The sequence below is a fragment of the Rhipicephalus microplus genome, chromosome 7 (assembly GCF_043290135.1).
Source record: "Rhipicephalus microplus isolate Deutch F79 chromosome 7, USDA_Rmic, whole genome shotgun sequence".
NCBI classification, from domain to species: Eukaryota; Metazoa; Arthropoda; class Arachnida; order Ixodida; family Ixodidae; genus Rhipicephalus; species Rhipicephalus microplus.
Genome location: NC_134706.1, coordinates 23,529,154 through 23,601,242, shown reverse-complemented (window position 1 = coordinate 23,601,242; position 72,089 = coordinate 23,529,154). Strand labels below are relative to the sequence as shown.

Below are 72,089 nucleotides of genomic sequence, written 5' to 3'. Positions count from 1 at the left end.
CGAGTTTTGTTACTTAACATAAGATGGTTCGTGAATCTCTGACGGGAGTATACAACAGTCGGAGAAAAAAGAACTGCTGATCCGTTGCTGATTTTAAAGGCAAGCATTCGTATGTTGGGTGGGCACAATGATTTGATTGATTGGTTGATGTGTGGAGCTTAACGTCCCAAAACCACCATATGATTATGAGAGACGCCGTAGTGGAAGGCTCCGGAAATTTCGACCACCCGGGGTTCTTTAACGTGCACCCAAATCTGAGCACACGGGCCTACAACATTTTCGCCTCCATCGGAAATGCAGCCGCCGCAGCCGGCATTTGAACCCGCGACCTGCGGGTCAGCAGCCGAGTACCTTAGCCACTAGACCACCGCGGTGGGGTGGGTGTGCATAATGAGCGTTTCCAAAAGTGTGATTGTAAGGCAATGACGACACCATACAGTACTTATTGTCTGGCGGGTATATGTAAAGAGCACTTTTTTATGACAATGCACCAGCTAGCTTCATTCATATGCCAAAGCGTCTAATGATTAGATACTTTGCTCTTCAGCGCATCAGAAGCATGTAATGAATCATCGTGTGGTGGTGGCAACAACTTTAGTAATGGCTCCCGCTAATTTGTGGTCTTAGCCTAGGCCACCGCCGAGGAGGATCGGAGATCCTCCACGGCGGTGGCTCATGGATTTCCTGGATGGTCCACAGCTAATCTTGGGGGATGGAGTTGCGAAGCGCCGCTGCTTCCTTTGAGGAGACTGAATTTTCTTCTGTTAAAATTGTAGATGCCCGGAGAGTGTGCCTAAGCGATTCTTCAGTCCATCCGCATAATTTGCAACTATCATCTAGATAGACGCCTGAATATATCCTCTCAAACTGAATGGGGTTGGGGAAGGTATGCGTTTGTATTTGCCTCCAATCTACCACTTTGGATCTGTCCAGTTTTGGGCTTGGTGGTGGAGAAATACGGCTAGATTTTTTAGTAAAAGTCCATCTTTTAACAGCATCAGCTCATTTTATCGCTCTTTGTCCTGCCGTCCGCGGGATGTCTCTCCCCTGAAGAAGACCTTTCCACGCGGGCTCGGAACGTAAGACCTCACGCTATGCGATGTTGCTCTCCACCGAGGCTGGGCACAGGGGTGTTGGGAGATGTGTGAGCCAGAAACAACATAAGATGAGACGTGAAAGATTTTAAAACCAGCCACGCGGTCGATAACACATTGTCACTTGATATTTTTCATGAATACGTTGATTAATGGAATGCGTTTCACAGTATAGGACTGATAACAATTTTACGTGAGTGTATTTAGTACATTAGCGACGAAAGTATTTCACGTTTTAATGATAAGTTACACTGGGCTAGTTGAATTAAAGCTGAGATAATTCGATTCAACACAGGACTCCATCAAGTAGCTTATCAGTTTTTTTAATTTTTTTTTTTGCACTCGTAGGGTCCTCAGCAAATATGTTGCTTTCGGGAGTTTGCAATATTGGTTGTATGGACCTCAAACCTCTACAGGTAATAAAACTAAGAAATGCTGTTTTTGTTCAGCATGAAATACACTGGCAGCGTCTCTTCACTCACAATCCAAAATTGAATTCGTTCTAAAGATATAACATTGTCTATCTCGAATAACATGTAATGTAGTCAGGGGTCGACTTATTCATGCATGCAAGTGTAAGAAACCTAAAGCACTTTCCTTACCTTAGCCGCGCTGTGAGGCCCGCGTTGTCATTCGTGTTATAGGTGCTGGACGTGGCCTGTAACCTCCGCCTCCATAATCCATTCCTCGTCGACATAGGCGATGAGTTTTAACTTTTTTGACAGATATTAAGCAGCTGAATTCTATCATTGAGAAAATAATGACAACAGTGGTTAAAATTACTAAAAAAATGAAACTGGAAAATTTCATCTTAACTCAGCGCCAAAGATGTTCAATGTATCAGTATTTAAACAGTACAGATATATCCACAAAACGAAGGCTGAACGTTACCAATAACCGCTGAACAACAATTGTCGATATATATAACACTGCTGTACTTTGAACAGGTGTAACTTGCTCAGGGCAACGTATAATTTAGGTCGCAGCGCCAAATATAATGATACTATAGTCTTGGAGCAGGTGTGTTCAGACTTAGCAGGTAGTGTGTGTATATATTGTTTTCAATTTCAGAGTACTGTAAACCCTTCATGATGGTTATTACAGGAATGGAATATTACAGCACTTTACAAGGAAGGTGATACAATGGCACCACAAATAAGGACAGAAAAATACAATGCACAAAAGAGTATTCCCTTCATTATGGGCGAATGGCACGACCAAGGGAATTATCATTGTATGCGACATCCAAGCATAGCAATGCATTGCCTACAAAACGAAAATAATACAGAATATAAAGTAAAACAGAGTGTCAGTGTTTTCAGCAGTGCGCAAGTATTTGTATACACACCAATCTTGAGAGCACAGGCATGAGATTTTCGGTAATATCTAGAAATTTTCGAAGTGTTGGCTATGCTACAGTAATTGAATAAATCGCATCGCACTCTGTTATTATGAGACGGAAAAATAAAACAAAAGGGAAGAAACGAAAAACGAATCCTGGCCATGGCGGTCGCATTTAGATAGAGGCGAATTACTTGAGCCCTGTATACATTGCGACGTCAGTGCACGCAAAAAACACCACATGGTCAAAATTTCAGGAGCGCTCCACTATGGCGTCTCTGATAATCGTATGGTGGTTTTGGGCTGTAAACCTTTAGAGAAGATGAATATTATTACAGTGAAAGCTGTTATGAGATCACAACTGAGATCACGCACGGTTGTCTACCGCCGCCGCCGCCAGTGTAAGAAAAAAACCTATCATCACATACACAGTAGGGCTCGAAACCCTGGTTTGCTGGGTGTCAACCCAGCATTCAACCACTGAACTACGCTGGTGCTTGAGACTTGTTGGTAAACTTGCCCTAGGGAGGCTTGATGTCGGGAAAGCAATCACGTTAATACAACTTCTAAAGCGTTTTAAAACAGCGAAAGAAGAACCAGTCGTCGCACAATGCAAACAGTGTAACGCGTGGGCCGTCCAATGCTCCAACACATTACAAAATCTCGTTCGTGTTGCCCTATTTTCACTGTGGCACATATACACTTCAGCCATAATTCCTCATGATTGTCAGCCACTGCACGGACAATTACACGAATTCTTCGCAAGTGTTTAGCGGATACCGCGCTTCTCAAAATAGTGACAAAAGATAGCATAGCGAATGCCAGCCTTCTATTAGCCACTATGGCTGCTAATAATACCCTAGTTGGTTCAGAGCAAGGGTGCTTGCAGTAACGCAAAGAATGTTTTGAAAAGGCTCTGAAAGGCTGCTCTTCTAGCTTTCGCTGTGACTGTGCTGCGCCTCCCACGCAGCCTGGCGTCTCTATTTTATATTATATTACTATTCTTCTTCTTATTACTAATAATATTGTCACGATAAGTCACAAGTACTAGGGGATTTATTAAATCACCGGGTAGCTAGCTCTAGGACGATGCGTCAGCCGTGGCTGGCTCTCGAGCAAAGAAGAAACACGCGATCTTCTTTTTCCTACAGATTGAGAGCCGCTCTTGCTGTCGACCCACTACGTGCTGGTGGCATTATGTCCCCTTCCGAAAAGAAAAAAAACAAGTCCCAAAAAGAAGAAAGAAAAGTACATAGCAGCACCGCGATGCTACATAGGCACGTGACAAAAATGGAAAATTCAGATTAAGTGAAAGTAGAAACTGAAGAACGTGCCAATATAAGAAACGTCAATGAACGAGAAAGCAAGTTCACAAAAATAAACAAAAACACAAAGAACGCTGTACAGTAAAGGGAAAGTTACAAGCAACGCGCAATAAATGGTTTCATGCGCAACACATGAACGACGTCAGGCCTCAGTCGTGTCCTGCTGCGTGCATGGGGTGTTGGGTCCGGAACCACTTCATAGTTCACGTCAATGACGCGGCGTAACACTTTATATGGGCCAAAGTACCGGCTCAGTAACTTTTCACTAAGGCCATGGCGGCGGACGGGTATCCACACCCAAACTTGATCTCCGGGGCTGTAAAACACTTCTCTGTGGCGGGTGTTATAGCGTCATGCGTCTGCCTGCCGTTGCTGGCCGATGTGCTGTCGCGCGAGCTGCCGGGCTTCCTCAGCACGCTCTGCGAATTCTTCGGTGTCAGTTGCCAACTCGTCTTTGTCTTGACACGGTAGCATAGAGTCTAGCATGGTCTGCACTTGGCGGCCGTAGAGAAGCCGAAATGGCGTGAATCGCGTGGTCTCTTGCACGGCGGTGTTATACGCGAAAGTCACGTAAGGTAAGATCCGGTCCCATGTTTTGTGCTGTACGTCGATGTACATTGAGATCAAGTCTGCGAGGGTCTTATTCAGTCGCTCGGTAAGTCCGTTGGTTCGCGGGTGGTACGCAGTTTTCCTGGTGTTGCTCAGTTTGAACACTTCGTCCGTAAGCTGCGCCGTGAATGCCGTCCCACTGTCCGTTATTATACTGGAAGGAGCACCGTGTCGTAACACGATGTGGCACATAAAAAATTGTGCTACCTCAGAAGCTGTGGCTCGTGGGATCGCCTGCGTCTCAGCGTAGCGTGTCAAATAGTTGGTCGTGACGATCACCCATTTGTTGCTGTCCGCAGACAGGTGAAATGGCTCGAGAATGTCCATGCCGACTTGGTCGAACGGGGTGCCGGGTGCTTCGATGGGCTGAAGTAAACCAGCTGGCTTAACAGATGGTTGCTTTCGGCGCTGACATTCCCGACAGCTCTTGACGTACTTCTTGACGCTTGCTGAAAGTCCTGGGCAATAGTACCTTTCGCTCACTCTGGCAAGTGTCCTTGAGTAGCCCATATGAACGGATATGGGTTCGTCATGGCAAGCGATGAGCACGTCGTCTCGCATAACTCGAGGAACCACCAGGAGGTAAGCACAGTTGTCCGAACGAGCCTTTTTCTTGTACAGCACACCGTCTCGCAAACAAAACGACGTCAACTAGCGGGATAAATGACGTGGTGGGATTGCGCCCTGGCCCTCTAAATGATCAATGATTGGACGAATCTCTGCGTCATCTCGCTGCCGTTTGCTCAAGTCTGATGCGCTAACGGTGCCCAGGAAGCCTTCGTCTTCCTGTGCTTCCTGACTGACGACATGAAGGGGTGCGCGTGACAGTGTGTCAGCGTCTTCATGCTTACGGCTGGACTTATGGACGATGGTGACATCAAATGCCTGCAGCCGCAAGCTCCACCGTGCTAACCGTCCTGAAGGGTCGCGTAGGCTTGCCAACCACCAGAGCGCGCGATGGTCCGTCAATATTTTGAAGGGACGACCATAAAGGTACGGGCGAAACTTGGTGATTGCCCACACGACTGCGAGGCACTCTTTTTCCGCAGTGGAATAATTCGCCTCGGCAAGGCATAGGGAGCGGCTGGCGTAGGCTATCACTCTTCCGATGTCCTCTTGACGCTGAACGAACACTGCACCGAGCCAAATGTTACTAGCGTCGGTATGGACCTCCGTGTCAGCATCAACGTCGAAATGAGCGAGAACGGGCACTAATTGAATGCGCTGTCGCAGCTCATCAAAAGCTGCTTGTTGCTCGTTTTCCGAGACAAACGGCGTGTCGTCCCTTGTGAGACGAGTCAGAGGTTCTGCTATCTGTGAAAAGCCATGAATGAACCGGCGGTAGTAGGCACACAAACCAAGGAAACGCCGGACGGCTTTCTTATCTACAGGAGCTGGTAATTCGGCAACAGCAGCAAGCTTGTCCGCATCGGGCCGGATTCCTTCGGCGCTAACTACATGTCCAAGAAATTTTAGTTCTTTATAGGCGAAGTGGCACTTCTGTGGCTTTAGTGTGAGGTCCGCCGACCGGATAGCCTCCAGCACGCTGCGCAAGCAGTGAAGGTGCTGCTCGAACGTGGTAGAGAAGACCACCACATCATCAAGGTAGACAGGACAAGTCTGCCACTTCAGCCCGGTGAGGACAGTGTCCATAATTTGCTGGAATGTTGCCGGCGCTGAATACAAGCCAAAAGGAAGCACTCGAAATCGGTATAGGCCGTCTGGAGTCACAAAGGTTGTTTTCTCACGGTCTCGCTGATATACCTCAATTTGCCAATACCCGCTTTTGAGATCGAGAGAAGGGAAATAATGGCCACGACAAAGTCTATCCAGCGAATCGTCGATACGCGGCAGCGGATACACATCCTTTTTTGGTCACGTTGTGAAGCTTTCGGTAGTCGACGCAGAAGCGTAGCGACCCGTCCTTCTTTTTGACAAGTACGACTGGAGATGACCACGTGCTGTTAGATGGTTCAATAACGCCATCGTCAAACATCTCGCTGACTTGCGTACGTATCGCTTCACGTTCTTTAGCCGACACGCGGTAGGGGTTCTGGTGTATCGAGCGTGCATCCTCGTGCGTGATGATTCTGTGTTGAGTGACAGACGTGTGGCGGATCTTCGAGCAACTTGCGAAGCAAGACCTGAACTCAAGCAGAAGCGCTCGTAGGGCAGTCTGGTTATCGGTGGACAGATCAGGGTTGATGTCAATATTACTCATTGACGTGTCGGCGATATCCACTAGTTCTGACATGAGAGAGTTGGTGACGTTTGCTACTTCATGGGCAAAGGTTATCGAAGTGCCACGGAACAGATGTCAATGCTCGTTGCTAAAGTTGGTTGCGAGCAATTCAGATCGGCCATCACGAAGGTGTGTTACACTTCTAGCTACACAAACGCCTTGCTGCAGGAGGTGTTCTAAATTTGTCTCGGCCACTACATCGCCATCGCCCAAACCACAGCATGTTACGTCGACTAGAACACCTGCTTGTGGAGGAAGCGTCACGCTCTGTTCAGAAATACGGAGTACGTCAACACGCCTTCCGTCATCCTGCACGTTGATTGCTCGCTGGGCTGAAAACGTGACGCGGCGCTTTTGCAGATCAATAATAGCTCCATTTTCCTGTAGAAAGTCAACTCCCAGAATGACGTCACGAGGGCATTCGCGTAGAACAAGGCAGCTGGCTACGAATGTATACCCTTGCATCTAAACTCTAGTTGTGGAGGCACCCAGTGGAATAACGACGTGGCCACCGGCTGTGCGAATCTGCGAGTTATGCCACGGCGTGATGACTTTCTTCAGCTGCGTTGTCAGTTTCCCGCTAAGTATAGAATAGTCTGAGCCGGTGTTCACTAACGCATTAACTGCACAACCAGCGATTGTCACTGCTATATCGAGTGAAAGTCGGCCATCCTTTGCAGCAGTATGTAATGTCTGACCGGTTTCTGTACGGTTCTGCGTCAATAGGGGGTCTTCAGCGCTTCGACGTTCAGCGACCCCGCCCCCAGAGGTCGCTTGGGCTAGTTTTCCCGGCGGGGGCTGGGAGACCGTGTGGTAGAATACCGCTGGGGCGTTGACGAAAATCGCCTCGGTGATGGCGAGCACGACTGGCGCCCGGCAGACGGTGGCGCATGCTGCTGGGAGAGGTAGTTTTCGATTTCGCGTGGTCCCTGGCCGTAACGAGGTGGCGGTGAGTACGCAAAAAAGCCGCAAAGCCCAAGACGGCTATATAGGCCCTGGCCGTACAAGTGATCAGCTTCTCCGCAGTGAAAGCACAGAGGCTGGCGATCAGGTGTGCGCCAAACATCAGATTTCCGAGGAGACGTGCGCCGATCGTCGATGTACTGAACTGGTGGCACCGAACGATGGGCGACAGAAGCGCCAGGGACAAAGGGCAAGGGCGGTGGCGTGTACGTGCCTTCGTAGTACGGTATGTGCTGCGCTGCATGAAGTGAAACAGCAGGAACAGGATGCACGAATAATGGCGGCGATGCAGCAGGGCATTTCAAGGCTTCCGCGTAGGTTGTCTCACGGCGGTATTCAGCAGGAGCTGGCGCAGCTGTATCAGGAGGCAAGGTGTCCCGTAGGGCCTGGTGCAGATCATCCTTGATCACAGCTGCAATGGAGCTAACCGTAGGATGAGGTGTTACACCAGCCTCTTGCAACTGTTTACGTACTATATCACTGATGAGTTCACGTAAGACAGTCGTTGCTGGTTCTAGTGGCGGTGAAAATGTCGACAGTGGACATGCCACTGACTTGCCTGTCGTATTGGTTGGATCGCTACTGCAGCATTTTTTCCATTGTCACGGCCTCGGACAAAAACTCCGCGACCGTCTTCGCAGAGCTGCGCACGAGGCCGGCAAAAAGCTGGTCCTTGACACCGCGCATCAAGTGACGCAACTTCTTGTCCCCCGTCATTCTTGAATCGGCCCGTCGGAAGAGGCACGTTATGTCTTCGACGTACGTGGTCACAGTTTCGTTTGGCAACAGTACGCGGGCCAGAATAGCTCGTTCAGCTCATTCTTCGCGATCAGCACTGGCATAGGTCTACAGAAGTGTACGAGAGGATTCGGGCCACGTCGTCAGCTGTTCCTTTCGGTTCTGATACCACGTACGTGCCCCGTCTTCGAGATAGGAATAGACACGACCCAGTTTCGCCGCGTCGTCCCACTGATTCAAGGTGGCTACACGCTCGAAGTCAGCCAACCTGTCCTCAACGTCTTGGTGCTCCATGCCATGGAACGTCACCGGTGCCCGTGGGCTTTCCAACGTATAGCGGTTCGACGTCATGCTTCCCGTGCCGGTTGACGAGGTTTTCACCGAAGTGCTGGTCATGTGTGTCGACGTGATGGGAGCAGTATCGTCGACTTCCGGACGCAATCCTCTGATTCGGCGGCTTGTCCGATGCACGGGAGTATTGACAAGCGCTGGACTCGTATCACGGCTTCCTGGGGGGGGGGGGGGGGGTCTGTAGCATCCGTGAGACTACCCAGCCCTTCCACCAGTTTGTCACGATGAGTCATAAGTACTAAAGATTTATTAAACCACCGGGTAGCTAGCTCTAGGACGATGCCTCAGTCGTGGCTGGCTCTCGAGCACAGAAGATTTTGTTTTGTTTTGTTTCCCTGGGATGATGGCTCATACCCACTCAGGGGAATTGGCCAAGAAAGTGTAGTGCAGTTTTTTTGCGATCATTTTAACTATGTGTAATTAATTGGTATTATGATAAGACTAATGTAAAAAAACATAAAAAGAGCAAACGAAAAAAAATCAAGTTGAGCAATTTTGAGATTTGAGGTGTTATGATTACCACTCAGCCCTGGGGAGTGGTAACTTCACTCTGCCCTGGGGAGTAATAAATAATTGTTTCGATTGAAGATCACAAAGGTATACGCTTGGTTGCCTGAATATAATCGCAAACGGCATTGAAAGCATCCCTGTGGCAATGTCCCAAAACTGAGGCACAAAAGCTTAGCGCCGTTTCCGCCGTCAATCTAACGCCTATTTTCAGAAATGGCATAACTAGTAACCTTTTTTCTAAGTATATCGTAGCGGCGACAATACCAAAAATAATGATCTAGTGATTCCATTTCTCCGCAGAGTGCGCAGAGGGGTGATGTTGACTGACCAGCTCTGTGTAGATACAGGTTTAGGGGACGGAGAGCCGCCGGAAACCAGTAACAATGCCAGAATTACCCGCTCGTTTCCGGCGGCTCTCAGTCGCTCCTTTCTAGTTCCTCTCCTTCTTCTGCTTCTTGTTGTCTGTTGCTGCCTCGTTCGCCCGTTTGTCTCGTGTTTTTTTTTTTTTGGGGGGGGGGGGTCTTCAAACTGTAAGGGTGACCCTCTGGTACGGGAACTTGTATCATTTCACTTACATCCTCCGAAGAAGGCTGGTCCACCAGCCGAAACTGTTAGGATTAAATAAATATTTTATTGTTTTGTTTCCTACACTGCACTATTCTCGAAGTTTATCTTTTATTACGGTAGCCGGAAGAAACTCTGATCATCTATTTCATTTATATATATATATATATATATATATATATATATAAATATATATAAATATATATATATATATATATATATATATATATATATATATATATATATATATATATATGCGCGTCTATGTGTTTCTGTTCTTGTTTTTTCGATTGTTGCTGTTTCTTTGTTTAGTTCTTGACCATGTACTACCCGCATTATCACTACTCCTATGCTGCTTTTTTTACGTAGTTGACATATATTTTGTTTCTGTATAATTCTTTCAATACTTGAAGTTTCGTTCTTGTATATACCTAACAAGTGTTGTTTTCCATTTTTCATGCTTAGGATCCCTTTCCTCTCTGTTACGTGAAAACCCTGAGGGTAATATAAAAGAATAAATAAATAAATAAATAAAGATGAATCTTACTGCACTGCGCTGTACGTTTCTGAGCATAGCTGTGTCAGTATTTGTTGAAGGAACTCACACTGTATCCGCCGTTTCCAGCATAACTCCTATAACAGTGATAGTGGGGCAAACGCTTCGCATCTGTGGCAATGTAACGTATGTAGCGTCCGTTTGAGAGAAAAAAAAAGCTGGTTCACTGCCCATTTTGTCTGTTGATGTGCATGTCATGTTCAGTAGAGGTCAGAAAATACTGTTACGGGGCTTTAGCTTTTAGTATGGTGGGGCGCGAAGAAGACTCATCATTGACATCGTCGAATCGGCTCACAGCATACGTCATACAGAAAGGTATTTCCAGACATTGCGTTTCGATTTCCACTATTCAGTCAGTGCTAAATTGCATACAGCATGTCTGTAGCCTTCGCATTAAGCTGCAGTAATACAATAACTAGGACTTAACAAAGCAACGCAATGGCTTCACGTCGGTTACCCCTTGTTGCGAGTTTTCAATCGTCGAAGGAGGTATGACTTTGAACTGAAATACGTATAGAAAAGTGTATTTGTGTACAAGTTAGCAACAAACGATCTCACATACTCTGGTGTTTATTACGGTATTTCTCGAGAAATATAACATCAACTTTAATACATTTTTTTGTTGTAACGAAGCACTTTGAACAAGTGGTTCACGCACTGATTTGAGTGATGCAATGGTAGTGTGTCATTTCACACTTTGAAAGAAACCCCGTGCAGTAAATCCTGTGCAACTGTACTTGAGTGTGAGAATGTTCTAAATAAGACTGATTAATGAGTGGATTTAGAGTTCTAGATACCTGTTTGACATGTACACTAATCACTCTTGCGATCGGTGCTCTCAGTGGGAATAAAAGAAACAGCCTAACACGTTTTCGTACATATTGTCAGTGCGGATTTGTATATAAATGCACCTAAATGTCATGCAGAACACGAAGTTCTTGTAGCGTAATGCTCATGTTGAAGTGTTCAAGATTCCACACTGTGATTTTTTAAAGCTATTTCTTTTTAAATGCGAAGCATTTCTGAGCAAACTTCAGTGAATTTGAGCGTATCTATCTATATATCCATCTATGTAGCCGCCTACGACATTTAGTTCTCCTGGCCATTCCGATAATGGTACTGATAATAAGCTTGCTACGGCGTAATATGACTGTATGAAGAACACATTTGAGTAGTCATAACATGAAAATCATGATATGCATATCCTCAATGTCACGATTTACATTTCATGTTCCTGCAGCTCTTGCAGTGGTTTCGTTCACATGGCATGTTGCAAAACTGGTATGGTATGACATGATTTCATGGGGAACAGAAGCGACAGACCCTAACATGAAAATCACGATATGCGTATCATGTAATAACATGATTGCATGGCACGCTCATGATGCGCTCATAGCCGTTTCGCTTACGTTAATTATACCAAACTTGGTATTACGGTACGTGAATGGATAACCAACGTATGTGACTGGTGCAAATATGAATGATAATCATGAGATGCGTGTCATGTAACAACATAACTACATTCCATGCTCATGATACGCTGGTGGCTGTTTTCTGTCTTCATTTATGCCAACTTTAGTATTACGGGACGTGAATAGATGACGAACTTGTGATACTGGTGCAAGCATGATAAACATGAGATGCATGTCATGTAATAACATGACTACATGCTACGCTCATGATACGCTCGCGGCCGTTTTGTTAGCTTCCCATTTACCAAACTCGGTATTACACAACACGAACGGACGACATCGGTTAATGGCACATCCAAGTATGATAATACGACATGCGTGTCATATAACACGACTACATGCCACACTGATAATGCACTGGCGGGCATTTCGCTAGCGTCACGTATACCAAATTTGTTATTACACTACGTGAATGGATGACGAAGGTATAAGACTAATGACAACATGATAATCATGAGATTCGTGTCATGTACTAACATGACTACATTCCATACTGATGACGCGCTCGTGGCTGTTTCGCCAGCTTCACATATGATGAATTTGGTATTACGTGACGTCAATAGATGACGAAGGTGTGTGACTGGTGCAAACATGATAATCATGAGATGTGTGTCATGTGAGAACATGACTACATGCCACCGTCAAGGCGCCAATACATTTCGACGTGACGTGGTGCGCGTGCTCGCCGGCGTTCATTTCTTCGTGTCACGCCGGCGTTGCCACGCTATAGGCGTCGGTCCTGCCATGTACTCGAAGGTGCGTGACGCGCTGCGTTGCTTTGACGCATGCGCGTTTCAGCGTGTCCAGCGTCCCTCCGTCACGAAAAAAGGCAGACGCAGTGCTGCCTGGGTAACTCATCGGCTCGAAATGCAGCATGTAGCATTTTGCGCCGCTGGCAGTCGGGCCGGGCCGACGGTCGCTGGGCGTGCCTGTCGCGCCTGGCGTCCGACTACAGAGTGCCAGCGTTCTGCTAACGTAGCGTCGCTGTGCCCAGTGTGCGCGCGCGTCAACTCTACATTGGAGTGCATTGGGTCTTTCATAATGTGCGCGTGGTCGTTTCGCTAGCTCCATATATACCAAATTTGGTGTTACGTGACGTCAGTGTATCACAAAATATATGACTGGTGCAAATATAATAATCCTGACACATGCGTTATGAAAGAACAATTCAACATACCATGCTCATAGCGTGCTCGGGGCCGTTTTGATAGCTCCGCATATACTATATTTGGTATCACGTGACGTGAATAGTTGACGAAGGTAAACTACACATTCGAACATGATAATCAAGACACAGAATTCATGTACCGCAACAATTCCCTCGTAACGTTGTGCTGATTTTTAAAGTGACTTATCAACCTTCCTTATTCGTGCTTCGCATATCATCTATTCCTGCTGCACGTGGGATCTGCCAATTTTTTTTTCTCTTAGTGCTGTAAGATGAAGGCTAGTTATGCGTCTACGCGTGGAGCACCAACGTTTGGACGAGTGGTAAAATGGTAACATTCAATGAACTAAAATTCATGATACAAGGTAGGTCTTTAGAGTTGCTGTTTCCAATACTCTTGTTTTAAACATTACTGACTACCACTCAAGTCTTCATACTTTCGATTAGTATTACAAACTTTTCATACCTTTTATTAGCCCACTACGGAAAAAAGAACTACTCCTTCGTTATGCAATAAGCTTTAAGAAATAGTTCATCTCTACTTTAAAAGGTATGTTGGACAAAGCGGTGTGACTCATCAAAAAAGGAAAGTACTTCAAGACCATGCTTCTATATATCACATAAGAACGTAAAGTTATAACAGTGGTTTAATAAAAGTGCACCTACTGGGAATGTTTACTAACAATTAAACATTACTGGATGATAATCACGGAAAAGTATGTAGGTAGGACTTATTATAGTGGATAACTAGTGAACTACCAAATAAAAATGGCTGATTCGGCACGTTTCCTGCGTAAACTGGATTACTTCACTTTTTTTACCCTCATGAGCGATAAAAGATAAGTGAAGTATTGCACCTGTAATTGAAGTATTATATCTCAGACATTTGCGACAGCCTCGCTAATAGTTATGACAATAGACTAGTTGGCCACTATGGTTGACCGCCAATATGCATGCGATGGATTTACTGCTGTGGGCTTCTGGTCATGCAGCTTGGCTGTACACCCGAAGTCAAGGAATCATTTTGATGATGCCTAAATATTGAAAATACTGGTGATTAGATTTATAGCGCACGTTATATGATTCCAGGTTTCAAGCTTTCCAAGGAACTTCGGCATATCTTTTATTCATGTCTTTGTTTTTGAATGTATAATAAAGCACTAAATAATGTGTTCTCAATGTTTCACGCATGTAATGATACTCTACTTTTATAGGACGAGGCAAGCTGAAGGCGTACGTGCTACATTGATTGATTGGAATTCCTCTCTGACCACAAAACCTCATTTTACCGTATCATGTCTCGGTTAATTGATTTGACTACAAGTCGTTAGTGTGCCGTGTATAGCGAAGGGTTTTTGGTCTTTCTCTCAACCAAGAATGCGATAATCTTCACGCTATTAAAATGCCACGCGTGCGAAAAGGCTGCGAAGTACGGCTCAATGACATGTGGCGTTCGCGTTGCCAATTAGGCCGGAACTGGAAAATCTAACTAATGACTATTGCGCATTACAATTCAATATCTTTTGTTTTTGTTCCCATGCGATTAGCTCGAATGTCTATATAAACTCTCCTTTTTGCTAGCCACAGCAAAAATCATTGTGGTGTAATAACCATGGTGATAGTTTCAAGCTTGCCCATTGTTGCCTTTTTGTTCACATTTGTTGTATTGTCAGTATTCTTGAACGATGGTAAGTCCTGTGCCTACGCCGCCCCAAATACGCGTTCACGTCCTGGTCCAGGTCCCCGTCCACCAAGCAGTCCAAGACTACCCCATGGTCTACCTGGTACGCCATAGAATATATTTATTCCTTCATTACGTCGCGTTTGTTCTTGACTTGAACGAAATGGTTTCGAGCCGTAGTTCAAAAGTTCAAACAAAACGCTAACAGATTGTTCTACAAAGAAGAGGGTTATCAACGGTAATTCAGTGTAATACTGCCGAAGGAATTGAAGTATTGCAGGCTTTGTTTTCCACCATTCTGGTGAAATCTTTTAATCATTGACATACTTTTAATCATTCAATGAAGCTAAGTCTATCTCTTTCCGACCCTTTTCCCCAACCCCGTACAGGGTAGCAAACCAGTTCATCTAGGTTAACCTCCCTGTCTCATCCTTTTATTTATTTCTCTCTCTCTCTCTCTCTTAATAAAGCTAAGCGGAAGTTAGCAAGTAAGTAATTAAAGTTGTCATACACGGTGTTTCATGTGATGCGTCCCAAATGCTCATGAATTGAGGAAATGCAATATTTGTTCGATGTCTTCACAATTGTGTTTTCAGCGCACGTATCATAAGATGGCTAAACCCATTATTTGGGACAGTAATTAAGAAAAATAGGTGATATACGTTTTATAATTTTAGTTAGGTGATTATGCCAGGAAGGAAATTTAAAGTCCTCCTCGCGAAGAAGCCACAGAAGCTATGTGATTTTCAAAATCAGATTATTCCAAAATAATCGCGACTTAGAAAGTATTGAAAGTTATTTTTACTCAGCAGTAAAATAGAAACCGAAACATGGACGAGCGCAACTGCTCCAATCTGTCAACCATCAACCGACTCCGACGAGTTGGTTTTTAGGCTTCGTTTTCAAGTATACCACACGTTACGCAAATACGTTAACGAACGCGGAAGAACTGCACCGCTGCAATGGTTGTCATAAATAGTGACTCCAATGTAGTTGTGTGCTTGTTACACTTACTGTTGACTTGGTTTTGGTTTTCCTGCTGAATTCACGTCAGAGATATGACATAATAATCACTAAAAGCTGCGTTTTCGTACTTTGAAGCATCGATGCGGTCTTCACATAAAGAATCTTAGATCGCTCGCTTGACGCAACCGCCTCTCACTACACTAACAAAAAAGTTGTTTCACTAAACATTTTTCATTGCGGCTCTAGATGATGTATATAGCCATCTTAGGCTGCTAGCGGCTATACAAGTAATTTTGCAGGCATATCGCGTTTTCCTGATTTTTCAGTATTTTGGATGCATTATTTAAAACGTGTTGTACATAACACAACTAAACATCACACTGGCATTGATTTGATTGATTTGTGGGGCCTAACGTCCCAAAACCACAAGATGATTATAAGAGACGCCGTAGTGGAGGGCTCCGGAAATTTTGACCACCTGGGGTTCTTTAACGTGCACCCAAATCTGAGTACACGGACCTACAACATTTCCGCCTCCATCGGAAATGCAGCCGCCATAGCCGGGATTTGATCCCGCAACCTGCGGGTCAGCAGCCGAGTACCTTAGCCACAAGACCACCGTGGCGGGGCAATCATCCCACTGACATTATAACTTAGAAGTGTGGCAGCTTGGCTAGTTGGCATGACATGACGATAGTTATAGCGCGAGAACAAAACAACGACTAAGAGCAATTTCCTGCCCAGTTGTAAACTAGAGAACTCACAGGTTAGGCACAGCTAGAGTGGTTCTTCCCACCATAGCTGTGCCTAGAGGCAAGGAAATTCCTAGAAGCAAGGACCCTAGAAGCAAGGACGATTCTTCCCTGTTTAGAATATTAGATGTCTTGTCTGAAGGTAACAAGAATGTGGGCAACCGAGTTGATAGAGATTATGAGAGAATTCATTACCACGCCACCTTGAAATAAGTTTTAGGATTACTTCTTGTCTCTGTGTCGTCGTTTCGTTCTTGCGCTGTAAGTATCGTCATCACACTGGCACAATGCCCCGCCGCGGTGGTCTAGTGGCTAAGGTACTCGGCTGCTGACCCTGCAGGTCGCGGGATCGAATCCAGGCTGCAGCGGCTGCCTTTCCGACGGAGGCGGAAATGTTGTAGGCCCGTATGCTCAGATTTGGGTACACGTTAATGAACCCCAGGTGGTGGAAATTTCCGGAGCCCTCCACTATACGGCGTCTCTCATAATCATATGGTGGTTTTGAGACGTTAAACCGCACATATCCATCACACTGGCACAAAGCTTTACAAATCGCTACACTGAGTATAAACGTGTTGATAATTGCACGTATTACTTGTAAACTCTGTGCGATTCTCACTAGCAATACGCACTTTAGGAATAAATTTAGCAGCAGTGGATAACTTTTAGATGCAGGTTAGGCAACATATGTGTTTCGCCAACGCTACGGTGTATATACTTAGGTGTAATAAGAAAACACGTGCCATGGCGGCCGCGATAGATACCAGTAGTCTGATTATGTTGAACAACCAGGAAACAACCCTATTCCTTTTTTCAGCTGTAGTTGAACGAGGAGCTTCTTCTTTTTTTGCAATAACATTACCATCGCATTTAGTTTTTCTTCTTCAATGAGCAGGTATAAAACCACGTACGGCTAAACTTATACCAAGTTTATGGGTAGTTTTCGAGTAGACATCTCAAGAATTCAGGGCGCCAGGGCACTTTGAGTAAGTGGGCACCACGTCAAGCAAAAACAAGAAGTTTACGAATAGAGTTTAAAGCTTAGTGGTTCAAGCTTAGCCTTGAACTTTACGGCCGTTCTTTTCATCTGAAAAATCAGAGAGAGACATTTATAACATTTAAACGGCACTTGAAAACGTGCTTTTCATTTCGACGTTAGGAGCTGATAAATGAGGTGACCGGAAGTTTACTGGGGTACAAATCTTGTGACCTTGAAACCGTCTATAAAAACCAATGCGTTTTTCTGGTTGACAAAATATTCAAAGGATGACGACTGCTGACGCCGCTGTGAGTGCGCAGCATGTTTCACTTTTATTTAAAGTTTAAATCTCCTGGGCACTATTTCATCCAAATGAAGAGTTGTATTTTTCCAACAATGTTGCAGCCTTCTTCAACATTCGATTTATGTGACAATACACAGTCTAATTTTTCACGTCTACTTCTATCTGCAGGACTTTTTGGACGTCCAGGAGCAGCGCCATCACTTCTTCGTATGCCATAGCTTTTGTTATATTTTTTGTTGTGTTTTATTCACTACTCTCCTGTGCGAAGTCATATACGCTGGTTCTCACTATTTTGTTTAATTGTGGTGATGATCAGCACGATTGTCAAACAGCATTCACATAATTGATGTAGATGTTTCCTCTGTCCTCTATTTTCTTTCGCAGAGCTATAGTTCGTGTATTTCTTGCAAATCGCCAAACGAAGTAGCATTTCACTTGATTGAAGAGCGCAATACCTTCTTAACAGATTTGAGAACTTTGCAACAAAATGTTATTGATTGCAATCACATACACTTTCTCAAACACACAGCTGCTTCCAGCGATTACTCAGTGCCCCACCGTGGTGATCTAGAGCTAAGGTACTCGGCTGCTGTACCTCAGGTCACAGGATGGAATCCCGGTGGTGGCGACTGCATTTCCCATGGTGGCGAAAATGATGTATGACCACGTGCACAGATTTGGGTGCGCATTGAAGAACCCTATGTAGTCAAAATTTCTAGAGCCCTCTACAACGACGTCTCTCATAATCATGTGGAGGCTTTGGTACGTTATATCACACATATATTATGATATGCTAACATATCAGTTATTACTTAGTGATTCTTGCCAACCACTGAAATAAGCAAAGCAAATTATTGAAGTATCCGTTTGTGTCATAATGTGAAATTTTTCATCGTCAAGAACTTTGATGCAGTGATGCATCAGGCAAAGAAAGCGAAATGTTGGATCTGAAAACTAATACCAAGAAAACTAAAATTACGTTAAACAGTCTCTGAAGAGAACACCACTTCGTTGTATGCACTGGCAGTTGCAGAGGAACAAGTCTACTTCATTCAAGTAGTGGCCACAGTGCCGTACTTTGAAACTGAAGTAGCAAAACTAGTATGAGTGTAAATATTCATCATCAGGCGACTTACAAAAGGGGGTTCAAGATACAATGACAACAACGCTTGATGCTGTGCTTGATGCTGTGGAAGGGAGAATGGCTGGTGTAACCTCAAGATACAAAGAAAAGTGCAGGGTCGGTTATTGAAGAAACAGTAATCGGGGACAGCCCGGTCACCTTCAAGAAGCAGAAATAGACATGGGCAAGGGAAGCAGCGCGTAGGAATGATAACCGGCAGTCATTCAGAGTGAAATAATGAATTAAAATAGAAGACAAGCATGTCAGAGGCTGGCGGAAACCTATAAGTGTGCAGACGTCATTAAACGATTAGCGTGAAGAGCCTGACTGCAAGAAGCACAACTCTACGTTGATGGACGAAACACATGTGAAACATTTAGTTTTCAGTAGCTGCAGAAATACTAGACGTGATAACATTTGACGATAGCTAGTGTTTTTCTCCTTGTTGCTCTTTTGCATTGTTTTTGTCACCGCATACTTGTTTTGCCGGTCCACTGTTCTTGTTTGTTGAATAACACGCTATTACAGACTCGGAAAACGCAATTTTATGCGCGGTGAACTGAAGAGCAGTGGCCTTACTCACTAAAACACAACTAGGAGGTGTTTACGTACACAAACTCACTTGCATCGAGTCTTGTGCTGCAAAATGATGCAAAAAACAACTATGTTTGTTCATATCTTGGCTCTCAAATCCCAGTGAGGAATGTGAAGGACATTGTAGTAGAAGACTCAGGAAATTTCAACCATATGGTGCTCTTTAATGTGCACCTAACTCTAAGCGCACGGGCACCTAGCATGTTGTCTCCTTAAAAACGGCCAGTACTCGACCGTGCAATCTTCGGGTCAACAGGCGAGTGCCATATTCACTACAGCGGGCACAGCTCTCATTGTTTTCATTTGTCTCCAATTATCTCTTTGCTATGCTTCTAATAGTCCATTTTTTCACCTGATCTTGCTTCTGCAGGGAATCGTGTGATTGGTCCAGGACGAAGCGCACCACTTGCTGTATTACATGGTATGTGATAATACCATAAATTAGGGGTAAATATTCAAGTAACAATCGCAGCTGCTTAAAGCCACCGTTTATACATGAGCCGCGAATTGATGATTATTATCATCTTGAGCCGGCAAGCACCCTTTTCGTCATATTTTTCATCTGCTTACTGCCCATAACACGTGCGCCGATTCGGCGCGTGATGCAATACCTCCGATTGGCGAGAAACTGAGTATGGAGAAAGAAAAAAAGTGGCACAAAAACATGGAGAAAAATAAATATATATAAAGAAATGGAAATCTTAAGGACGAAAATATTTCGCGAGTTTATTGCCAGGTCCGCGGACTGATGGTTTGAAGTTATGTTCAATAACCACCGAAAATTTGAAGCACGTTCTATTGTATAGTGTTGCAAGGAGGTCACAAATAGCAAGTGGGTGTTAGGAGGAATTGTTTAGGATTAGGAGGACACAAAGAATGACGGTAGATGTAAGAATAACCTAAAAAGAAAGAGAACGAGAAGTTGATGCAGAAAGAAATATATAGACATAGAAAGAGATACAAGGACAAAGAAGCAACAAATGTAAAGAAAAAAAAACATTATCCTATGCCGACGTCACGTGTGCATATTTTCTCTATCAAATAAATTTCAAGAACTGGTGTGGTTTGCGGCAGTACACCTGATTGCCACAGAACAATTTTGAGTTTGACTCTTACTGCCCTCATGCTTTTTTCCTAGAGTCTTTGCGTGCTCGAGAAAAGAGATGCTGACACTGGTTTTCCTAATGCCGTGGAATTTAAACTACAGATATGTGTCCTCTACAATAGGCAGAACTATATGACAACAAAGCCTTTTTATCATTTTTTGTCTCTTAGTTTAAAGAAAACTATCGTATAACAAAGAGAAAGGAAAATGTAAAATTTCCATTCTTTTGTTAATATTCGTTCGCGCTGTTCTTGAGTACACATACACTGTCAACTGTGGTGCATACTTGCATATTTACTTTATTCACGCCATGGCCATCCAGTAATACTCCTCTAGCCATCTTACTTTCTCATAGCAGTTTTGGTGTACACGGAGTTAAGGAGGCGATCACACGAGCCCCCAGATGTTGGCTGCTATACATAAATAGATAAAGTGCATTTGGACTAATATATGCTGCACATTTATTGTGAATTTGCTTAAAATAAGTGAGAATAAAAACTCGTTTTAAATAAAAAAAGGCCATTTGTTATATTTGGTTGCTCATAATATTAAAACTCCACATTAACAAACAACCAACAAAACGTGATACATAGGCTAGCCCTCGCATATGACAATGTTTTTGCGGATTCCTCATACAATGTTTACACGCTCACGTTTTCACAGGCAAAAGGGGTCTGTTCTGATGATAAATGAAATCGTTGTTCATTTCTTGTAATCATAACACCCAGTACACTAAAGTGCTTTTTTATACTTCCAATGGTTCTCAAATACATGTTAACATATATCTGGACAAAAAAAATGACATAAGACTTTCCTTTCTTTTTCAGGTGGTGGACACTTCGGACGGAGAGGTGGCTTCAGTTAGTGTGTCTTCCGCGAATGAACAGTGATTATACTGTGCTATTCGCAGCTACTGCTCATGTTGTCGGTAAGAAACGAATAAAGAAACTTAAACTCCAAAATTATGGATGCTTTGTAGTGCAACTACACTACCCTTGAAGTGCCTTTTGTTTTCAATGTGAAGTATCTTTGCGGAAGAACTGCAATATGAGTGAGTTGGTCAAGAACACACCCAAGAGCCCACTCATGAAAAGTACATTCCGCTACCCTCCCCCCTCCCCCCCTACGCATCGTAGCTGCAAACGCCCACGTGGCCCAAGACGGAAAGTAGCAGAACCGACAGCTCCACTGTTCGCCCAAGCTATAACATCGAAACATCACGTCATTCTCAGCAGGCCTCAGGAACCCAACCATTCAATGGTGACCGTGCCTTAGCATCAGTCATGCAATTGGTTCTACCAATGATTTTCGCAGCCCTTAGAGCAATCCTGTCTGCTCTACCAGAAGCAAACAATCTGCCAGAAGTAAAAGCCCTGCTACCTTTGAAAGCACTATTCTGTCAACATTTCTTGTCCTACCTGCGACAAGTAACATATAAATACGAGCTATAAAAATGCTCCCATAATCCAGTGGAATGCCACCAGTCCTCGAAGGAAGTGTGCTGACTTCCGTAAACTCTTTTTGCAATATAACTTTCCAATACTTTGCCTCCAAGAGGCAGGATTGAATGGCAATTTTCGGCTTTCAAACTGGGTGATATATAAGTTATCTTGTCGAAGTGGTCCCAGCAGAGTGCATCAGTGCGTCAGAAAGAACCTACCTTCTCACCAAGTTCACTCAAGTGATTCGGACTTCCCGGAATTCGTCGCTTGCAAAGTATCCTTTGGTGAGCAGTGCGTAACAGTGATTAATCTTTACCCACAACCTTCAAGCCGTATTTCGGTAGAAGAGCTGAGAAGTATCTTCAATATTTCTAATTACTATACATTTGTATGTGGAGACTTTAATGAGCACAACATAATGTGGGGTAGTGATCGATGTGATGCACGGGGGAACGTTGTTCAGTGCGACTATTTTGAAGGACGGCTCCCCAACTTTTTTCCGTGGACAAAATTACTCGAGTTGCATAGATGCTACCTCGTGTTCCCACGATTTAGTGAATGATGTGGAATAGACAACGGGTGTGGAAACACGTGCCAGTGACCATTTTTCCATTCTTATAAATCACCCCTACTTGTGAAATCATGACATCAAGCGCTACAGCAAACTGACAAACTGGAAAGCATTTCGGTACCGGCTGACAAACCAAAACAGTGAACTTACGACAGTTGAAAGCTTTACTGAATTTTTGCAGTATAATGCGAAAGAATGTACAATTGAACTCCTGATTAAATAGACTATGCTGCAGTCGACGGAGAGTATCAACACTTAGGAGCCATCAGACGACGTTCTGACAGGGTATACCGACGCAGTGAAAGTTTATAAGCATACAAAAATGCACGAAAAATTTACAGTTTATTGTGTAGATGACTAGAAAATTCAGGTAAACGATGCTGATGTGATTTTTGTGGCACGCTCTCTCCCAACACAGCTGTTCCAAGAATGTTTCTTGTAATTAGAGCATTTGGTGGCCCTATATCACAGAGCTTCCCATTTCTTGCGCTTGCTGCAGCCTTGGACAAAATGGAAGTTGCGGTAGCAGATGAATTTTGTCAACTTATCAGTAGGCCCGGCGCATCCCAATGTGCTTTATTTGATAAATCTGTCGCGTTAGCCAGCCAGAAAGTAATGCTTGCTATTGGGCTCAGCACTCTCAACTGAACAATGTATTTACGTTAGGTGAGCTGCAATGTGCTGTAGCATCAAGTCACCGAACATCGGCCTCTGGACCGGACGAAATTACGTACAATAGATTACAGAACCTTGGGCCAACGTGTACTACCATTTTCTTAGATATTTACAATAATATATGAATGCAAGAAATTGCACCCGAGTCTTGGAAGTTTCCTCGAATCATTCCGATCCTAAAACTGTCTAAGACGCCCTCGAGCCTTGAGTGCTTCCACTCAGTCTGACAAGGTGTCTATGTAAGGTAATAGAAAAAAAATATTGATACGTGACTTCAGTGGTGGTGCAACAGAACCGGTGTATTCACCAACTACTTAACATGTTTTAGGAAACAGAGATGCACAATGGATGTAATACTGGACATTGTAACGTATGTGGAGCGTGTACGTGCCTGTGGTAGTTTTAAGGTAGCAGTGTTCTTTCACATCAAAAGGGCATTTGACACGGTTAGTTACACTCATGTTCGGCTGAGTATGTTGGAAGTTGGACTGTCCGGCACGTCTTTGCGGTGGATGTCTAAATTTTTATCAGGTTGCAAAATATTCATTCAGACAAGCGAAGGAAAGCGTGCGGAACACGACGTCAGACAGGGAGTTCCACAATAGTCTACTAAGCCCTTTTCCTTTCAACTGTGTTATGGCTAATTTAGGTAAAGGACTAGGTTGAGATACTCTTTATATATAGAGGATGTGTGCATTTGGGCATCTGAGTGATATGTGATTGATATGTGGGGTTAAACGTCCCAAAACCATCCTATGATTATGAGAGACGCCATGGTGGAGGGCTCCGGAAATATCGACCACCCAGGGTTCTTTAACGAGCACCCGAGTCTGAGCGTACGGGCCTACAACAATTCCGCCTTCATCAGAAATGCAGCCGCAGCAGCCGGCATCAGATCTCGTGACCTGCGGGTCAGCAGCCGAGTACCTTAGCCTCTAGGCCACCGCGGCGGGGCGCATTTGGGCATCTGGCATGGAGGTAAGGTTAATTCAGAATGCCTGGCAAGACGGCATCACTATTATTAACAACTTTTCAAAAGAAAGAGGAATGGTTCTGTCACACGTAAAGACAGCTGTATTGCCCTTCACCCGTAAGAAGTTAAAAAAAACTTCAATCTCAATTTAGAAAAACCAGTAATGACTGTGACACAGCATCGGTTTCTCGGAGTAATGCTTAATAGGCACCTCATATAAAGAGATGGGCACCTCTCATAAAGAAATTCAAAAACGAGGTGAATATGTTATAGTGAGTATACTCCGCCGAATTGCTGAGATATCATGAGGCGAATCATGTATCATGCATGCTCGCTGTGCACAATCCTTTATTGCGACAAAAATTGCATATTCTGCAACAGTCTTACACGGCCTTTCCGGCCCTTCAGAGGAGCGACTTTAAAGACTATTAGCTAGGGGACTGCGCGTCTGCCTAGGTGTTCCACGAGCGACTTCCAGCAGCTATAGCAGAGACTTGACAACCACCATTTCCAGTCATGAGAACAATCGAAACATGCCGTCATTTTTTTCGCTTACAGACGCAACACAAAGACCACCCATTGACACTGGAGATTTTGCTAAGGAATAAAAGCAATGCTCATGAAGAAATACAGAGTAATGCACATATATTACCAAGAAATGAATTTTTGAGCTCTGAAATGAACTATCCTCCATGACTGCTTACCATACCAAGCATTAAGTTCTCAGTATATGGCACTTTCAAAAAGAGAGACAAGTTCAACGAAGCTGCTCAACAACTAGCACTTTATCAGATGCACATGCAGTATACAGGATACATACATGTTTACACTGATGGCTCAAGTATTGCAAAGTCTTCAACATTAGCATTTAATAAACAGCAGCTCAATATTCGGGAATTATTCAAATTATGTCGCACGACGCCCTCTACAACAGCTGAATTTTTCGCTCTTCTCTATGCTCTAAAGTTTATAAACTCGGCAGTATACGCGAGAAAAGAGGTAATTTTCAGTGATTCACAGGCCGCTTTAAGACCACTCTCCAGTAAAAACACGAAAGTAATTTGTGCAAAGTATGAGGTATACGAAACGCTGAAAGAGCTCACTAAAGCAAGCAAGGCGCGATATGAGATTAAATTTCAGTGGATACGTGGCCGTTGCAACATTACTGGAAACAGGTGTCGATGAAGCGGCACGACGAACACATAGTAATGATGTTACTGTTTGTTAACCAATTTCGAAAAACGAATTGCGCAGTATTTTAAAGGCAACAACATTCGGAATGAGCCAAACTGCTTGATTTAGCCAAAGTACAAAGAGCTTTGATTTATATCAAATCAATCCGTTCAACTAATTCAGAATTACGCTAGCATTAGATAGAAGTATGGAAACTCTTATGCACCAGTTGAGGCTAGGCTTCGCATATACAATACATTTTGTACACAGAATTGACAGAGCTGAAACTCCCGAATGCGAATGTTGATTTATGTAGGAAGACGTATGTTACCTTCTCATAGACTGTCCACACGATGGCACGCCGAGATGCCGTCTCAAATCAGAACTGTTGGCATTGGAGCGCAGACCGTTTAGCACGAAGAAACTGCTGTGCCCGTGGCCAACTGGAGTTTTTACAGACTCACGCTTTAAATGGGCTAACACGTTTCTTACAAGACAGCGGAATGGCTGACAAGTACCAAGAAATAACGTACTTTCATTTGTATAACAAAAGTACTTAATATGTGCAGTATCATATGAAACCTATCATATGTGTGTGCTGAAGTGAATGACGTGTCGACTGCTTTGTACACACGATCGAATACATCTTCATGAGGACCAGACATGTAGTCTTCTGTTTTGTGCTGGTTGGATCAAATATTATTGAAAGACATTATCATGGACTTGATTAGCTGACTTTTGAACATTTCCTTATCATTGTGTTGTCATATGTGCGTATGTGTTTTTGCATATGTGTGCTCGAGTTTTCTACTTTCCATGCACTGTTTCGTATGTTTTCTTTTAAATACACCTGTTAAACTTGCCCTCAAAAGCTAAGTAGGAGCTGGTGCAATACTTGTGCGCCAACACCTCCTTATATATCATATAAATAAAAAAAGTTGGTCAGTTTAAAGTTGTAGCAGTTCGACTTGACTCTATAAAAATTTCGGAATCACAATTAGAAGTTTTTGTTTTTGTTTGCTTTACACAGCAGTACCTAGAACTAGCAGACAAAAAGAAAAGGCCTTCTTATACGCATTTTGTTCATTCATACCGTGGGTCTTACTCTGGCAGACTCGATACCTAACGGTAATAGCGAAGGGATCACTTGTAAGCTGCGAGCTGACGAGCAACACAAAACGAGAACATTGGTATTATCATGTATGAAATAACAAAGAAATGTTCACGTAACATTGTTTCAGTTGAGAAATTGAATGATAATCACATGAAACATGTCAAGTGCCAAAACCACGCGATGCTTATGAAGGGAAAACTGCGGAAATTTCAAGCTCCAGATGTTCGTGAATGTGAACCTAAATAAAATTTACAGGACCGTTGGTTTTCACGCCCATCAAAATGCAACCACGGCGCAGGGGCTCAAAGCCATGATATTAGGGTCAGCAGTTGATCCCATTGATCACTGTGAAACTGTGGAAATTAGGCAAAATTGTGATATTTACAATTCTTGTTCGAGTGTTCCTTTAAATTATTTGGCGGGCAGAACTACTACTTCTGTTTACCACCTGCAAAATTTTACTTTGTGGCGGTAGGCCACGCAGAGGCGAAACAAGTAGCAGTTGGTGCTTGAATTTGCCATTGCTTTCAGGCCACATAGTATGAGCAAAGGTGCCGGATTTCAGCAGCACCATTGCTGTACGAATATTACGTGCTCGAAGAAAACTTTTTGGTCGCGACAGCACAAGAAAAAGAAAAGCACGCCCGACTGACGCATATCAGAGGCACGTTCTTTGAGGATGAGCAATTAATTATATGCGAAAAAAATGCAGTATTCCAAAATGAAGCTGTGACGCGGCGTTCGCCAGGCTGTGCAGCTGCAACTTTCGGAATAAACTGTGGGCCATCCAGCAAGCCCGCGAAGTGGCGAGGACACAGATTCTCCGGTTCACCTTTTGGGCGTCTTAGGCCCTGGCTAGGAATTTGCCGGAGTTTGAGGTGCGAAGCTCCTTATAATCGAAACTTGTACGTTGGCGCACACCGTAGCCGCCAGTAACTATGATGATGATAACGAAGAAGAACAAGCGCTTTCTATAATAGGCAAGGAGTTTTCTTCCGGCCATCACAGCACAGTATATGGAAGCTACCCGCAACACGCCATGATGATGACGGTGACACTAATGACGCTGAAGATGATTGCAAAAGTTTATATGCGACTCAAATAGATTTGGCAGGTGTATCAATTACTAACAATTTTTATTCAGCCTTCCTAGTCAAAAGATCTCCAGCCTTTGGGAGATTACACAAAATATTGCAAGTTAAAGTTATTATCATTCATAATTAACGTTGCATTAAAAATCATCTCAAAATTATTTTAGCTCTTACTACATATTAGTCATAAATTCATTATGTATATTTGATCCAATCGACTCATGTCCGATCCCCCCGAGTGGGTAGGTGCCAGTGATTCAAGAATCATCACCATCATCATCATCATCAACACCAACACAACCATGATCTTGGAAAACGACTGCCTTATGCAGTATATAACGTCTCGAGATGTTCTACGATGCATTTCGTATAACTAATAACTACAAGGTAAACGTACCCAGACCTCGTCTTTTCAGATTTCAGGCAAGATACGATACTAAGAAGCAGTAATAATGAACGCAAAACGTATGTCGCAACTGAAGACTACATACCGTTTATGATCAATAAACATTGTATATAAGTACACACCGCTTGTAACTCATTTATATGCGTGAGTGGTGAATGTGACGGGTAATTTACGGTAACACTGAATGATCTTACTGCTTCGCCCCCTCGTCAACATTAACTTCGTTTGTCTACTGCGTCTTCGTCTGCCTCTTTCAGTATGGCAGATTAAGCGCGTGGCAATATACTTCAAGAATAAACTCAAGATCATTCGCATGATAGATATAAGAATGATAAAAGCAATTTCCTGTGTTCTCATAGAACGCGGAGGCTATTCCTCTAGAAAGCCAAGTCGGGAGAGTACAGCGCATACAGGGGTGCATGAGTCGTTCACTAGCGTTCGCCCATATAGCGTGCACGAACGCTCGTGACTGTGCCCTGAGGGCCGTCGACATCACCATTATCACCTTCTTATTGATCCATGCACCGGGCATGTCATGACCAACTGAATCGCTTGAAGTGGTGGTACCTATCTGAGGTCAAGAGGGCAGAATATACAGCAGTGAGTCAGTATTTACTGAAGCGGCAGTCTCTCCAAAGAATGCGTCAGGCTACGCGAAGCAGTTTCCATTCTCGTGAATTGTGTTTCCATTCTCTTGAATTCTCTTGAATTCTTAAATACGTGGGACAATAGACGTCAAACTTTATAGAATGAAAAGCAATGTGGTTGTAATGCTTGACTGACTGATGCATCGCTAACACACAGATGCTTAAAGGACAGAGTGCACAGGACGTGGACTGTTGGACACGTGTAATTATAATTGACATGCTGCATCTTCTTATCTTTGTGCTCGTGCGATGTTATGTGACATATTTGACTTTATAACTTACGCGGATGCTCACAGCTTGGCTTTTTCTGTACGTCTCTTCAAATAAATATTTCAGTTTCGACTCGGCCCTCGTCCTACGCGCTTTATTTTATGTCTTTGTATTATAAAGCAGCATCTGTCAAGTCCTACTATGATTTAGACCTGTTCGGCGAATATGCATACTTGTATGCGATAACAATATGTGTGTGCGCCCTCGTAACATTGCTCCTCAATTACGCTTGTTTATTATACTCGTGGAGTAGCTTGAAAGTGCCGCACAGTATGTCGTTGCCAGTTATGAAGGAATAAGAAAAAATCAAAACCTTATTGACAGTACTGAAATATATATATACTCCTAATGACGCGATCAATGCTACGTCATTTAAAACTGAAGTTGCTTACACATGCATTATACTTAATTTTTCGTGTGAGCACGAATGAATGCCAGCAAAAACACGAACCCTTCATGAATCACAGAAAATGGCGGATCATCCTACCTTCGGAATGATTACACTTGTGGGTGCATAGTTTTCAATTGTGGTCCCACTTCAGACCAAAGTACACTCAGCGTCAGCGCAATAAATCCTGTTAGACACAAGCCTAAACTCAAACACAAGGTTCCACTTCGGCCTCCTTCCCAAGTTAAAATGACTCTTTTTTTTTTGTGCACCGATTCCAAGTACATATATACACATTGCTTGCCGTGGAAATTCCACTTGCGAGAAGGAATTTACTGATGCATACGTAGCTTTGAATATCAACGTGACAGCGTTAAAAAGCCGGTAGCGCTGAAATTCTGGGGTTGATGTCATTGGTTGTGGGCGGAAAATATTCGCCTCGTCCGTGACTGAAAAAAGACACGAAAGATGAATATAAAATAAATGATAAATACTTGCGGCCCGAGTGAAAACCTAACTTAGGCTGTCTGTGTGGCAAACCGCTGTTCTATCCAAGGGCGACGCTATTTCTTGAAACTGGTTCAAAATAAACAAAAAAACTAATAAATGTCGTGTAGGGGAAAGAGTCTCCTTAACGCAAGTAAAATTACGTGCGATTAGCTTAAAGTAGCTACTGCGTCACAGCACGTGAATTGCGTAATGAGGTGGTGTTCTAGACCCTCTCAGTACGAATCGCTGACACATAATTAGTAATCATCAGCTGCCAAAGCACCAACAAAGTGAGCATCCGCGTAGGGCCCCATGTATGCTTAGAGAGGTGTAGTGGACCCTTCGCTTATTAAGAGGAAGAAAAATCATGACCAAGTTGGCACTTTACAAGAGTACTTTTGAGCGCAATATGAAGGTTATTGCACCAACGTCGACCAGCCTATCGTTTCGGTGGCCCAGTGGCACGTTTCGGAACAACAAGTGCATATCAAGATTACACATTCTACTCCTCCTCGTTAGCTGTTCCATGCTGAAATAATCGCCCCTACCATGGACTCTACACCTTTTTACACTATTTTGGGCTTTCCATGTGTTGTGATTAAGCGAATGCTTTGTGGATCGCTTTGAACGCGGACAATACCAAAATTGCTGGGAATGATCGGGCAATGCTGGCTGGTGCTTGGCACTGCACCATTTAAACAACTTCCTTAGACGGCAGTGATCGTGGCTTAAAAAAACCGCAAAAAAGTGATTGAAGCTTGCGTGCTACCACCCTCTCCTTGAAATGGTAGTCTGGGACGTGGCTCTGTTGTTGACCTTCGTCGACGCTCGCGCATTCACTTTCAAATCACCCTCGACTGTACATGCGGTAAGCATTCTTTACGAGTTGCAAGCTGCCAGGGCTACTGACACAGTCGTACGTTTGACTAGACACAGTTGTACGTTGACCAGACGTCACGGCGATGTCATAAGAGTACACAAGTAACGTTTGCCAAATCTATAGTCTATCAATCACAATTGACGTTTCACGAACATCAGAGTGTAATTCAAAAGTATTTACGAAAGCTGGCATGACTTTGTGGAATATCGGTTGAGTTTACATAGAATGCTGTGGTTCAATTCGCACTGGGACTCTGGCGTTTATTATTTGTATTCATTGAGCCAATACTGCTGATGTCAGCGTTTTCTTAAAGCTCACGCGTCAAAATCACCTGTCAGCTTTCACCGTTTCTTAGTACATGTAAATTCTCAATAACCTCTGGCGCATATCCCCACGTCCGCGGCAGATCCCCATGGGTGTGTGACACACGTGTGGTGGAAAGAGTTTGGCAACGCACCCAACGGGATAGTGGCATTATACATTTCATGACCAGCGAGTCACGTTCCTCTAACCAGCCTACCCTCCCTTACTAATTTTGGTTTACTCCAAGTTAAGGGGGTAGTCTTGAGGGCAGCCAAATATAGGCGGTCAGATAGATAGATAGATAGATAGATAGATAGGTAGATAGATAGATAGATAGATAGATATATAAACATACATACATACATACATACATACATACATACATACATACATACATACATACATACATACATACATACATACATACATACATACATACATACATACATACATACATACATACATACATACAGACAGACAGACAGACAGACAGACAGACAGACAGACAGACACGCAATTAGACGCCCAAAGTGCCATCAAGACGTCAAAGGAGTGCTTCGCAATAAAAAACAAACGGTTCTTCCAGTTGGCGCACAATGTTAGAAGAATGTTTTACCAAGTCCACTTTTTATGTTTTGTTTTTTAACCAGGTACTACATTAATGCCATTATCACAGAAATATTTTTCCGAAACTCCTGAATGGTATAGCGCGACACCGTTAAGTGATTAGGAAAGATTTGCTAGCACTTAAAAGAATGGGTGAAGAAAACAGCGTGGTTGAAATATTCCTTTATTGTAAAGCGTGCTTCGAACATGCGAGTGATATCGCACAGTACTATATTCGACATAGACCATTCTTGAAGGAGATCAATTCTTCGTAAAGACCTCAATCATACAAGATGTATCAAATCCTAGGTACATTCTGGCATTTGCTTCCAAAATAAACATTTTGCGCGCAATTTTAGAAGCATGTGTAACCTACTACACCATTTATGTTTGTTTTTTCAACTAGGAACTTCAAATTTGTCATTATCACAAAAATAGTATGCTGAAACTCCTGAGTAGAAGAGCACGACACCAGTACGTGCTTTGGAAACATTTCCCAACACTTCAAAGAATGGGTGAAGAAAACAACATGATGGAAATATTCCACAATTGTAAAGCGTGCTTACAACATGCGAATGATGTCACACACTACTATTTTCGACATAGACCATTCTTGAAGGTGATCGATACTTCGTAAAAAAGTCACTCATACAAGATGTATCAAATCATAAGTACATTCTTGCATTTGCGTACTATATTAAAAATTTGGCGCACAATTTTAGCAGAATTTGTAACCTACTCCACCCTTTATGTTTGTTTTTTCAACCAGGAACTACAAGTTTGCCATTACTACAGAAATAGTTTGCCGAAACTGCTGCATAGAAGAGCACGACACCGGTATGTGCTTTGCAAAAATTTGCTAACTCTTCAAATAATGGGTGAAGGAAACGGCATGTTCGAAATATTCCACACTTGTAAAGCGTGCTTACAACATGCGAATGATGTCACACAGTACTATTTTCGACATATACCATTCTTAAAGGGGATCGATTCTTCGTAAAAAGGTCACTTATACAAGATGTATCGAATAATAAGTACATTCTTGCATTTGCTTACTATATTAAAAATTTGGCGCACAATTTTAGAAGAATGTGTAACATACTCCACCCCTTATGTTTGTTTTTCAACTAAGAACAAGAAATTTGCCATTATCACAGATATAGTTTGCCAAAACTCCTGAATAGAAGAGGACGACACCGGTATGTGCTTTGGAAAAACTTGCTAACACTTCAAAGATTGAGTGAAGAAAACAACATGGTTGAAATATTACACATTTCTAAAGCGTGCTTTCAACATGCAAGCGATGTCACACATTACTATTTTCGACAAAGACCATTCTTTAACGTCATCAATTCTTCGTAAAAAGGTCACTCATACAACATCTATCGAATCATAAGTACATTCTTGCATTTGCTTAATGCATTAAAAATTTGGCGCACAATTTTAGAAGAATTTGTAACCTACTCCACCCTTTGTGTTTGTTTTTTCAACCAGGTACTACAAATTTGTCATTATCACAGAAATAGTTTGCCAAAACTCCTGAATAGAAGAGCACAACACCGGTATGTGCTTTAGAAAAATGTGCAAACACTTCAAAGAATGGGTGCAGAAAACAGCATGTTTCAAATATTCCACTATTGTAAAGCGTGCTTACAACACGTGAATGATGTCACACAGTACTATTTTCGACATAGACCATTCTTGAAGAAGATCGATTCTTCGTAAAAAGGTCACTCATACAAGATGTATGGAATATCAAGTACATTCTTGCATTTGCTTACTATATTAAAAAATTAATTCATCTTGATAAAAGCCGGCGTCAATTTTATCGCTGAATTTGTTTCACCAGCTCACGTAGCTTCATTTGAGCTCATTATTTTTACACACAAGAACAATAGCAACGTAATCCTACGCTGATACATCTTCATTGTAACGCCGTCTCCTCTTGCCTTCTATATGCTAATTACATTAACAAAAAAAGAAAACAACTAGCCTGACGATGCCTGAATTTTCTAGGCAGAAGTATGTGGGGGGGGGGGAGAGAGATTGATATATCGGACGTCAAATGTAACACTTGCTTATTGCTACGCATCTCGTTAAAATTGTGTATATAAGCGCAGCTCTCCAGTGAGCAGAGTAAGCTGCCCTGTAGGTGCATTGAATATGGGGAAGATATCAAGCTTCCAATTTGTGGTCGTCGTGGCCGCATTGGTTTTCATTTTGGCCACAATGCAGGAGGAATGCACTTTTTTAGCCACTGCACAACCTATGCCTCGAACTGATAGTACACCTAAACCTGATGAAAAGAAGAAACGACGACGACGACGACGAAATCGCAGTAAGAAGAAGTTTTTGCTCGTTCTACTCTCTTTAACAAAAAGAGGGGGGCATTTTTTTGTTGTGACTCCTAGCGATTGTGCATGCCCAAGGGTGCCTAAAGAAGCTGCGGAAGCTCTGGTTGTTAAATAACTTTCCTGAAAAACCACATGCATGCCCTATATGATTGCAAACTTTCTTTGGCTATCGAAATTTTATCCTGTATGATACAGTCAGAGTTGGTTAAGGTAATATTTGTTAGTTATTTAAAAATTCCAGTTTTACTCTTGAAAGCGCTTATAATGCACTTTGGCGTAAAGATTAGTGAGAAAGTTTGTCACGTTGTTCAGCTTGTTCAGCAGATGGGACGGGTGTACGCTCGGCTGTAAGGGCCTGTGGAGTATGCGGCCACATACGCTCTATTTCGAATATCAGCTATAATGCATGTATGCGTTCAGTATAGACGAGAGGCTCGGTCCACCAGACGGGGCCCCCATTCACCGCCTAGTGGGTTGTAGCACTTGCATATGTATCGTTTTTCCGGTTATCTTGTAACTGATGTTCTGGTTTGTAATGGTTCAGCCATGCCTCATATTGCGATCTCGTGTTTTATCGAGGCTGCTTGTAACGCGCAACCATTGTTGTGGCCTTCAGCAACTGAAGACCCGCCTGGCTAGACCCGGGGAGGAGGGTCGATATCGAAATATGGAGGAAGGAGAAAAAGAATATTTGAGGCAGAGGAAAAGTAAACTCTGCTTACGTTTATTTCCCTTACTTTGCTTATTGACCCTTGATTTTTTTTGGCACAAGAAGTTAAAGGCAGATAACGTCACCGCTTTCGAATGTTTTTTTTTTTTTACGCAGGATGCTGGGACCCACCAAAGTGCCCTATAAAATGGAGGGAGATATTCTAAGGTGAAAAATGATATGTGAAGCAAACTGTGACCAAGCTCTGCTGTTTGTATTTTTCTTATTTTGTTTCTTGTTCCTTAAGCTCTATGCACAATAAATAAAAAAAAAACACCTGGCGAGCTCACTGAATTTGATCGCTTCCCTATTTTAAGATGCGGTGACAAACCAAAGTCTGCTCGTACCTGAAGCTCCAGCATTTCCTTACATGGCTGACTACAGAATTAGCTTTTCTATAGGGCACTCATGAAATGAGGACTTAAAATAAAATTACTTTTTCCGTACAAGATGTGAGTGGCGTCTTTTCACAGCCATAGAAGTTCTTGAATTCCGAGTCAAAATTACAAGGCTGTGCCTTAGTGAGGAGAACCTTCGCTTCAAAATCTATATTAGGCTGCAGCATTGCGGTGGTAACAAAGGAAAAATCCCGTGTGCTCTTATTTGGGTTTCACGTTAAAGAACCCCAGGTGGTCGAAATTTCCGGAGTCCTTTACTACAGCGTCTCTCGTAATCATACGGTGGTTCGGGCCAGTAAACCTCAAATATCAATCAGTCAATCAACAAACAATAAATGTTACCTAAAGTAGTAAACAGCGGTCTGACAAGGGTCCAGCTCTGCGATGGCGTGCTCTTGTTTCCATGAGCTGGAGATTCAACTCCTTTTCAGCAGGGTTCAAGTCCTGGCAGTGAGTCCCTCCAATTATGACGCCTAAAAAAATCCGTCACTGTTGTGAAGTCGACGCGAAGGCCAATGTTGTCATCATCATTTTCTTCTCACTATCTCCTTGCAATAGCTATCGTAAGCCAAATGTAGTTCAGCGCTGCCCCCTCGCCTGAGGGGCATGGCGCAATTTTAGCATAAGGTGCGCGAGAGGCATGGGGTGGTTTCGCAGTGCCAGTGAGATCTGCACCACTTAAAATCATAAAGGATGTAATTAACTTTCTCCAGTCCTCGCCAACCCCCTAAAATTTGGAAAATATGAATAAATTCTTTCGAGTGAATGGAGAAAAATCCCGCTATTTCCGCGAAGTTAATCGTGAGGAGTAAAGTGAAGTTTCATGTATGCCTGCCACCTAAACTGTGAAACTCTCGTTGGATCACAGCAGTAGCGTATTGCGGCGATGGTCGTTATAGGTTGCTGGAACACCACAAGTCGTCACACACCCTACAGCTGCAGCCGAAGCAGTGATTTAAGAAGTTCCGCCTAAAGGACGCGCCCATGCCAGCAACTTCAGGTAGCAGACACTTTTGGCGCCTGACCCCTGCTTCTCGCGCTTGCTCTGACTCCAGGTTTTATTGCCGCTGCTTGCGTGCCGGTTCATTCGTGTGTGGAATGAACAGACTGGACAGCTGGGTTGTCGAGAAAGAAGTGAGCCCCATCATTACTTCTGCGTTGGTAGTTATAGTCGAAGGTGGAAAGGGTTAGAAAAGGTGAGGGCCAGGAGAACACACGAGGAAATCATGCATGTAGATAGCACATGTGCTTTCATCAAATATGATACATCCTCCTTCCAAACAGTTGACGAAATTAATGCCGCTGGCTTGTCTGGTGGAACTGCTGGTCATATCCCAGGCGCTCTGGCAGCCGCGTCTGTCATCGACAGCGTCTCAATGGTTGAGGCGACGGCTGCTGAGCTTCCGCGGGCGAGGCTGCGGTGGTCGATGACGCCTCACCTTAAAATGGGATGTGGTTGTTGGCAAAATCTTCGTCGTCTGATGAACCAACACTATATGGTTCCTTCGTCGCCAGAAGCTGCCCACGGTTGCGCCTCAGCACGGTGTTCTCTGTGCGTACGTAGAAGGACCGTGGGCCGGCTGATCCAATCACTTTGGCTTTCGTTGCCCATGGTGTCCCATTCAAGCGAACCACGTCATTGTCGCAGAGGCCAGGTAGGGTGCACCTATGATGACTTCTCTGCCGGTGTTTCTTGACGAGCGTTGCTGATGCTGGATTGAAGTCTGGCAATGGTGTGCGCAGCTGCCTTCCTTGCAAGAGTTCGCTCGGAGACCGTCCATCTTCAACAGGACTCGCCCTGTAATTCAACAAGCCCAGCCAGAAACACTCTCTCGCAGCTTTTGTTTTCTTTAGGATGCGTTTTACAACTTGTACACCCTTTTCTGCAAGCCCGTTCAATTGCGGGTACTGCGGGCTGGATTTCACATGCTTAAAGTCGTAACGCTTTGTGAAAATAATGAACTCTTGGCTGCTAAACTGCGGGTCATTATCAGTAGAAACCTCGGCTGGTATGCCGTACTTTGAAAATATTGCACTCAGTCTATCGACGACAGTACTGGCTGTTGTATCGAGCAGTAGCTCCACCTCAGGGAAATCGGACATCAAGTCATAGGCGCACAAATAATGTCTTCCCGAGTACTGAAAGAGATCGACACCGATACGTTACCATGGCTGAGTAGGCGTTGGTTGCATTATTAAAGGCTCCGGTGGCTGCTTATAAGCGTATGTCTTGCAAGTTGGACATCTTTCGATCAAGGACTGAATTTGTGAGTTTATATTCGGCCAGTGAACCATTTGTCTTGCTCTAGCTTTACACTTTGCCTGGCCAAGATGGCCTGCGTTGATCCGTTTCAACATGTCGCTACGCATGCTTGTCGGCATTACCACTTTAGTGCCGTTCAATAGTACACCGTTTACTACGGATAGCTCGGCGGCCACTGGTTTCAAGGGGCCATCGACAGGTTCTCCCTTGGCAAGCTTTCTTAGCACTGTGCCAAGATATGGATCGAGAGCTGTTTCCTGTGCAAGTTTCCTAGCTGTCGTTTCACGTACGAGTGCTGATACGACCGTGACGGCATGGATCTCGACGTCGTTCGTGCCTGCAGCTCCCTTGATTCCAAGAATAGGTGATCAGGACAGCATATCAGCATTTATTGATTTGTGGGGTTTAACGTCCCAAACCCACTATATGATTATGAGAGATGCCATAGTGGAGGGCTCCGGAAATTTCGACCACCTAAGGTTCTTTAACGTGCACCCAAATCTGAGTACACGGGCCTACAACAATTCCGCCTCCATCGGAAATGCAACCGCCACAGCCGGGATTTGATCTCGCGTCTTGCGGTTCAGCAGCCGAGTACCTTAGCCACTAGACCACCGTGGCGGGGCAACAGCATATCAGCAAGAGCCATCTGTTTACCAAGAATGTACGTCAAGGTGTAATCATATTTCATGAAACTCAAGAAAAATCGCTGCACTCTGGGTGGCGTATCGCTTATGCCTTTCTTTGATATGTCTATCAGCGGTCTGTGATCACTCTCGAGGGTGATGGTGCGGCCATAAACAAAATGATAGAATTTTTCACAACCAAAAACTGAAGCCAAAGCCTCTTTTTCAATCTGTGAATATCTTTGCTCTGATTCTCTTAAAGCTCTCGACGCAAAGGCTACCGGCTGCCAGCAGTCTCCAGGACGTTGCAGAAGTACTGCGCCGACCCCACTTTGAAAGGCCTCTGCAGTTACCTTTGTCTTTCGATTTGGATCAAATATAGCAAGCACTGGGGCATTACTTAAAACCCGGAATATAGCTTGCCATTCGCTTTCGCGGTTTGGTGTCCAATCAAAGATGGCACCTTGTTTCATGAGAGAACGTAAAGTAGACGGACGCTGTGAGAGAGCTGGTAGGTACTTGGTGAAGTAGTTAACTATTCCCAGTAGCCTTTGGACAGCCAATTTGTCCTGAGGTCTTGGCATTTTCAAAAGACCGTCAACAAGATCCGGATTCGGCTTAATACCCTTGTCTCTAATGATGTCACACAAAAAGAGCACTTTTTGTTGGTCGGAGCGACATTTGGATGCGTTGAAGGTAAGCCTCCTTTTTCAGCTATTTCTAATGCTCTGCGCAGCCTCTTATCATGCTCAGCCCTGGTTCCTCCCCAAATTAACACATCGTCTACGTACACGCGTACACCGGCAAGACCACCAAAAAACTCGTTAAGGGCCTTTTGAAACACTTCGCTCGCCAACGCTATACCGAACAGTAGACGAAGAAAGCGATACCGGCCGAAAGGCGTCGCGAATGTGCATATCTTCGACGATTGTTTGTCTAATGTGATTAGATGAAATCCCGCATTTGCGTCAAGCCGCGAAAAAAATTTCGCGCCTGCCAAGTCTGCCTAACTATCCTCTCGGCGCGGTATTTGGCAGTGTTCCCTCTTGATGTTTTCGTTGATGCGTCTAGGGTCCATGCAGACCCTCAATTTGCCGTCTTTCTTTAGTACAATGACAAGGGGGCTTACCCAATCTGTGGGGCTGCAGACCTTCTGGATGATGCCCTCCTTTTCCATTCTGTCCAGTTCAGTACCTAGAGGCTCACGCAGGGACAGGAGAACCTTCCGAGCTGGATGGACGACTGACACGGCATCCCTGTGCAGCTTAATCTTGTATACACGTCGGGCGCATCCTGTTTCGTGGAAAAGATGTTGAAACTCCTTGACAATTTCTTCAATGTCGTTCGTCGTCACGCTGTCAACAGCCCACTGTACGATTCCAAGCTTCTCGCTGGTGTCCAATCCTAAGATAGTGCTGTGGTCCTTCGTTACTACAAAAACTTCTGTGCACGCCTTACGACCACCAATCTCGAAAAGCGCTGAAAACTTGCCGATGTGCTTTATCGTGTTGCCACCATATGATCTCAGAACTGCGCTACTGGGCATCGGGGTTGTCATCTTGAGATTGTGAAACATTGAAAGTAGCAGAATATCGGCCTGCGATCCTGTGTAAACCTTAAATGGGATGTACTTGCCGCCAATGCAAGCGTTCACACGCCAGTCTCCTTCTCTGCTTGCGCAGCTGCTGGCGACATTCAGTACTTCGAAGTCGTCGCTCTGATGGTGCACTTCATACACGCGCTCTTTCTCACTGCAACAAGACGCGAAGTGGTTGCGGCTACTACACGAGTAACATACTTTTTCTTATGCTGGGCAGCATCTGTAGGCATCCCTTCGGTTGCAACGATTGCATTTTAGGTCGTTCCTGGACCCTCTAGGGGTGCTCTTACTGGCTGCGACAGCGTTCATATCGAGTTCTTCCTTCGTTTTCTGCCAATATTCATTTTGACGAGCCGATGTTTCCGCCGCCTTGCAAAGGATGATTACTTTTTCCAAGGTCAAGTTTTTGTCCCTGAGCATCTTTTCTGGAAGTCTTGGCGAGTTTGTTCCAAAAACAATTTGATCTCGCACCATGTCATCCACCATGGTCACGAAGGTGCAGTGCTGCGCTTGTTTTTTAAGCTCACGTAGAAACTGCTCAAAAGACTCCGCCTCACCTTGACTGCTGGAACGGAACACGTATCGCTCGTGTATTTCAATTTGTTGCTACCGGCAGTAATCTTGGAATTTGGCAATTACGGTGCTGAAATCCTCCTTGTTTTCTTCTCCGCTGAACACAAAATTGTTGAAAACGTCCAAGGCTTCCTCCCCCGCAATGCTGAGGTGCAGGGCCGTTTTCGCTGTTTCCGACCTTAGATTAGCTTGGCATGCCCCGCCGCGGTGGTGTAGTGGCTAAGGTACTCGGCTGCTGACCTGCAGGTTGCGGGTTCGTTTCCCGGCTGCGGCGGCTGCATTTCCGATGGAGGCGGAAATGTTGTAGGCCCGTGTACTCAGATTTGGGTGCACGTTAAAGAACCCCAGGTGGTCAAAATTTCCGGAGCCCTCCACTACGGCGTCTCTCATAATCAAATGGTGGTTTTGGGACGTTAAACCCCACAAATCAATAGATTAGCTTGGCATGCCGTCGCTTGCAGAAAAAATTCGAACTGCTGACAAAACCAAGTCCAGTTCCTTCCTCCACCAGCTGTCAAACGTAGCGGTTCAGGTGGCCACAGGTGATCGATGTCAATGCTTATACGTTGCCCACTTCTGACATCATGTTTCATTCGCATGTGGAATGAACAGACTGGACAGCTTGGTTGTCGAGAAACAAGTGAGCCCCATCGTTTATTCTGCGTTGGTAGTTATAGTCGAAGGTGGAAAGGGTTAGAAAAGGTGAGGGCCAGAAGTACGCACAAGGTAATCATGCATGTAGATAGCACATGTGCTTTCATCAGATATAATACAGCGTATGGCGGCGATGGTCGTTATAGGTTGCTGTAACACCACAAGCCGTCACACACCCTACAGCTGCAGCCGAAGCAGCGATTTAGGAAGTTGCGCTTAAAGGACGCGCCGATGCCAGTAACTTCAGGTAGCAACCACTTTTGGCGCCTAACCCCTGCTTCTCGCGCTCGCTTCTGACTCCAGGTTCTATTGGCCGCTGCTTGCGTGCCAGTTCTGCTTCGTGGGCGTTCACATTGGGCCTCGCTTGCCGAAAAGTCCGCTTTGCTTCAGTCGCGCGAGTGCTCGCCGCTGCTACTCCCTTCGAATCAATGCTGGTGCTGGCTAGCGATTGCTGCTGACGCCGTTGTCTTTCTTCAGTCTCGCAAGAGGCCACATTGGCACCACGTTGCGAGGTGCTCATGGTGATTGCCGCCGCGTTGGTCTAGTGGCTAAGGTACTTGGCTGCTGACACGCAGGTCGCGAGGTCATATCCCGGCTGCTGCGGCTGCATTTTAGATGGAGGCAAAAATGCTGTAGACCCATTTGCTCAGATTTGGGGGCACGTTAAGGAAGCTCAAGTGGTCGAAATTTCCAAAGACCACCTGTACGGCATCTCTCATAATCACACAGTGGTTTATGACGTCAAACCGCACATATAAATCATCACTCTCATGGTCGGTAGATGGGCGGAGATGTGCCCTCACCCAGTTCCCAGTGTTGAGAAAGGAAGCTTGAAAAAGCGCTTTCGCATAGATTTACTGCACGTGGTACCCCTAGATAGCAGAAGAGGCATCTGCTATTCAAACCCTGCTACCAGCCATGCTTCCCAGGGAAGCTGATGCAAAGGATGCACCAAAAAAAAACTTAGCCACGATTCCAAATTGGCACCAATATATAAGACAGGTAGAGTCCGGGACATAAATAGACGTAGCCACGAGCGCCGAGCCAATTCAGACATAGGGTATATTAAAATGCAGGGTGGTAGGAACAGGCTGAAGTGGAAAGAGATAGAAGAACCGCTAAGGGAAGAGAGGCCGATGTTATACGGTTTTGCAGAAACACATCTCAGGGACATGGAACAACCTCCGAACAATCCGGACTACGCGTGGGAATATTGTAATAGAACAGAAGGCAGCAGAAACGGGGGGTGGTATTGGGGCATTCATTCATAAAAGTACAGACTGGCAAAGGGTCAAGCAGGAGTGCAAGGAACATTTATGACTAAAAGGGAAAGTGGCAGGTCAAATGACACTCCATGGTTTCGTGTACATGTGGACGGGAGCAAAGGCCAGAGAGGAAAACCAGGCAATGGTAGAGTGTATATCAAAGGACATTCAGGAGTTAGGAACAGAGTGCGAGATAGTTATACTAGGAGACATGAATGCGCACATAGAAGCTATAGATGGGTATACCGACGCGACAGGCAAAATGATCATGGATATGTGTGAAAGGCTTGATTTGATCATTTGCAACAGTACCGATAAGTGTGAATAACATGGGAGGTAGGAAGGCTGCAGTCGACGATAGATTATGCACTGATGTCACATAGGATGTGTGATAAGCTCAGGGGAATGCACATAGATGAAGGTGGCTCCGGAAGTCTGGGTAGTGATCACAAACGTATCAAGCTAAGTTTTGGAAGAGCAGTGAAAGTGGGAAGGAGACAAGATGAGCAACTATGGGAAAACTTTTATTCAAAAAGGCAAAGTGAAATAACCACTTAACAAATTGAGAAAGCAATCAATGAGGATAATAAAACAGTGTGGACATACACGAATCTAAGTATACTGTTTGAGCTAGAGCTTGCTAAGGCACCTGACGGGTCGCCCCAGAAAAGAAGACACAAACCCAAAAGTTGTTGGCATGGGGACGTTAAAAGTGCCATAGCAAAACGTCAGGTAGCCTCTAGGGAACACAGACATTCTAAGCAGTGGGGTGAACCGACAGATGATGTTAAAAGAAAATGGAAAATATTTCTAAGCTGTGGAAAAGATGCATCCGTTCTGATCAATGAAAAGATTAGAAGAAAGGGAGCTCAGTGGCTGACAGAACTACATAAAAAAGATAGAAAGGCAGATGCGAAATTTGGGAACCATCTAAACTACCTAAGAAATGAGACGAGCCTAGAACAGAGGTTTGTAACTACAGCTCAAGGTGCTAGGCTAGAAGGGTACAAAGCTATTGGATATAAAAGAACAAGGGTGAGAGAAAAATTTCAAAAAATAAGTGCTTTATGCATCACAATAGACAAGGATGAATGAAGTGGCGCAATGGCTCCATTTTCACAAGAGTGGTAAAGGGCTGAGAAAAGGGTTCCTTGTAGTAAATCAACACGCCCAGATGGCATTCCAATTATGCTGATAAAGACATTACGTCCGAAGTCTAAGCAGGCTTTGAGAGAGGAAGTGAGCAAAATAATAATCGATGGAGAAGTTCCTGATGAATGGAAACTTAGCAGGATGAGCATGATCTATAGAGGAAAGAGGGACAAAGCTGACATAAACAACTACCGTCCTATAACAGTGACATCAGTGATCTACAGGCTGACGATGCGGATTATAAAGGAAAGACTGCAGGCATAGATAGATGCTGAGGGGGTGCTGGGGGATCTGCAGAATGGTTTTCAGAAACACAGGAGGTTGGAAGGCAAACTGCTGTCACTGACACAGTGCATCGAAATAGCAGAAAAAGAACACAGGTCCCTGTGGCTAGCATTTTTGGATTCAAGAGGAATCCTGGGGAATACTGGACACACTATACATAGAAGATGTGGTTACTAATCTTTTAAAGGATATTTATAAAGCTAACAAAGTAATTATAAAAAGGGAAAAACAGGTATCCAAGCCTGCAGAGGTAAAACGGGGGCTTAGGCAGGGGTGTCCACTGTCACCCTTATTATGCATGATGTGCCTACAAGGATTAGAAGCCAAATTAGAGGGAAGTGGACTGGGCTTCAACCTCTCTTTAGTCAAACAAGAAAAACTTATTGACCAGGCACTACCAGCATTAATGTACGCAGATGATATAGTGCTAATGGCAAACAACAAGAAAGATTTGCAGAGATTGATGGACATCTGCTGTTATGAGGGAGATAGGTTAGATTTTATAATTAGTTAGGGAAAATCGGCAGTCATGATTTTCAATGACAGCGAAGGTAGTGAGCTTAGAATACAGGAGGTCACGCTAGAGATAACAGACAAATACAAATATCTGGGCGTATGGATAAGCAATGGGACCGAGTACCTGAGGGAACATGAAATATACGTGACGACGAAAGGTAACAGGAATGCAGCAGTGATGAAAAATAGGGCACTGTGGAATTACAATAGGTATGATGTTGTGAGAGGAATATGGAAAAAGGTCATGGTTTCTGGGCTGACGTTCGGCAATGCGGTCTTGTGCATTAGATCAGAAGTTCAAGCAAGATTAGAAATTAAGCAACGTGGAATAGGTAGGTTTGCTTTAGGGGCTCACGGGAATACACCAAATCAGGGAGTACAAGGTGATATGGGATGGACATCATTTGAGGGCAGGGAAGCTAGCAGCAAGATAAAATTTGAGAGCGATTGAGAGAAATGGGGGAGGAGCGTTGGGCTAGGAACGTTGTCAGCTACTTGTACCTGGAGAATGTCGATACAAAATGGAGGAAGCAAACCGGGAAATTGACTCGGAAATACTTAGAAAACAGCAGGTGGCCAAACCAAAAAGAACTATCGGTTAAGAATAAAGTGAATTTAACGGAGACTGACATGTGGAGAATGGGCATGATTAAGAAGTCCGCACTAGAGATCTATCGAACAGTTAAGCAGGAAATCCCCAAGGAAAGGATCTATGATAATACTCGGGGTAGTTCTCTACTATTTGAGGCCTGGACAGGTGTATTGTGAACCAAGACATATCGGGCCAAATACGAAGGGGTAGACACAGTATGCAGTGTGTGTGGAGAGGAAGAAGAAACTGCCGAACACTTGATAATGTTCTGTAAAGGGCTTCACCCTATCGTTCAGGATGATGGCACAGAGTTTTTCAAAGCACTGTGGTTAAGCGACCGGGAGGGCAAAATAGACTTTAAGCGGGTATACTTAACTGGAAGGAGGTTATCTGATTGGTGGCTAAAGTCAAGGCACGAGTGAAAATTAAACTCTTCACTGCAAAGTACGAATCCTCAAACTCACTTTTTAAAGCAAAAAAATTAATCTAGATTTTGGTTCATTAAGTATTACGGCTTGGTGGCGCCAGCCACCACCCGGTCTAAAAGGTACAGCCATATCCATCCATCCATCCATCCATCCATCCATCCATCCATCCATCCATCCATCCATCCATCCATCCATCCATCCATCCATCCATCCGTCCATCCGTCCGTCCATCCGTCCGTCTTTCCGTCCGTCCATCCATTCATCCATCCAGCCATCCATCCATCCATCCATTCATCCATCCATCCATCCGTCCATGTGTTTCTGCGGTACCCGATGACTTCGTGCAAACCGGACAGAATAATGGATACTTTCGTACTTTCATTTCACAGTACTGAAAGCAGGTGTTTTTTAATCACCAGGCATTGAGGCACCAATAATATTGATGGGTGGATGACGTCGGGCTACGTTGCTCGGCGACATGCTTAAAGGCCAACTGAGACAATTTTTTTACCATGTCAAGATAATGGTGTTTCTATATTCCTGAGACACTCTTATCCCGAGCCCAATAGCTGAAATGCTCAGGAACATCTAAAGTAATTTTCAATAAGCAGAAAGATTCAATACCAAAATCGAAACTAATCCGGGTGCCCTGTCTCCATGTGACGTACTGTTTGGTGAGAACCGGCGATCCTATACTGGTTCAGCCGGGGCGGAGTATGAAAACTGTGAAAGCCAGACCAGCGAAGTGCCAGCCAAACACCGCAAAGAAAAGAAAAAAAGAAGCTTTCCCGTGCTATACCCGTGCCAAACACCTTCATTGTCACCTTGTGGCTAGCAGAATAAACGCTGTTGTGGCCACAGTAGTGATGTCATTGACTGTGTCCCTTCCGGTTACATGCCGAACATGATGTCACACAGACAGTGTTGACTATATTTCTGGCAAGCAAGGTGAGCTTTTCGAGGCGATCTTTAAAATTCATTTGCAAACAATCACTGCATCTCAGAAGTCTGTATTTTGGCATAAATGACAGCAGTGTGCTACGTACCTAGCGATTTTCATTGAGATCCATCGACCTCAAAAAATTGCCGGAGTTGGCCTTTAAGCAAGTCACCTGGATAAACAGAGAGAGCTTCGCCACGTAGCTATTGTTGCTAGCCAGGCAAGACGTCGGACCCTTTCTCCACTCTGCTTCCGTAGGAAGCATATACAATAACTCCATAGGCGCCATGTAGGCGTAGCCCTTTGGCAGTCTCCTCTACACACGATACGCGCACCCGAGCACGCAGAGGAACAGTGGAGACGTAAGAGTCAGGTGCGTGTAGTGGCGACACGCTATCTAGTGGGTGACTGATGAATTACTGCACAACTGTGCCTCTAGCGGTTGCCTCGATAACGCGTGAGCGTTGTGCGCTAAAGGAACTTGTTTCAACCCAAAGGAACATCGCCGCACATAACTTGTAAATAGGCAGCTCACAAACAGCATTTCTGAGTGGTGTAGAAGTTGACAGAAGTGGACGTTCACGAAGCTGTTTCTGGTCTGAAAACAATGGAAGACTGCAAATTAGGAAAAATGTACTGCGGATTCGCCTCGCCACCCTCATTTTTCAGCATTTATTTAAAGGTCATAGAAGTTTAGGATGTTCAGAAAAGTGTCTTGCCTTGTAATACCCTGCGTCGGTGGTGTGCAAGAAAGCAAGCCTTCACCCCTGGCAAGCAGTCCGCTATTCTTTTTTTTTCTTCATTTCTTCCATATTTCAGTTTTCAGTTGGAGATTGCTGCTGGTAAAGTCATCGGCACGGATAACCTCCACGCCATTTCCCGTACTTCTTGGGTGGGAAACATATTATAGAAGATGGTGCGCGACAGGTTATTCGAGATTCTAGAAGCCAAAAATGAATTTGCAGACACGAAGTTCGGGTTTCAGCCACCTAGGTCCACACAGAATCTTTTGCGTCAGCTCGATCATGAGATCATCGATTAGATCGAGTATCCCCAGAATGACAAAGTTGAGCTCGCTTTGAGTCTGAAGGGAGCCTTCGATAATGTGGCCCACGACATTAACATACACATCTCTAACAGGTGGGTGGTGGTCAAAACACCTTTAACTACAATAGGCAATTTCTCACCGACGGACAATTATAGATTTGTATTCAGGACACTCAACACGGCCCTTACAAATTAGGCATGAGATTAACCCGCATGAAAGAGACCTCTCACCTCTTTTATTTATTTTGGCAATGTTCAGACTCACCGCTCAGCAGGCGAAAGTCGAAGGCGTACAGCATGTGCTCTATCCCGACAACGTCACCATATGGGTGTCCCGCTGCTCGTGCGGAGACATAGAGGCCGACCTACAGCACGTGGTGAATATCATGGATGACTACACCCGTCGCTGCGACGTTCAGTGCGCCTCAACGAATTCAGAGTATTCACACTTACGTTCATCGCCAAAGTGCACCACTACAATTGACCTCTCCCTTCACAGTGGACCCATACCCGAATGCCATGAGATCAGTGTACTGGGGCTCTCCATAGATAACAGTGGAAGAGCAGACACAACATTGTCTAAATTACAAAAGTGGGGTACCAGGTAAAATGGATGGTCCACCGGGTTTTCAATTAGTGCGAAGGGTTACGAAGCAAAGATTCTTTGCGGCTGGTACATGCATTCGTATCCAGCTGGGTTGCCCTCTACTCTGCTCCCTACCTCCACCTACGCAAGTTCGGCGAGAATGCACTTGAAGTCATTTTACGCAAAATCTACAAGGGCGAGCCCTCGACCATCTGGTAGACAGCTCCAGCCAGCGCCTTCTCGGCCTAGTAATGGTGAACATTTTCCAGGTACGGCGTGACGCGCTCTTGACAAACCAAAACTCCAGGCTGTCCCCGACACCGTCAGGTCGCCAACTGCTGGCATGAGTACACATTCAATATGCTCTACGTACGAAAAAAAAACGCGTACACGCTCCTGAAATCGGTCGATTGATGTTGGGGGTTTAACGTCCCAAAACCACCATATGATAATGAAAGACACCATAGTGTTGGGCTCTGGAAATTTCGACCACCTGGGATTCTTTGACGTGCGCCCAAATCTGAGCACACAGGCCTACAACATTTTCGCTATGTAGCCACCGCAGTCGGCATTAGATGCTGCGCACTTCTGAGATAAGAAATAATACGCGCACGTGCACCCTCTTCCGGCAGGCATCACCCGAGGGACCGACCACAGTGGCCGACACCTCATGTGGGGAAAAGCCATGACTCGCCACTATGTTCATAAATTCAGATTTTTTTACGTGGATATGCCTCGGGCCCCACCTCGGAGGTTTGTACACGGCCGTTATCTTCCGGCAAAACAATCCAGTAAGTAGATTCAGCTTCCATACACATAGAATAACGCACGCGGATGAGATTGTCATCGCACTAGGCACCGCAGATCAGGACTCGAGGGTCATTATCATCGACTCAAGGGGTGCCTGCCGCCACATTGAACAGGGTGACGTTCCATTCTTGGTCTACAAAACTCTGCAGCAAAATCAATGCCATGGTGCCTTCGTGCACAGAACGGTAGTATTGGTCCTATCTTTCACGAGCCTTGGTGGTAACTCTCCATACCCGTCCTCATGAAGCGTTTTAAAACACCTGAAGAAAAACCGGGCGTCACACAGTGCAAATTGCCTAACAAGTGGGTCATACTCTTCAAGCCAGTCACGATAAAGCCTCTCAAATTCAATGACTAACAGCATTAACGTTGGTGGCCTTCGATTGGACGGCAGACCAGCAGTTACGAGAAAAGAAATATTAAAATCTGGTGATTTACATCGGAAACCACCGCTTGAATATGCGGGATGTTCTGTAAGAGAGATCTTTGGAAATTTTGAGTTTGATTGTCTTCGGCCTGTATTGACATCACGGAGCACACCGGCCTTCACCATTTCGCCTTTATGGAAATGCTGGAAAAGCACAACATAAGGTAAACGAAAGGCAGTTCCAAATTACTGTGGTTATTGGAGTACTTGTGCACTATTAGTCAATATACACGCGTCCAATATAAATATTGCTACGTGCCAGTGCATGGAGCTGAAGAAGACGAAGCAGATAGACTGGCACGAGCTAATCTGTGTGGCTGGCGCTGCTCGCCTAACCGGCTGTAAATACATCGGTGATCGGTGACCCCTCTGAGTCAGTCTCCTTCCCGTAACATATTTAGTGGAGTTGTGCGATCCCCGTCCTCGCTACGGAACTCCGATTCGGACGCTCCCTCGCGGCTAACAACATGACCACTCAAGACTCGGCTACATCCTCTCCGTTCGCTCCCCCTTCTGCCCGACCTGTCAACCCAGCGCCCGCAACAACTTTCGTGACGCTTCCCGCGCTCAAAGACACCGGCGTGTTCTCGGGCAGCGAGGTTTCTGACGTCGACCAGTGGCTACGCCTCTACGAACGCGTCCGCGCCACTTACAGGTGGGATCCCACTCTTATGCTCGCAAACGTCATCTTTTACCTCGACGGAACCCCTCGTGTTTGGTTTGATAACCACGAGCATGACATATTAAGCTGAGACAGCTTCAAGGCAAAGATCCGTGAGCTTTTTGGCAACATCTCTGGCCGTCGTGAAGCTGCGAAAAATGAGTTGTCGACTCGCGCACAATCTTCCACGGAGCCCTACATCGGTTATATTCGGGCTGTCCTTTCACTATGCCGCCAAGCTGACGAAAATATGTCTGAACCTGAAAAAGTTGCACATATCCTAAAGGGTATCGCCGACGATGCGTTCAACTTGTTGGTATTCAACAATGTGTCATCTGTTGATGCGATCATTCAAGAATGCCGCCGGTTCCAACAAGCTAAAAGCAGACGCATCTCCCATCAGTTCCAGCGCCTCCCGAACACCACTGCGACGGCCTCGTGTCTCGACACATATCATCCACCAGACACCTGTGACAACTTGACGCGAATCGTCAGGCGGGAGCTTAAAGCGGCTGCTCCACCTAAGGTGGGAACAACGTCCCCTGACCCCTCTCCGCCAATTACGTTGCCTCTCATTCAAGCAGTCGTCCGGCAGGAAATCGCCAGCTTGGGAATTCACTCTATCTCACCGCCTCCACGCACCGACTACCAGCCCCGATACACGCCTGCACGTCCCTTCCCGACCAGCTCTCCCTCAACGTTCCGTAATCCGTCCGCATGGCGAACACACGATGACAAGCCGTTATGCTTCTCGTGTCAAAGAATCGGGCACATTTCTCGCCATAGCAGAAGTCACTGGGGTCCTCCGGCACAACCGTTCTCTTGTCCCTTCTATGCACGTCTTGCCTATCGCCATGAGACGAGCCACGACCATTTTGCCCAAGAACCTGCTTCTGAACACCGCCACTCCCACTCTCCATCCCCCCAACGTCGCCAGTCTCGTTCTCCACAGCCCCGCCGACCATCTTCCCCCGCCTTTCCACGAGGTTCTCCGACGGCAAACTAAGCGTTGCAGCCCCCGGAGGTGGCGCTTATGGTGACCCCGGTCGCAGCTGGCAATGGCGAGTTTTGACACGCCGGTCGGGAAAGATCCCTCGCGGCTATGCTGCGCACTCTCACGATGGCCAATGGGCCTGGTCGCGAGTGTTAGGGCAAACTCCGTACGCGTAGGCCTAACGCAAGTGCGGCTCGTTGTGGTACGACCACTTCAAGCACTAGGCACCGCTCTGGGCTTAGCGTACGCTACCGAAGCCAGAACTCAAGTAAACACGCCTGTCGGGGTGCCCAAGGCCACCCCGGACAGGCTACAGTCCGCGATTCCCAAAGGGGACGCGGACGAAGGAAAACACGTGCTTACCCGGCGCCGGCCCACGGAGAAGAGAACTCTCCCTCGGCGCGCGCGTACCGCGTGCCGTGCCCGCACGTGGCGCCATCTATCGTCACGTGGTGTTAACAGAGCGGGAAAGCAAAAGAATGTGGCCGTGTGGCGGAATGCCCGCGAAATGGTCGCAGGCGCGCCTCAGATACCCACATCCTCCTCTCCTTAATTCAACCTATATACCGGTCTGCAAAGGCAGCCGGTCGTCGCCCATGCATGCAAAGGCGTCATGCAATGGGCAACAGCTAGCCTCAGTCTCGCTCTGCAACTGCTGCTGAAGGGAAAAAATAAAACAACGCAGAATACACATGACAAATACAAAAAACATATATTTTGCCTGCTGCAGCGTTCTTGGGGGGGGGGAGGCTCTGCGTGGGCCTACAGTTCCAACAGACGGTTGAGGTCCATGGTGGCGACGCCGTCCATAGGTGGTCCGTCGGTGGCTGCGGGCGGTGGCAGCCCTGACAGCAGTGCCGCGAAATGGGGGTCCTTCCCCATTCGCTGTCGGCACAGGGCCGCCAGGTCCGCGTCCGAGCGCTGGCTCAGCGGGGCTGGATCCAGCGCCTTTCCCTCGGTGGCCATCCCCTCAGCGGCCGCCTTTGTCCGCGCCAGGTGCATGACACCCTTGTAGTGACAGTTGAAGTGCACGGTCACGCGGCACGTGGCGCAGAACCCCGCCGCTGCATCGGTAGGTAGTTGGGCGCCTCCGGCTGTCTTCTCGCCCTCCGCCAGCGTGCAGCCCCGGAATGGCCACGGGACACGGTCCAGCAGCAGGTCGCGCCGAACGCGCCGCTGCGTTTTCCACGGCGCCTCACTTACGAAGTAGCGCGGGACCTCCTGCCCCTCCTGCCGCGCCCACGTGGCCACGTTCCGTCCTGGTGTTTTGGGGACCGGTGGCGGTGGCGATGTTGTTGATCCCCGCCGTCGGGACGCCCGTCTGGTAGACTTGGGTGGTGCCGAGGTGCCCGGGGCGAAAGGTTCTGGCCGCCAAGGTGCCCGCTGTGTCGGTTTCTGTCTGGAGGGCATGTCGCTGAAGGGCGTGCGACCACGACGACCGGCACCAGGACAAGAATGGCGCACCGCTGGCAGTCTGCGGCTTGCCCCGTCGCCCCACCGACAACCAGCGCCACCTATGTTGACGTAGGGGTCATTGACCCGGTTCTTCCCCCTCTCCGCACAAAACAGACACACACACCTGCACCACCAGAACGTCTTCGAATGTTCCCGCGAGCGAGCGGTCGCTCCCCCTCCCTCCACAGGGCAAAACGAAAAAAAAAAGAAAACATGAACGCTCACAGACAATCAGCAGCAGCAAATGAGCGGGACCGAATTCTTTGCAAGCACTGGCTGTAAAGAAGCTAGTTAACTGAGACTAGACAGTATAAATGAGGGCCTTCTGTTGCGGAAATAAGCCCGCCGTCCGGCGCGAAATCACTAAGGTGACCGCTTCCTCAGATTATACCGGTGCGCGTTTCGAATGCGGTCCGCCGCGCCGGGTGTGCGCCGTTGCTTGCGCAAAAAGCCGCTGGGCGCTGGCGCAGGCTCGTCAGACCTTGACGCAAAGGCTTTCAGGTCTGCGATGTGCGCACGGCTGAGTTTTCCCGAAAGCGGGTCTTTCAGCAAGTACGCGAGTGGAGTCCAAGCTTTGTCCACTCGGTATGGACGTAGCCACTTTGGAGCGAGCGAAGTTGAGAAACCCTTGCTCGCGTCGCTAAGAGCGTGGTTGCGCTTCAGGACGAGGTCACCCACCTTAAATGAAAGGTGGCGACGTTTTCGGTCGTACTGGGCCTTTTGCTCGGCCCTGGCCGATGCCAAACTCTGCCTCGCTCTACTGAGAACTCTAAAAAGCCTGTCCCGAAGTGTGGAAGCGTAAGCAGAACGGTCTTCCGGTTCTTCCTCGTCTCCGAGCTGGCATTGCATGACACTGGTCACCGCATTTGCCAACTCCCTTCCGAAATTAAGAAAGGCGGTAAAGAAACCAGTAGAGCAACCCTCGGAGGTTCGGATTGCAAACGCGAGTACACTCAAATGGTCTGCCCAGTCCCTTTGACTTTCGGCAAAGGCCGCCAACATCGGTTTGAGCGTACGATTGGTTCGCTCCGTCAAATTGGACTGGGGATGGTAGGGCGAAGTGGTGCAGTGATCTATTCCTAGGGAATGGCACGTATCACCAAACACCCGAGTGGTGTTTGGTGATACGTGCATTGTGCATTGTGCGTGAACAATCTTTCCGAAAAGCCGAACCAACAAAACACTTCCTGTAGCCTCTCTAGCACCACTCGCGCTATCACTTTCCGCAGCGGAAACAGCTCCACCCATTTGGAAAAATGATCAGCAACTACCATCAGATGTATGAACCCCTGCTTACTCCTGGGGAACGGCCCCATTAGATCGCAGGTGGCTACTTGACATGGACGCTCACTGACAATCGGTTTCATCAAGCCGGGCGGCTTGCCACCCCTTGGTTTCACCGTTTGACAGACGTGGCAGGAACGGCAATAGCGAAAAATGTCACGCCTCATGCCAAGCCAAGTCACAACCTTGCTCAGTTTCGCAAAAACTTTAGAGCCACTCAGGTGACCGGCAATGGGCTCGTCATGAGAGGCTCGCAACAGTGCGGCTTTCAGACTTTTGGGCATAACCACCTTAACGGGTCGATGGACTCGTCGTCAGTAGCTATATAGTTCAGCAGGAATCCGTCATGGTCCAGCAAAATGAATACGCCGGGGACTCAGCGACACACGCTGTTTCAGCCCCCTAATCGCGCCCGCCACAGAACAAGCAGCGTAACGGCGCTCCGCGCCTCTCAGGACGGTTTAACGGCGCCCGCCGCAAAGCAAGCAGCGTAGCAAGCCTCCGAGACTCGAAACGGATCACTCTGCTGAGCCTTCAGTAGCTCTTAGCTGCCGAAAGCAACTCCCATTCTCCCAAATGGGGGAGTCTGGTATCGCGCCCACTCAGGACCGGAGCAACCGCCGCGTGCACGGCGTCATGGGTTCGCTCTCGGCACGGTTGCCTTCGGAAAGTTCCCCCGCTCAGCCGCTACGCAGTGTGCCGCTTACCTGGATAGCAGCCAAGGTCGTCCTCCTGGGGACTCCCCCTTTCCGCCGCTGTTCGCCCCCGACGCTTGCATGTGCTAAGGCACCGCGAGCGGCTGTCGCACCAGAATCCAGGTTCTCGGCAGAAAGCAGGAGGCACGAGATAGCGCGTCAGCTACCACGTAGGAGTGTATTCACCACAAAAAGGGGTGACAACACAGGCGAGCGCCGAAGGGCGCCCGTCGATAGAGGCAGTTGCCTCTTTGTGCAACGCGGCATGCCACGAAGCAGACATGTTGGGACGAGCCCGAATCGCGCAGGCGAAGTGACTCGCTAAGACTAACCAGAGGCTTAATGAGCTTTTGATACCGCGTTGGGCGCCAGTATGGTGGCGCCGCTACTAACTTGGCTGCCAGGTTGCGTAGCAGCCAGCGGGTAAAATTCGGCAACGGCTGTAGCCGTGGTGCCGATTCGCGCTCCGGAAGCTCCACTGAGAGCCGTTTCGGAGCGCTGTGACATGGAACTGCCATGCATTCCAAAGGGAGCCGCAGTAGTCCAATTTGCCCTTGTGCACTGTTCGGGTTGGGCTATGGCCCCGGACCCAAAACACGCTACCTCTCCAGTGGGAGCTGATACGTAGCGCCTCGTGTCATCCCGACTGGGGCTTGTGACAAGTGAGGGTGCGCGATTGTGATGCTCAAGGGGGGCACTGGCCCTGTTCTCGAGCAGTGCGGTATCTGCTAAAAGCGTCAGCGGACAGAACTCACGCGGAGCAGACATAACGCGGGTAAACGCGGCGAGTCTGATTCGCAAAGGCGGGCTGACTCGGTTAAGACTAATCAAAGGCTTAATGAGCCTTTGATATCACGTTGGGCGCCAGTATGGTGACCCCGCTCCTAACTGCAGCGGACGATCCCCGCGGGTTCACGCTTAGCGAGCCACAGGGCCGCTACTCCGTTTACTCGCGTGTAGCGCACCGCTCCGCGCGCGCTCAACTAATAAGGCGTTTAGCGCGGCGCGGCAAACAGACAGTGTTCTAATGCAAAAACACAACGCTTTATTGCCACTGGCGGCACCCCGAACAACAGTACAACGTCCGCTCCCGGGACGCGGGTAGCAAAGGCACCCGCACGCGGACGTTCACAATAAGCGGCAAAACCGCGAGCACGTCGCAGCTGGCAATGGCGAGCTTTGACACGCCGGTCGGGAAAAGGTCCCTCGCGGCTATGCTGCGCACTCTCGCGATGGCCAATGGGCTTGGTCGCGAGTGTTAGGGCAAACTTCGTACGCGTAGGCCTAACGCAAGTGCGGCTCGTTGTGGTACGACCACTTCAAACACTAGGCACCGCTCTGGGCTTAGCGTACGCTACCGAAGCCAGAACTCAAGTAAACACGCCTGTCGGGGTGCCCAAGGCCACCCCGGACAGGCTACAGTCCGCGATTCCCAAAGGGGACGCGGACGAAGAAAAACACGTGCTTACCCGGCGCCGACCCACGGAGAAGAGAACGCTCCCTCGGCGCGCGCGTGCCGTGCCCGCACGTGGCGCCGTCTATCGCCACGTGGTGTTAACAGAGCGGGAAAGCAAAAGGGTGTGGCCGTGTAGTAGAATGCCCGCGAAATGGTCGCAGGCGCGCCTCAGATCCCCACACGCTGCATCGCTCAGACTGACCGAAAATCCTCTTTTGACGATACCGACAAAACGGAACCTCATAGACGTACAAGTAGACGGCGTACATGTCACTGCTCTGGTCGACACCGGCACCCAACTTTTCGTGATGACGAGTGATTTTCGCCGCAAGCTCAAGAAGGTTCTCACACTTGTGACCACTCAGTTCGTCCGTGTTGCGGATGGTGGAATAGCATCAATCGTTGGAATATGCTCCGCTCGTGTGAGCACTGCACAGATCGACACACAGTTGTTCTCTTCACCATCCTTGATAAATGCCCCCACGACGTAATCTTAGGCCTCGACTTCCTATCCGCGCATTCTGCCCTCATAGACTGTTCGACCAGTACGCTCCGTCTACACTTGCCCGCAACAGAACCTTTTACACAACGGACGAGTCGCCTCTGCACAACGGGACGCGCGCGCCTCCCTCCACAGACACTGACCTACATAGAGCTCGTCTCAATACCCCCAGTTCCCGACGATGACTGTGTTCTGACCCCTATCACCGATGTTCTCATAAGCCGTGGCATTACAATACCGCACACCATTCTGTCCGTCGCAGGAAATTCTACCTGCCTCCCAGTTGTCGACTTTAGCTTGACACCTCAAGTTTTGCCACAAGGAATCTCTTTGGCGTTGTTCTGCACCTTAGAAGACAATGCGGTAGATGTTTTCGTGATGCCCGCCCCTTCTGACCCCCACGCTCAACATCAGTCTGCCACTTGCTCCGACAGCGCTATTACTTCGATGATCGCTTCCAACTTAACGCCGCAGCAGACTGATGAGCTCCACCGGGTTCTGCTGTCCTACATCGACGTTTTTGACATCAGCGGCCATCCGTTGGGGAAAGCTACCGGTATGAGCCACCGCATAAACACTGGTAATGAGCATTCTATTCAAAGGCGTCCATATCGGGTGTCGGCGGCCGAGCGTCACATCATCCAAAGTGAGGTCGACAAAATGCTCGCCAAGGACATCATTGAGCCATCTTGCAGTCTTTGGGCTTCTCCTGTAGTGCTAGTCCGCAAGAAAGACGGTGCATGGCGTTTTCTGTGTGGATTATCGACACCTAAACAAAATTACCAAAACGACGTCTACCCTCTGCCACGAATAGGCGATGCGCTTGATTGCCTCTATGGGTCCCACTATTTTTCCTCCATAGACCTTCGTTCCGGCTACTGGCAGATAAAGGTAGATGAAATTGACCATCAAAAGACGGCATTCATCACCCCCGATGGCCTATATCAGTTCAAGGTCATGCCCTTCGGCCTTTGTAACGCTCCAGCCACCTTCGAACGAATGATGGACTTCCTGCTCAGAGGATTCAAATGGTCCACCTGTTTGTGCTACTTGGAAGACGTCATCGTCTTTTCACCAATATTTGAAACTCACATAGAGCGCCTCTCAGCCATCCTGGGAATCTTCCGTCATGCTGGCCTGCAGCTCAACTCATCGAAATGTCACTTTGGACGCCATCAATTCACAGTGTTTGGCCATTTAGTAGACGCCAACGGTGAACAACCAGAACCGGCAAAAATCAGCGCCGTCAAAAACATTCCTGTACCAGCATCTGCGAAGGATGTACGCAGCTTTATCGGACTATGCTCCTACTTCCGACGCTTCGTGAAAAATTTTGCGCACATAGCGAGGCCGCTTACGCAGCTCCTCAAGAAAGAAGTCCCGTTTTCATGGGGTTCCGAAGAGGCTTCTGCGTTTTCGACTCTCGTCGCCCTTCTCGCTACCCCTCCGATTCTGGCACACTTCAACCCTGCTGCCCCAACAGAAATCCGTACAGATGCAAGTGGGCATGGCATTGGTGCAGTGCTGGCTCAGAAACAACATGGCCATGATTGCGTTATTGCATATGCCAGCCGCCTCCTATCCGCCCCTGAACGTAACTATTCGATAACAGAGCGTGAGTGCTTGGCTCTTGTAAGGGCGGTGCCGATATTTCGACCTTATCTATACGGACGCCCATTTTCGGTAGTTACCGACCACCACGCACTCTGCTGGCTGAACTCTCTGAGAAATCCATCAGGCCGCCTTGGTCGCTGGGCTTTGCGCCTGCAAGAGTTTTCCTATTCGGTGGTCTACAAACCTGGCCACCTACACCGTGATGCCGATTGCCTCTCCCGGTACCCTGTCGACGATCCTGAGGACACTGACGAGCCCACGGAGAACTCTATCTTGTCAGTGTCCGACTTCATTAATGTTGGGGAAGAACAGAAACGTGATCAAGAGCTGCTTGACATCATCAGCCGTATAGAATCCTCCACAAATGATGCTTCCGTCCGCAACTTTGTCATTCAAAGGGGTGTGTTATACCGTCGCAATTTCCGACTAGACGGGCCCGACCTTCTCATTGTTGTGCCTAAGCATTCGCGCCGCTGTGTTCTCACCGAACTTCACGACGCTCCCACGGCTGGACACCTTGGCGTATCCCGCACGTACGAGCGCGTCCGGCGCCGTTTTTTCTGGCCAGGCCTTGCTCGTTCGGTACGCCGATACGTCGCCACATGTGACCTATGCCAACGTCGTAAGACACCGTCGCTTCTACCCGCTGGCCATCTTCAACCAATTGACATACCCGCGGAACCATTTTACCGTGTTGGGTTAGACCTGCTTGGTCCTTTTCCCACATCAACATTGGGAAACAAATGGATAGCCGTTATCACAGACTACGCTACACGCTACGCTATTACGCGAGCTCTACCGACCAGCTCTGCAACCGACGTCACTGACATCTTGTTACGGGACGTTATATTGATTCACGGTGCACCGAGACAGCTTCTCACAGACCGTGGCCGTACATTTCGATCCCAAGTCATCAGCGACATTCTGCGTTCTTGTTCCACGCAACACACACTGACAACCGCTTACCACCCTCAAACAAACGGCCTTACGGAACGATTTAAGCGCACTTTAACAAATATGCTCGCCATGTACGTGTCGCCCGACCACCGAGACTGGGACCTTGCCTTACCCTACGCAACTTTCGCGTATAATTCATCCCGTCACGATACAGCGGGCTTTTCGCCGTTCTACTTATTGTACGGAAGAGACCCGACTTTACCACTGGACACAGTCATCTCAGCTCACACCTCGTCCACCAGCGAGTATGCCCGCGACGCGATTGCGCGAGCCGATCATGCCCGTCAGCTCGCTCGCGCTCGGCTGATGGCGTTGCAAACCAACCCTTGCCGTCGGTACAATGCGGAACATAGACACGTACATTTCGCTCCCGGTACCCTCGTTTTACACTGGTCCCCTCATTGTCGGCTGGGCCTATCCGAAAAACTTCTGTCTCATTACACGGGACCCTACCGTATATTGCGTCAAGTAACACCTGTCACCTACAAGATCAGCCCCATCTGTCCATCATCATATTCTATGCGGCCCAGTGATATCGTACACGTCTCGCGGATCAAGCCCTACAATAATGCGTCAGATAACGACCTCTAAAGCACCGGGACGGTGCCTCCGCCGCCGGGGGCCATGCTACGTGCCAGTGCATGGAGCTGAAGAAGACGAAGCAGATAGACTGGCACGAGCTAATCTGTGTGGCTCGGGCTGCTCGCCTAACCGGCTTTAATTACATCGGTGATCGGTGACTACCCCTCTGAGTCAGTCTCTTTCCCGTAACAATATCAACTATTTAAAAAGTACTGATTTTATAGTGATCAAACGCACGTTTTCTAGTTCTGATATATTCATCGCCTAAACGACTTTGCGAGTAGGTTACGTCAGGTTTCTTACTATCCTGGTGCATTATGCTTCTAAAGGTGACACCTGTGGAAACATTCAAATGCATGGGAACGACACGCTTAACACTCATGCGAAGGTGTTACTCTCAAGGACCTTGTTACACTATTTTGACATTTCGTGATTGCACAGAGACGCAGGTTCTTTTTCCAACATTTAAAGTTTACGTTACGTATTTTGAACACTTGTTGCTCATGACCAAAAGTACCGATAATATATCACAGATAATATTGCAAAAGACTGTATTCATCTGTTCTTTATAAGGTGAACGATTGAAACCAAGCCTCGGATGATCACTTATTCTTTTCATCATTGCAAGGGCACAGTCTTAATGAACCTTGATGTGTGCCTCAACTAAGACTGCAGCAGAAGGATCGGTGGTAAGATGCAGCATTGCGTTCCAGGAATCACAAAAAGGCAGAAATAGAGTGTGCATTGTCTTGGAGGCTTTACACTGACGTTAAAGTAATTTAAGAACTATTCTCTGAACGGCCTGTTTGAATGTAATGTTTTATACGCCGTCGCGATCGCTAAGCAGCAATATTTAGCGACTGATAAGCGTGATGTCGTTGCAGATAGCCGAGCTAAATTAGCAATCACAATCATCTAAGTTATAACGCCAGTGTTTATAGTGTCTCACTTGCTTCCCGACTCCTAAATTGTAATATATATTTCGTACAGATAGTTAGCTATCGGTTGACTACGCACTTCTCCGGATTAAAGGTTGGTCAATTTCGAAAAAAGTGGGTTGCTTCAAACGTGACTACAGTGGCAAGTATCGTAAAAAGTTTGGTGACATTTTGAAGGCATTTTGGAAACAGTATTTGAGATTATCATTAGTACGTGAAATGTGCAATAGTATTATACACGTTAATCATGCAACTGGGAAAAGTAGAACAGAAAATGTACAAAAACATAAGACTCGTGCGCTTTCGATTCATCATGCATGTTTTTTAAGTAGGTCAGGTGCTGACAAAAAGAAAAAGATTGTGCATGACTGCGCACAACTGGTGAAGTTTAGAACCATATTTGCGTCATGAGTGCTCTTAGTCTGATTTACCACTCGCTATAAAAATAGGCGCGCCATACAATTAATATTCGATCGGAAGCGAACTAGCAGGCGTAAATCGCAGGAAGAAGCCATGCTCACAAAAATAAAATCTAATTGAGAAAAAATGCAGCATTATTTTGGATAACAATATTATACACTTCCCCTAAATCGCTAGCACATACCGGTGATATATTATGGAAGAAAATAATTGATAACGGTATTTTCGAAAGGTGACACAAATAAAATAAATTAGCCTATATAAAATCATAGGAGTACACGCAAGGTTCGTTGCCAAATTATTACCAGTATTGTTAAACCTACCCGTCCCTCAAGTCTTCAGAAAATTGAGAAAAGTCAAACATAATTTGAGCTTGATATGTAAATAAGTTACTGGATAACGACAACGACGATAGCAACACTCTCTCTATGTTCAAGAATTACGATAAACTGCGTATGATAACTTCCGATACCCCAATGGAATGAAAAATCACACAGCTGAAATTTAGTGAAAGATAAATGAGCTCTTGGTACCATTTAGACCAACAGTAAACAGGAGTAGTTTTAAACGTCAGGTATGCTTCTTGATTATCTAGTTATTGAAACAAGCTGCATACCCACTTCTGCTTCATTATAGTCCTTTGTTCAGTACAATGTCAACTGTTACTAAACAGCAAATGACGCTCTACAAAACTAATGCTTTGCTGGAGATAAACATAACACAATCGAGTGGAAACAGTCTAAGCTAGCAAAGTGAAGTACCCAGACATCACAAATCCTTCGCACTTGGTGTCCATATTAGGCACAGCTTTCTGCATATGCATTTTGTGGTTGATTGTTCTGAGAAAGGATGGCTCAGGTAAAATAAAAGTAATTTGGCGTTAAGGTTGAAAATATATGATTTGCAAGATTATCCATCAGCTGAATACGTTTCCATTTTTTTGGTGACAATACGTATTGGACAATTGCGGACTGTTAAATAACATACGTGTCGGTTGTCACCTCAGTTTGCATGTTTTTTAACTTGAAACAATACTTGTCCAATAGGATTGAAAGCTTCACGCACATTATAGGATAAAGCTGATTCATGGAAGTTGTTTTTATTACTGTAGCAACTTTTGCGATGTGGCTTATCTGCAGGTTGCGTCTTGCGTAGACGAAGTTTTTTTAAATAAAAATGTTCACTTCAGCGCAAAGAAAAAGCAGATCTTCCAGAAAATACTAAAGTAAATATTACGAGGTGTAACTTCATGTAAAATCATTTTGTCCACGCGCCTATAAATGTTGTAACACACACACACAGACACACACACACACACAAACACACACACACACATATATATATATATATATATATATATATATATATATAGATATATATATATATATAGATATATATATATATATGTATATATGTATATATATATATATATATATATATATATATATATATATATATATATATATATATATATATATATATTTGTTGGCATTATTGTCTGTTTGATCTAAATAATATTGTGTAAAACATGGACACACGAGCCCTTCAATATACACAACTTTTTTTCTTATTATACATATATATATATATATATATTTATATATATATATATATATATATATATATATATATATATATATATATATATATATACACCTTTTGTTTACTGGCAAAACCCCAGCACTGGGTATGAGTAATTTTGCAAAAACCAAGAATCCTAGACATCGTGGTACAAGGGAATTTTCTGGCAAGTTTGATTTTTAGACTCTGGTTGGGCACGAAGGAATGTATAGGAGCCGCACTCTATTCTCATTTGCATTCTCATTTTTCAAGAGGGGTGACGGTATCAATAAATTATATGAAGTGTATACTCGTATTTTTTAGGGTACTTTTAAGGTTACAGCTTGTAATATGCATCAAGCTCGGTATGAAGCTGCACACACTCGTAAAATATTTCTGGTAAAAATATGATAACTAGTTAAACAATGTTCTGGCACTGTGATTTCCCAGAAGAGCTCTAACGTCCACGGATCTTTGATGGAAAGCGGGGATCTCTGAATGGATGGTATGATTTATTCCATCCTTCCTTAGCGTCTATCTGAAAAGCAGTTCCAAGACCTGGCGTATTTCTGTGGTAAAATGTTTCATTGCCACGCATAACTATTGGATTCGATTCCAACTGGGTCCCTGGCATTTATTCTTTGCATTCATCGGGTCGTCCCTACCAATGTCTCGTGTTTCTTAACACTCGCGCGTTAAAATTTCCCCTGTGTGTTCTAGTCGTTCCTCGGTAGATACTAAGTTTTTCAACCAGGAACTACAAATTTGCCAATATCACAGAAATAGTTTGCCAAAACTCCTGAATAGAAGAGCACGACACCGGTATGTGCTTTGAAAAAATTTGCTAACACTTCAAAGAATGGGTAAAGAAAACAACATGGTTGAAATATTACACATTTGTAAAGCGTGTTTTCAACATGCAAGCGATGTCACACATCACTATTTTCGACAAAGACCATTCTTGAAAGTGATCAATTCTTCGAAAAAAGTCACTCATACAAGATATATCAGATCATAACTACATTCTTGCATTTGCTCATTATAGTAAAAATTTGGCGCACAATTTCAGAAGAATTTGTAACCTACTCCCCCCTTTATGTTTGTGTTTTCATCCAGGAACTACAACTTTGCCATTATGACAGAAATAGTTTGCCAAAACTCCTGAATGGAAGAGCACGACACAGGTATGTGCTTTGGAAAAATTTGTTAACACTTCAAAGAATGGGTGCAGAAAACTGCATGTTTCAAATATTCCACACTTGTAAAACGTGCTTTTACACACAAGAACAGTAGTGACGTAATCCTACGCTCATACTTCTGCATTGTAACGCCAACTCATCTTGCCTTCTATATGCTAATTATATTAACAAAAAAAGAAAACAACTAGCCTGACGATGCCTGAATTTTCTGGGCAGAAGTATGTGTGGGGGGAGAGAGATGGATTATATCGGCCGTCAAATGTAACACTTGCTTATTCCTGCGCATTTCGTTAAAATTGTGTATATAAGCGCAGCTCTCCAGTGAGCAGAGCAAGCTGCCCTGGAGGTGCATTGAATATGGCGAAGATATCAAGCTTCCAATTTGTGGTCGTTGTGGCCGCATTGGTTTTCATCTTGGCCACAATGCAGGGGGAATGCACTTTTTTAGCCACTGCACAACCTATGCCTCGAACTGATAGTACACCTAAACCTGATGAAAAGAAGAAACGACGACGACGACGACGACGAAATCGCAGTGAGAAGAAGTTTTTGCTCGTTCTATTCTCTTTAAAAAAAAGAGGGGGGTATTTTTTTGTGGTGACGACTAGCAATTGTGCATGCCCAAGGCTGCCTAAAGAAGCTGCGGAAGCTCTGGCTCTTCCATAATTTTCGTGAAAAACCACATGCATGCCCTGTACAATTGCAAACTTTTTTTGTCTATCGAAATTTTGTCCTGTATGATAGAGTCAGATTTAGTTAAGGTATTATTTGTTTAGTGATTACAAAACTCCAGTTAATACTCTTCAAAGCGCTTGAAATGCACTTTGGCGAAAAGACTCGTGGAAAAATTAGTCACGTTGTTCAGCTTTTTTAGCGGTTGGGACGGGTGTACGCTTAATTATAAGGGCCTGTGGAGTATGTGGCCGCACACGCTTGATGTTGAATATCAATTATATTGCGTGTACGTGTTCAGTATAGACGAGAGGTTCGGTCCCCAAGGTGGAGCCCACGTTCACCGCCTATTTCGTTCTAGCACTCGCACGGGTATCGTTTTGCCCGGTTATCTTGTAACTGATGTTCTGGTTTGTAATGGTTCAGTCATGCCTCATATTGCGATCTCGTGTTGTATCGAGGCTGCTTGTAACGCATGATTAGTGTTGTGTCCTTCAGCAACTGAAGACCTGCCTGGCTAGGCCCGTTGAGGTGGGTCGATATCGAGGTATGGAGGAAGGAGAAAAAGCTTATGTGAGACAGAGGAAGACTAAACTCTGCTTACGTTTATTTCCCTCATTTCGCTTATTGGCCCTTGAGTTGTTTTTTTGCAAAAGGAATATAAAGGCAGATAAAGTCACCGCTTTCGAATGTTTTCTTTTTTTACGCAGGATGCTGGGACCCACCTAAGTGCCCTCGAAGATGGAGGGATGAATCCAAAGGTGAAAAATGATATGTGAAGCAAACGGTGACCAAGCTCCGCTGTTTGTATTTTTCCTATTTTGTTTGTTGTTTCTCAAACTTCATGCAGAATAAATGAAAAAAAAAACAGCCAACGAGCTCACTGTATTTGATCGCTTCCCTATTTTACGATGCGGCGACAAATGAAAATCTGCTCGTACCCGAAGCTCCAGCAGTTCCTTAATTGGGCGCCTAGATAATTAGCTTTTCTACAGTGCACTCTTGAAATGAGAACTTAAAATAAAATTACTTTTCTCATACAAGATGTGAGTGGCATCCTTTCATATCCATAAATGTTCTTGAATTCAGAGTCAAAATTACAAGGTTGTGCCTTAGTGAGGAGAACCTTCGCTTCAAAAGCTCCATTAGGCTATTCTTTCCGCAATAGTACTTATTCTCTGTGACAGGACGGCAGAAGTATTTTGGCACGCCACATTTGCGTAGCTTCCGAAGTACTTCTAGCACGATTGTGAGAAGCTTCAGTATTGCGACGGTAACAAACAAAAAATCCCGTGTGCTCAGATACGGGTGCACGTTAAAGAACCCCAGGTGGCCGAAATTTCCGGAGTCTTTCATAATCATATGGTGGCTTTGGGACGTTAAACCTCAAATATTAATCATTCAATCAACAAACAATACATGTTACCTTATTTAGTAAACAGTTGTCTGATAATGGTCCACCTCTGCGATGGCGTGCTCTTGGTGCCATGAGCCGGAGATTCAGATTCTGTTCAGCGGGGTTCAAGTGCCGGCAGTGATTCCCTCTAATTGTGACGCCTAAAAAATCAGCCACTGTTGTGAAGTCGACGCGAAGGCCAATGTCGTCATCATCATTTTCTTCTCAGCATCTTCTTACAATAGCTATCGTCAGCCAAATGTAGTTCTGCACTGCCCCACGCCCGAGGGGCATGACGCGCTTTTAGCATAGGGCGCCTGAAAGGCATGGGGTGGTTTCGCAGTGCCAGTGAGATCTGCACCACTTAAAACTATAAAGGATGTAATTAACTTTCTCCAGTCCTCCCCAACCCCCTAAAATTGGGAAAATGTGGAAAAATTATTCCGAGTGATTGGTGAAAAATCCCGCCATTTCCGCGAACTTATTCATGATGAGTAAAGTACAGTTCGTATATGCTTGCCACTTAAACCGTGAAACTCTCGCTGGAGCAGAGCACTAGCATTGCCGCAAGACTGGTCATTGCGTATGACGGCGACGGTCGTTATAGGTTGCTGTCACACCACAAGTCGTCACGCACCCTACAGCTGCAGCCAAAGCAGGGATTTAGGAAGTTGCGCCTAAAGAACGCGTCGGTGCCAGCAACTTCCGGTAGCAACCGCATTTGGCGCCTGACCCCTGCTTCCCGCGCTCGCTCCGACTCCAGGCTCTATTGCCGCTTCTTGCGTGCCGGTTCTGCTTTGTGGGCGTTCACATCAGGCTTCGCTTGCCGAGAAGCCCGCTTTGCTTCAGCCACGCGAGTGCTTGCCGCTGCTACGACCTTCGATTCAATGCTGGTGCTGGCTAGCGATCGCTGCTGACGCCGTTGTCTTTCTTCAGTCTCACAAGCTCTCACGGCGTCAACGCGAGCCCACAGTGGCGCCGCGCTGCGAGGTGCTCATGGTGAGCCCCGCCACGTTGATCTAGTGGCTAAGGTACTCGGCTGCTGATCCGCAGGTCAAGGGGTCAAATCCCGGCTGCTGCGGCTGCATTTTCGATGGAGACTAAAATGATGTATGCCTGTGTGCTCAGATTTGGGCGCACGTTAATAACCCCAAGTGGTCGAAATTTCCGGAGACCTCCCCTACGGCGCCTCTCATCATCATATGGTGGGTTTGAAAAATTAAGCCTCGCCCATCAATCATAATCAATCTCATGGTGCGAAGCTGCTTGATGTTCCCTCTCTCAGTTCCTGGTTATGAAAAAGGGAGCTTGAGAAAAGCACTTTCGCGTTGATTTACTGTACGTGGTACCTCTAGATAGCAGAAAAGACATCTGTTTTTTAAATCCAGCTACCAGTCATGCTTTCCGGGGAAGCTGATGCAAAGGACGCCCGAAAAAAAAAATTGCCCGCAGCTTCCCTCGGGGGAACACTGAGGAGGATGCGGACCATATAATTGGTTAACGGGGTGTTAAAGTGCGACTTACTTGGGTCGATGGCTAAATTGGTTAACGTGGTTGTGAAATGGGGTGTTAAATTGCGACTTACTTGGGTCGATGGCTAAATTGGTTAACGTGGTTGTAGGAGGGGGTGTTAAATGAGTGAACACGTACACACGTATGCGAAAGGGCGGCGCTGGTCGAAGGGACGTCGATCATTGTGTTTGTGGATTCGTTGGAATTCATTTCACCGCGACCTTGGACGTCGACGCGCCGTACAAACCAACCGACGAGCGGCAACTGAGCGAGCGAGCGCCGACCTTGAGTATATATACAGCACGACGGCGCATGCACTGTCAGCTGTTGAATGTTCTCGAAGCGCGACGCCACATGCGCGTACACTGGAGAATCAGGAGAATTGTAGATGTCGAACGCGGTGTGTAGAGGAGGAAGGGTGCACAGATGGTGGAGGAGTGAAGCGCGCGCGGTGTGTAGAGGAGGAAGGGATGCACAGATGGTGGAAGAGTGGGCGACGGCGCGACGGCGCATGCGCGCGCGTCAGCTGTCGAATGTTCGAGAAGCGGTGCGGACGGCGCACTACAAGGCGCGAGTATAAGATGCTCCGCATCTAAAACTTGGCCATGACATGAAAAGTGGTTGTCGTCCACTTAGAGTCTATCATTTTACCGCCGTGTGCTTTGTAGATTGTTGGCCAGGAAATGGTGTTTTTCTTCATCAGACATGAATCTTAGATTCATGTCTTTAGGCTTGGACGACAAAGTATATACATCGAATTGGCACCTTTTTTTTTTGAAAAAGACAGAAATATTCGATGCTGTAGGCAGGAAGTGGGCGCTCACAGAATTTCAGAAGACGTATAATAATACGTGTTTGCGATTTGTTTTTGTGACTCACAGCTGGTGCCGCTTGAGCTGGCGGCAGTTGACAGCCGACACCACTTGATGGGGCGAAAGCGGCGCTGCATGTGTTTCTGCGGCACCCCGTGACTTCGTGTAAACCAGACAGAATAATAGATACTTTTTTACTTCGATTTCACAGTACTGAATGCAAGTGTTTCTTTAATCGCCAGTCGTTGAGGTACGAATGACATTGATGGGTGGACATCGTCAGGCTGTTTCTCTCGACAATTCAACTAAGACAATTTTTTGACCATGTCAAGATAATGGTGTTTATATGTTCCTGAGACACTCTTGTCTTGAGCCGAATAGAAGAAATGCCCAGGAACATTGAAAACAATTTTTGTGAAGCAAAAAGATGCAATGCCGTAACCAAAACTCAACTGGGAGCCTTGTCTCCGTATGGCGTACAATTTGGTAAAAACTGGAGGTCGTATACTGGTTCCGCCAGCGCGGAGTATGAAAACTGTGAAAGCCAGATCAGTGAAAGGTCAGACAAACACCACAAATGAAAGAAAAAGCTTTCCCGTGCTATACTCGTGCCAAACACCGTCATTGTCGACGTGTCACAATAAGCGCTGTAGCAGCCAAATTAGCGAAGCAATTGGCTGTGTCACTTCCGGTTATATGCGAAACATGACGTCACACACGCAGCGTTGCCAATAATTTTGGCAAGCAAGGTGAACTTTTTGAGGTGATCTTTAAATTTTTTTAGCGAAAAATCAGCGCAACTCTCAAGCCTGTATTTTAGCATAAATGACGGAAATGTGCAAAAGAACGTACCCAGCGATTTTCATTCAAATCCATCGATCTCAAAAAATTGCCGGAGTTGGCCTTTAAGCAACTAACCTGGATGAACAAAAAGAGCTTCGCCGCGTAGCTATTGTTGCTAGCCAGGCAAGACGGCGGACCCTCTTTCAACTCTGCTCTCGTAGGGAGCATGTACAGTAACTCCATAGGCGCCATGTAGGCGTGGCCCTCTGGCGGTCGCCTCTACACATAGTACGCTCGCCCGAGTACGCAGCGGAACAGTGGAGACGTAAAAGTCAGGTGCGTGTAGTGGCGACACGCTATCTAGTGGGTGACTGATGAATTACTGCACAGCTGTGCCTCTAGCGGTTGCCTCGATAACTTGTGAATGTTGTGCGCTAAATGAACTTCCCCGATCAAAAGGAACTTCACTCCACGGAACTTAAAATTAGGCTGTCCACAAACAAGATCGCTGAGTGGTGTATAGAAGTTGACAGGAGTGGACGTTCACGAAGCAGTTTCTGGTCTGAAAACAAAGGAAGACTGTAAATTTAGAGAAATTTAATGTGGACAGCCTCGCCACTCTCATTTTTCAGCCTTTCTCTGAAGTTTATACAAGTTTAGGTTGTTCAAAAAAATGTCCTCTGTCATACCCCGCGTTGGTGGTGTGCAACAAAGCAAACCTGCGCCTCTGGCAAGCAGTCTGCCCTTCTCTTTTTTTTTTCTTCACTTCCTTCTAATTTCAGTTGCCAGTAGGAGAATGCCGTGGGCCACGTCCTTCGCATGGACAACTTCCACCCCATCTCCCGTACTTCTTGGGTGGGAAAATCATTGGAGGCGATGGTGCACGACAGGTTGTCCGAGTTTCTGGAAGCGAAAACTGGATTCGCAGACACCGTGTTCTGGTGCTACCCACACCTGTTCGCTAAGAATATCTTGCGTCAGCTTGATCGTGAGATTACCGATCAGTTCGAGTATCCCTAATATGACAAATTTGAGCTCACTTTGGGTTTGAAGGGGGCTTTCGATAATGTGACCCCCGAAATAATCCTAACACTTCTCTCACAGGTGGATGGTGGTGAAAACAACTTTAGCTATAGTACTTGTTTTTTAACCAACGGGCAAATATAGATTTGTATTCAAGACACTCGACATGGCCCTTACAGACCAGGCACGAGAGTAACCCCACAGGGAAGGGACCTCTGATCTCTTTTATTTATTTTGGCAATGTGCAGACTTGCCGCTCAGCTGGCGATAGTCAAAGGCATACAGCATGCGCTCTATCGCGACGACGTCACCATATGGGTGTCTCGCTGCTCGTGCGGAGACATAGAGGCCAACCTACAGCAAGTGGTGGATATCATGGATGACTACGCCCGTCGCTGCGATGTTCAATGCGCCTCAATGTATTCAGAGTATTCACGCTTACGTTCATCGCAAAGTGCACCACAAGAATTGACCTCTCCCTTCACAGTGCACCCACACCCGAATGCTATGAGATCAGTGTACTGGGGCTCTCCATACATAACAATGGAAGAGCAGGCGCAACATTGTCTAAATTACAAAGGTGGGGTACCAGGTGCACTGGATGGTCCACCGGAATTTCAATTAGCACGAAAGGGTTATGAAGCAAAGATGCTTTGCGGCTGGTGCATGCATTCGCATCCACCAGGTCGTCCTCTACTCGGCTCCTTACCTCGACCTACGCAAGTTTGAAGAGAATGCGCTTGAAGGCATTCTACCCAAAATCTACAAGCGCGCCCTCGACCACCCGGTGAACACCTCCAGCCAGCGCCTTGTCGGCCTAGTAATGGTGAACACCTCCCAGGTACGGCGTGACATGCTCTTGACAAACCAATACTCCAGGCTGTCCCCGACACCGTCAGGTCGCCACCTGCTGGCACGAGTACACATTCGTTATGCACTACGTACGAAAAAAACGCGTACACACTCCTGCAATTGGTCGATTGATATTGGGGGTTTAACGTCCCAAAAAACAATAAGATAATGAAAGACACCATCCTGTTGGGCTTTGGAAATTTCGACCATCTGGGGCTCTTTGACGTGCGCCCAAATCGGAGCACACAGGCCTACAGCATTTTCGCCTATGCAGCCACCGCAGTCAGCATTAGATGCCGCGCACTTCTGAGATAAGAAATACTACGCGCACGTGCACCCTCTTCCGCCTAGGCATCACCCGAGGGACCGACCACAGTGGCCGCCGCCTCATGTGGGCAAAAGCCTTGACTCGCCACTATGTTCATAAATTCAGATTTTTCTACGTGGATGCCTCAGGCCCCACCTCGGAGGTTTGTACACGGCCGTTGTCTTTCGGCAAAACAATCCAGGAAATAGATTCAGCTTCCATGCACATAGAATTACGCACGCGGATGAGATTGTCATCGCACTAGGCACCGCAAATCAGGACTCGAGGGTCATTATTATCGACTCAAGGGGTGCCTGCCGCATCATGGAACAGGATGGTGTTCCGTTCTTGGTCTACAAAGCTATAGCACAACCACTACCATGGTGCCCTCGGGCACAGGAATGTGACGATCCAGCGGTGGCCCGCTGGCGTTACGGGAAGTGGCCCGACGAGGTCTATTCCGACAACGACAAAAGGTGTGTCGGGACATGGAATGGGTTGTAATAAGCCAGGAGGAGCTGAAGTTGGTCGTTTCCAGCGTCGACAAAGTGCGCAAAAAGCGGTATAATTAACCACAAAGGTAGAAAGACCAGGCCAGAAGAAACGGCTCCTAACGCGGTTGTAGGTCTTTTGAAATCCTAAGTGTCCAGCTCATGGGTCATCGTGCAATGCTTCGAGAACTTGTTTTATCAGCGAAGGGGGAAGTACTGGCACCCACCGATGCCCATCCGCATTGTAAGTATAGTTCGGCAGGACATTGTTATCTAGCTTGAACAGCCATAGCTGACGACGTAGTCAGGCATTAGGTGGAGAAGGCGAGCCATTGAAGTATCCGATGATGCGGTTACAGCAGGGGTCGTCACGTTGGTACGCGGCAAACTGGGCGCTGCTGTTTAAAGGTTGTGACCCAGCGGCGACCAGGGGTGATAACGTGAGTGAAGAGAAAGCCGCTTAATCACCTGAGGGGCATTGAGGATGCGTGGTTGGAGATGAAAGTGGCAGAAGGCAGCGAAAGAGAGCGTCAGCATCCTGATGCTGTTTGCCGGACCTGTACATAACGTCAAAAGTGTACTCTTGCAAACGCAGTATCCAGCCATCGAGGCGCCCAGACAAATTCTTCAGCGAGGACAACCAACATAGGGCATGGTGGTCGGTAACTACAGTGAAGTGGCGTCCATACAGATAAGGTCGAAAGTTTTGGATGGCCCAAACGACAGCGAGACATTCCTGCTCTGTTATCGAGTAGTTCTGCTCCGCAAGTGTTAGTGCGCGGCTGGCATACGCAACTACTCTCTCCCGTGAAGTGTCGTCGCGCTGGAGGAGGACAGCACCGATTCCGTGGCCGCTGGCATCTGTTTGCAGGAAAGTGGGTGCACTCTCATCGAAGTGACGGAGGACGGGGTCTGATGTCAAAGCACGCTTAAGGGCTTGGAAAGCACACTCGCACTCGTAAGTCCACGTGAAATTCGTTCCTGACGTCGGAAGCTTGTGTAACGGCCCCACAATGGCAGCAAAGTGACGGATGAAGCGGCGGAAGTAAGACGCCAGGCCCACGAAACTTCGCAATTGTTTTTGATTGTGCGGACGTGGAAAACTAATTACGGCAGCAATCTTGCCGGGGTCGGGTCGAACGCCGTCTTTGCTGACAAAGTGACCCACTACTTTGATGCTTGTGCTGGCGAAGTGGCACATTTTTGTATTGAGCTGTAGGCCAGCGTTTGAAAT

At 46.1% G+C, this 72,089-nt stretch overlaps 2 long non-coding RNA genes across 3 annotated transcripts in view; one reads left to right on the top strand and one right to left on the bottom strand.

The window, feature by feature from the left end:
- Positions 1-2,005, bottom strand: part of LOC142766865 (uncharacterized) — a 2,438-nt gene extending 433 nt beyond the window's left edge. The window contains exon 1 of the long non-coding RNA XR_012884631.1: positions 1,697-2,005. This is a non-coding gene — a long non-coding RNA (uncharacterized LOC142766865). The remainder of the gene's footprint in view (positions 1-1,696) is intronic.
- A 31,591-nt stretch (positions 2,006-33,596) lies between these two features.
- LOC142766864 (uncharacterized) lies at positions 33,597-64,549 on the top strand. Of its 2 annotated transcripts, none has more exons than XR_012884629.1 (2): positions 33,597-33,803; positions 64,390-64,549. It is a non-coding gene; the product is annotated as an uncharacterized LOC142766864 (long non-coding RNA). The 2 variants fall into 2 exon arrangements; XR_012884630.1 differs by lacking the exon at positions 64,390-64,549 and adding an exon at positions 34,646-34,804.
- Positions 64,550-72,089: the final 7,540 nt, after the last annotated feature.